Source organism: Odocoileus virginianus, chromosome 11, assembly GCF_023699985.2.
Source record: "Odocoileus virginianus isolate 20LAN1187 ecotype Illinois chromosome 11, Ovbor_1.2, whole genome shotgun sequence".
NCBI classification, from domain to species: Eukaryota; Metazoa; Chordata; class Mammalia; order Artiodactyla; family Cervidae; genus Odocoileus; species Odocoileus virginianus.
In genome coordinates, this window is record NC_069684.1 from 5,617,847 (window position 1) to 5,689,935 (window position 72,089).

Here is a 72,089-nt window from a genome sequence, read left to right on the forward strand (position 1 = left end):
TGCCGGCCCACCACACAAGTGCCGTTGTCCACATTCTACACTGAGATCCCATCCCCTCAGGCTCCTCAGAGGCTTCAAGGGAAAATAAACAAGAAATTGATTTCCCCATCCTCTCCACAACGCTCCAGGAAACATAATGGTAATTTCCAGAAATATGAATCTGCCCGCAGTGAAGGCAGAACTTGACATGATTTGCAGAACACATGAAGTTTTCCTCATTCCAAGCATCTCCACCGGCTTCCTCTCTACGTAAGCAAGAGTTTAGTGTCCACTTCCTACCATCAAGGAGATCTCAGCCCCCAGATGTAATATGTAAATATCTAATGTTTGTCTAACACGAACAGTTTCCTATAGCTTTGGAATATGAATTTCCTCTGCTTCCAGTCGTCCGTGATTCATAAATATTGGGGTCCTTTCACAGAGCACACTCTCAGTTGGCTGTACATCACCCTCCGGGGGGCTTGCCAGCTATGGCAGCCTATAACCTCCTGGTCTCTGTGAGGTCCTCTCCCTGGAAGAGTCTCCCCTTCAGTCTGTGTTTGGGCGAGCTCCCTTTCCTAAGGCGTGGAGAGGACTGACAGAGGAGGCTTACTTGTGAGGCACTACTAGTTACTGCCCAGGATCAGCCTAAATGAGATGTAAATGTCCAGGGGGCCCCTGGTGACCACCCATTCCTGGTTACGGTGGCCATACAGAGGCCTTGGAACCTCTCTTCCCGTCACTTGCCTGCGCTCATTTTCTTTACATCTTCACCTATTCTGGGAGCAGTCAATCTTAGCCTGTATTTGCAGCCCCAGCAGGGAGCCCATTTCCATCGAGGAGAGGACTCCTTTAATAAATCTAGCTCATTTGTGCAAGAGCAGTGCAGCCATTGATTAGAGGACTGATTGGAGCTGTGACTTTCCTTAGGAAGAAAATTAAGAAAACAGATTAAAGGCAAATGATGGGCAGCCTTGTCTTCTTGGGAAGCGTGGGGCGGGGGTGCTGGTGGTGGTGGTGATTCTCCTTATATTCTGTCTCACCCGTGCTGACTCAGGTTTCAGATATTTTGAGATGAATTAACTCCTTCGGGTTAACTGTACGTGGCAAGGAATCACGGAATCTCAGAGCTGAAGTGGATGTTGACCGTTATTTTAGTCCCTTTATTTTGTAGATTATGTCACCAGAGACCAGGCGGAGGGCAGGAAGTGAGGGGCGTTTGGTAAGGGCGGTCCTCCGAGCTGTGGGTGGCACTCCCAACGTGTTTCCGTTCTCACTTCCTTGCTGAAGCTTTCGCTGGTGATCTTTACTCCGCCATCTCTGTGGTCCTCACTCGCCCGCACGCTGGTCCACCCTCTCTCCTGGCTCACGCGGCGAGAGTGCCTCTGGTTTTTCAGGGCGCTCTGTAGGTACTCAGGAACCTCAAGAAGCCGCTAGGGTTGCTCTGCATTTGGAGTTTGTTCATAGCGGATCTAACTCTAAGGTAAGCAGATAAATGGAAAGCAAATGTTAGGCGTCTAGTCACATCGCTTTGCGAGCTTTCAGACAGAAAGGGGCTGTGTGCGTTTGACTCGGTGTCCCCTGAGTCTACCAGCTCTCGGCACTTCTAGGTGCTCCAAGGACACTTGTCAACTTGCAGACTAAATGGATGAACTGTGTAGATATGCGTTTGGCCATTTAAGTTTGTCTTATCAGGAGCTTTACAATGACGTAATTATTCTCGCTCCCAGTATAATGACTTTTAAGCTCCATTATAAGAACTGCCTTCAGATTTAATTTACTAATCACTCCACATCTTTTATATTAAAAAAGAAACTACTTTAAAATTTACATTTGGATTTTATGGCCTGAGGAACACTTTTACATATACCATTATCTTTTGGTTCTCATAAAAATCCTGTGAAGGAATTGTTTTATAGGTGAAGACACTGAGGCTGAGTGGTGTTATGGACTTGCCTAAGGCTACAGGCCTGGGAGGTGCCTGAGCACAGCGCAATCAGGTCTTCTGGCATGGAATCCTGAGCCCTGTTCTCTATGCCACCCTGCCTCCCCACACCCAAACCTCATGTCCCAGGCTTGCGTTCCAGCTGTATTCTGCAGCGCTAAGAAAGACATCTGGTTATAACCAAAGATCAGATCAACTCACACTTAGAGAATGAAGAGTTGCTACTGTCAAAGCCATCCTGAATTTGCTAGAGCCCCTGATATCATTCTGAGGAATGAGTTAGTTCTGAAAAAGAGTCTTTTGCATAATGGCACCTCTACAGTTATCAAGGTGTAACTTCCCAACCATGTGTATTGTTTTTCATAGGTGTATGTATATAAGAGAGAGTGTGTGCATTCTCTTTGGTTATTTTGGGGAATCTGAGGAGCAGAGAGTAGGGACTTTGCTAATTACCAGATTTCAGACCTTTATTTTCTATTAGCCTATTTAATCCTTACATCACTGCAAATAAGTAAACTGAGATTCAGGGGTCTATGAGAGAACCCAGATCTCCCAATTCCAAGTCCATAGGTCTTTCTTCTGTGACGTACCTCATGTAGAACCATCCGGTCTTTATTCCCATCAGAGTCAGTGGGGAAACAGAAGGAAGGCAGAAATTCTAAATTCATCTCCCTGGTAGGACTGGAGGTAAACAGTGTTCCCCAGTTTGGCTGGGGTGCCTGAGTCCTATTTACCTTCTGTTAATGATACCGAGGGTGGCACAGAGCCTGTGTGTGTGAAAGACACAGGAGTAAGAGGGAACAAGTTACCCTGATCTGTTTATATTGGATAAAAGCTTCGAAGCTTGAGAGTAATCTGCATCTCAGCTCTATTTACTTTGCAAATAGAATAAAAGCCTCCTTGCATGTGCATCAGTGAGATGGGAACCAGTGAGGGAGGAAAAGGCTTGGGGAAGTAGTGGGTGGAGAGTATTTTTATACAGGCAGAAGGTCCATGAGTCTTGGATTCTAGCCTGGCTTCTGTCACTATTTATGTGTGACCTTGTGCAGACCACTGTCCCTCTCTGGCCTTTCACTGTCTGCGAAATTTTAGATTAGAGCCATGACTCTCAAATTGGCAGCCAGTTGGCAGAACTGAGCCTAAGGGCATTTTATTTATTTATTTATTTTTAAGCAGAGTTTTTAAAAAAATCAGGACTTTCCTGGTGGTCCAGTGCTTAAAACTGCATTATTCAGTGCAGGGGGCATGGGTTCGATCACTGGTTGGGGAACTAAGATCCCACAAGTTGTGCAGCATGGACAATAAATAAATAAAGGAGTGTTTTTTAAAAATAAATTTAGGCCTCTTTCATGTTCCCCAGTTCACAGGCCATACTATCCTTGCTAGATGTTACTTGCCCATTTATACAGGCATTTGAGATAGACAATTGGACTAGTTTCTTATAGAAGGCTCTAACGTTATTTGGGAGAGATTGAAGGGAAAGATTAAAGGAAGGAGGAGAAGAGGATGACAGAAGATGAGTTGGTTGGAAGGCATTGCCGACTTGATGGACATGAGTTTGAGTAGGCTCTGGGAGTTGGTGATGGACAGGGAAGCCTGGCATGCTGCAGTCCATGGGGTTGCAAAGAGTTGGACATGACTGAGCAACTGAACTGAACTGAATGTTGACATTATCCATATACTCAGCTTGTTCATAACAGAATCTTTTTTTCCTCTTTGAATTTTTTAAAATTTAGTTTCTATTTTATGGGTTATAGTTGCTTTTGGAGAAGGGATAGGCTGCCCTCTCCAGCATTCTTGGGCTTTCTGGTGGCTCAGATGGTAAGAATTCACCTACAATGCGGGAGACCTGGGTTCACTCCCTGGGTTGGGAAGAACCCTTAGAGGAGAGCATGGCAGCCCACTCCAGTGTTCTTGCCTGGAGAACCCCAGGGACAGAGACCCCTACAGTCCATGGGGTCGCAAAGAGTCAGACACGGCTGAGAATAACACAGCACATAACTGATTTACAATGCTATGTTGGTTTCAGGTGTTCAGCAAAGTGATTGAATTATACATATATTTATTCTTTTGCGGACTCCTTCCTCTTATAGGTTATTAGAAAGTATTGAACAGAGTTTCCCGTGTTGTAAGTACGTCCGTGTTGATTGTGTTATTGCTGTTTAGTTGCTAAGTCGTGTCTGGCTCTCTTGTACCCCATGGACTGTAGACCACCAGGCTCCTCTATCCATGGGATTTCCCAGCAAGAATACTGGAGTGGGTTGTCATTTCCTTCTCCAGGGAATCTTCCCAACTCAGGGATCACACTCATCTCCTGCATTGGCAGGCAGATTCTTTACCACTGAGCCACCAGGGAAGCTCTTGATGATCTATTTTATATATAGTCGTGTGTATATGTTAATTTCACAAGAGAGTCTTGATGAACGTAAATGTGAGAAGTAGCATAGTGTCCTGGCTAAGTGTTTGGGCTCCACAGTCAGTCTGCCTGCCTTTGAATCCCTGCTGTGCTGCTTGCCAGGACATCTCTGATCTGCAATGTTGCCTCCATTCCCTCATCTGGGTAATGGACACAATCCTGTGAAGAATAAATAAATCAGCCTCTCTAAAGTGCTCAGAATACTGCCAGACACATCCTAAGTGGTCAGTGGTAGTTAGCCATCACTCTGATTACTATTAGGCCTTTTTATGAAATATGTGTACAATTGTAGCAAATCATCTTAAAATGTTTGGCTAAAATTTCCAGGATAAGATGAAGTGCCTGATATTACGAAATGTGTGTTGCTAAGAACAAAAGGGTCAGACACAGAGGACCATTTCTGAAAGGCTCTCCAAGCCAGTCATGTAAATAAATATGAAACCAATTGGTTTCCGGGATTCTTTTTATCTACAAATTTTCATTTGCCCATAACTCACTCAACCCCTGAGATGCTGGGAAAGGCTGAATCTATGGCACTTTCCTGGGCCTGCTGGCTGACTTCCTGAGTGCCTGGTTCTTATTTCCATGAAGATCTGGGGCCCCTGTTCTTCTGGTCCTCAGATGTGGGTTTTGTCTCTGTGGCTGGCCTGGCCTGGGCTAAGTGGTTCTGAGAATTCTGGTGTCGTGTTCACTGGAACAGCAGGTGGGGGAGAAGACTTACAGCGAAAACTCATCAAACCTAGCAAGTAGCTTCCCATCTATTTTTCATGTGACGTGAAATAAAAGTAGATCAGATTAGGAAATGAAGGCGAAAATAATGTGTGTGGACCCTCTCTGCGAGTCACTGTGGCCCTCTCGGGCTTCAATAATAAGCATGCCTGCTCAAGCACTTTGTTGATCATCAATTCTAAACTTCAGGCATGTTTATAACCCTGTTAATATGGCCAGACCCAGTAATGTGTGCAGAATTAGATGACTGAGCCAGTTTTGGGAATACTTGCTTAAAGGCCAAAGCCGAGGCAACACTGGCCTTTTTTGAAAGCAGGAAAGGAGCAAGGGGGTGCGTGTGTGAACTGGCATTTGTAAAAAATTCTCCCTCGAAAACCTTTGGTCCTTAAACAGGCAGGGGCTGACAGAGACAGTCCTGGGAACCCTGATAGGCAAGTAACTAGCCTCGCAGAGAAGGATCACAGTCCTTAAGAAAAGGGAAAGAGAAAAGGGAAAGAAGAAAGGGAGGTGGGAACTCCTGGGTAGCCGACTGCGACTTTCTGCAGAAATGACCGGCTGCAGACTGCGTTGCTGCCTCTGCTCGTGTTTTCTCCCGGGAAAGGCCACCGCCCCGACTTCTGCCCTCCTGGAGTGGGGCGCTCAGTGAAGCGCTCCGAAGGATGCCTTGCTCTCCAGGGGTCTGTGTCTCCTGGGTTTTCCAAGCTTGGGAAACTGGTGTTGCCCCTCCTTGATTTACTTTGCTGAGTGTCTTGTGCTTTGCAATCTATAAGTGATAAATAGTGTGTGTGCTTGAGGGTGGAAGAGGCCTTCCAGCTCCTTGCCTCCTGTTTCCTCCTAGAAGAACTTCTGTTTCCCATGGGGGTGCGGATGGTATTTTGGGCAGGACCGTTCTCGGTGAAAGGCACTGTCCGGCGCATTAGGGATTGTTTAGCTCTCACTCCTGCTTGCTGAGTGCCTGCAAATCCCTCTGCATTTTCCAAAGCCTCCCAGCTTGTTGGGGCATTTAGTAATGATTGAAAAGAAAGCCCCAATAGCGGGGTAACACTTCTCTACCCCGCCCTCTCTCCTCTCCAGGGCGGGGAACAGCGACGTCTTTCATTAGAGAATCTCAGTGGCAGAAGCTGAGCCCCGCCTCTTGTTTGCCCTCCGGCCTGGCCTGCCTGATGCATTCCAGTCTCCTCTCTCCTGAGCAGGAAACCTCATGGGAGGCAGAGGTTGTCCGGCGTGGCCTCTTACAGGGTCAGTAAGTCATGAAGTTCAGGGATGAAGTGTTAGCAGACCTTTTGGGAAGGTCTTGTTTTCTTGCCACTTGGCAAAGAGGAAGGTGATGTTCTGTTCTTCATCGTTTACCTTTTCTTCTATACAGAGGGAGAGTAAGGAGTGTTACTTCCCAACCACCTCAAAACTCAATAAATGTACGTTGGGGGTTGGTCAGCATCTTCTTTCCCAGCTCTCCGCCTGAGCCTGTAGCTGATCACCTTGCTCGTAGGAGGATGGCCAGGGGAACACCTGTTCATGGAGAGGGAGCAGCTCCCTCTCCTTGTCCCTGCTGCCCTCGAGGAGGGACTTGTTAAGAGAGGGGTCAGGACAGTTTAGTGTTGGCTACCAGTGATTCAGGGAGCTTGGCCTCAGTCCCGCACGGACTTGAGACCTCTGCTTCTCCCTGCGGACTCTTCCTGACTCCAGGAACAGGAGAAGCTGGGGCTGAGTCGGTCAAAGCCTCCTTTCCTAAATCTGAAGCTGAATGCAAGAGCGGGCTCTTCACAGAGCTGGGGAAATGAGGACAGCCAGCCTCCTCCTGAGTCCTCAGTGGGTTTTGCCGGCCAGGATGGAGCACAGGTCACATCCCTCCACTCGTGGCGCGGTGACTGGGTGGGACAGGGAGGCCTGCATGGGGCTGGGGAGAAACTGAGTGTGGCCTAAGCAACAGCCCCAGAAGAGCTTGGTCCACCCAGAGGCAGGAAACCCATGCCACTGGGAGTGCTCCCTAGTGCGTGAGTGCTAAGTCACTTCAGTCCTGTCTGAATTTTTGTGACCCTATGGACCACAGCCTGCCAGGCTCCTCGGTCCTTGGGATTCTCCAGGAAAGAATACTGAAGTGGGTTGCCATGCCCTTCTCCACAAGACCTTTCCAACGGAGGGACTGAACCTGCATCACTTACATCTCTTACTTTGGCAGGAGGGTTCTTTTTACCATTAGTGCCACCTGGGAAGCCCTAGATCTCAACAAAGCTGGGAAAAAATTATCTGGCAGAGCCTAAAATGGGGATCCTTGTTCAAACAATTTTTTCCCAGCTTTGTTGAGATATAATTGACATATAACATGTGTAAGTTCAAGGTGTACAAAGTGTTGATTAGATACGCTTATATATTGCAATATAATTACCACGGTGATGTTAGCTAACACCTTCATCACATCAGGTAATTATCATCTCTTTCTTGCAGTGAGAACATGTAAGATCTCCTCTCCTAGCAACTTTTAAGGGTACAGTACAATATTGTTATCTATAATCACTGTGCTATGCACTAGATCCCTAGAATTGATTCATCTTCTAACTGGAAGTTTGTACTCTGTGACCAATGTTTCCCTTTTTCCCTACTCCTCTGGGTCTTGGTAACCACAGTTCTATTTCATGCTTCCATAAGTTCAACTTTCTGGGATTCTGAGTGTGAGAACATACAGTATTTGTCTTTCTCTGTCTGGCTTATTTCACTTAGCATAATGTCTCCAAGGCTCACCCATGTTGTTGCAAATGGCAGGGCATCCTTCTTCCACATGGCCAAATGATATTGCATTGTATATGTTTCTTTGTGTGTGCTCGGTCACTCAGGTGTGTTGGACTCTGCAACCCCATGGATTGTATCCGGCCAGGGTCCTCTGTCCATGGGATTTCCCAGGCAAGAATACTGAAGAGGATTGCCATTTCCTTCTCCAGTGGATCTTCCAGACCCAGGGATCAAACCCGGGTCTCCCACATTGCAGGCAGATTCTTTTACTATCTGAGCCGCCAGGGGGGCCATTGTACATACACATCTCAATTGTGGGGGAGGGCTCTTGGGGGAAGGAGAGTGAGAACAGGATGGGGCAGAGGGAAAGGTTAAGGAGAACATATTTTCTGGACACTGGCTTTGGTTCTCATCATCAGGGAAGCTTTGAAGCACAAATTGCATATAAACCATGATCCTCCTGAGCAAGGCTCTGGAGGTGGTGGGATATGGTAGTTATGGCTTAACCAAAGGCAGTTCTACAGAGGAGGGAGCTGTGAGCTGATATCTAGCCAACGCACAACAACTAGGACACTTATACCTACAGGCAAAACATCTGAGTGAATAAAAGTTGTATCTACTTTATGGGGGTCGTATGACTATTAACATTTGTGACTTAGCCCAGAGCAGGTCTTTACATCAGGCAGTCCCAGAAAGAGGGACTGTAAACTGGATATAGTTATGTCTCTTATGAAGAGTGGCCAGGCATTCATTCCTAGGCAACACATACACATGTAAGCCATCAGTGCTTTCTATGTCTGTAAAACTGTATCTCTAAAAACCTCTCTCTCACACTTGTCATTCAGACATTGCACTTACCCTGAAACTCAAATCATGGCACTTACAAGTAAATCTGATGGTCTTGTTTGTAAATTAAAGCTCAAAGATTTTCACCCAAGAGAGAGATGGCTGATGACTCCCAAGAGAAGAATCTTAAATCTAGCCTGGAGAATGCAGATTCGACAAGGTAGATCTTCCGTAGGACCCTCACTGATATGAACAGACCCATCTTTTGTGTGAACCTAACCAACACAGATGCCACGCTTAAATTGTGTGAGAAATCCAGGTAATTGCGTCTGCTGTGCTAAATCCATGATATTTCATAGGTATCCTCTTGTATGCAACCCAACAAGATTTACTGATTGAGCCAGGGCTTCTGTGACCAATACTATCTTCTATAAGGATCACATTGTAATGATCTTCCTCTATGTCTCTTTTACTTTTAGAGATAAGTCAAAGGTAATGCTTGGAGGAGGCAATGGCTACCCACTCCAGTATTCTTGCCTGGAAAATCCCATGGACACAGGATCCTGGCAGACTACAGTCCATGGGGTCGTAGAGTCAGACACGGCTGAGCAGCTAACACACACACACACATGCACACAATGGTGATGGCATATTCTGGGCCAGACTGAATGGAAACTTGCTCACTCTTCATTTTCTCAAACAGTGTGCTCGCCGCCTCACTTGGCTCCCTTCTCTTCTTCAGCGCATTAGGGCGCCCTGAGCCCTTTCCCTGTTTCCAGTCCGCCTCTGCCTCCAGTAGCCAAGTTGCGCTCTCATCCATTAGCTGCCTGTTACAAGATTTCCACTTATCCTATCAAAACTGCTCTGTCTTCTCTCCCATTCCCTTAGGGTCCTACTTTCTGTTAACCTGATAACATGTGGCATGGTACATGCATTTGTTCAGCAGAAAAGAATCGGCCTGCAGTGCAGGAGATGCAGGAGACCCGGGCTCGATCCCTGGGTCAGAAAGATCCCCTGGAGGAGGAAATGGCAACCCACTTCAGCATTCTTGTCTGGAAAATCCCAAGGACAGAGGAACCTGGTGGGTATTGGTTTATGGGGTCGCAAAGAGTTGGACAGCACTGAAGAGACTGAGTTCCAGGGTTCCAGAAAAACATCTATTTCTGCTTTATTGACTATGCCAAAGCCTTTGACTGTGTGGATCACAATAAACTGTGGAAAATTCTGAAAGAGATGGGAATACCAGGCCACCCGACCTTCCTCTTGAGAAACCTGTATGCAGGTCAGGAAGCAACAGTTAGAACTGGACATAGAACAACAGACTGGTTCCAAATAGGAAAAGGAGTATATCAAGGCTGTATATTGTCACCCTGCTTATTTAACTTATATGCAGAGTACACCAGGAGAAACACTGGGCTGGATGAAGCACAAGCTGGAATCAGGATTGCCAGGAGAAATATCAATAAACTCAGATATACAGATAACACCGCCCTTATGGCAGAAAGTGAAGCTTAAAGCTTAACATTCAGAAAACTAAGATCATGTCATCTGGTCCCATCACTTCATGGGAAATAGACAGAGAGACAGTGGAAACAGTGTCAGACTTTATTTTTTTGGGCCCCCAAATCACTGCAGATGGTGACTGCAGCCATGAAATTAAAAGACGCTTACTCCTTGGAAGGAAAGTTATGACCAACCTAGATAGCATATTAAAAAAGCAGAGACATTACTTTGCCAACAAAGGTCCGTCTGGTCAAGGCTATGGTTTTTCCAGTGGTCATGTATGGATGTGAGAGTTGGACTGTGAAGAAAACTGAGCACCAAAAAATTGATGCTTTTTGGTGTTGAAGAAGACTCTTGAGAGTCCGTCAGACTGCAAGGAGATCCAACCAGTCCATCCTAAAGGAGATAAGTCCTGGGTGCTCATTGGAAGGACTGATGCTGAAGTTGAAACTCCAGTACTTTGGCCACCTCATGCTAAGAGTTGACTCATTGGAAAAGACCCTGATGCTGGGAGGGACTGGGGGCAGGTAGAGAAGGGGACAACAGAGGTTGAGATGGCTGGATGGCATCACCGACTCGATGGGCATGAGTTTGAGGAAACTCCAGGAATTGGTGATAGACAGGGAGGCCTGGCGTGCTATGATTCATGGGGTCACAAATAGTTGGACATGACTGAGCGACTGAACTGAACTGAACTGAAGCGAATGGGCACACATGCACGCTCATTTGCACAAGACCAGCTCCCAGGTGAAATGCAAGGGATTTGCTTTGCAAATGTAAATCAAACAAGCATACATTAAACATGAATTTATATTGCTCAAGAAAGGAAAGAGGAGAACAAGACGACTTTTTTGGTGACGGTGGGAAAGGAGACTATAGCACCCCGGGTGCGGATGGAGTTGTCTGAGGGGGAACCCCACCCAAGAACAACGAAGAACAGGAGACTCAGAAACAAACGAGAGAAGGTTTACCAGACAAACCAGAAAAGTTTGGGGTTGCGGATATCATGCAGATAAAGGAAAAAGCATGACCTAGGAATTTAAAAAAATAGGTATGACATATTCAGTTTACTGCATAGTAGCTAATGTGATCTTGGACAGATTATTTAACTTCTCTGGGTCTCTGTGTGTTGTCTTGTATGTTAAAGGGATACTGATAATCATGTCATGGGTTGTTAGGCAGTTGGATCAGATGACACATGTGAAACACTTAGAAGAATGACTGACACCCAGAAGGGACTAACTAAATGCTGCTTTTCTCGTCTCCCTTAGTTAAGTCCAAGAGTCACAATGACCTTAGTTGTTTTTTTTTTTTTTCCACCAAAAGAAATGATAGATCTAGTAAAAGGCATGCTAGATGTCAGAACCAGAGAGAAGACCCATCCATCTATAGTGTTGAGGAAAAACTAACTTCTGCCTGAGATTGGAGTTGTTTTGGGAAACTGACATTAAAGTGTTCCTCCTGCGTGGAGTCTTAGCCACTGGCTCACCAGGGAAGTCACTTCCTTCCTCTTAGATATTGGTTTCAAGCTCACTTTTCACAGCTTTTAACAAGCAGTGGAAGATTTTTAGTTCCATGACCTCTCTCCCTGTAGTCGGGATGGATCGTCCAATAAAGCAAAATCTTTAGGGCCATAAAGTCAAAAGGAGAAGAAATTTTTAGAGGTAATCATTAGGTTGAAAATCTAGTCCCTGAAAAATAAAAGAATATATTTCTGAGTATTAGTGTTGACTATCCAGAAGAAGGGCTTCCCAGGTGTCTCAGTGGTAAAGAATTCACCTGTAATGCAAGAGATGCATGCAGTTAAATTCTTGGGTCAGGAAGATCCCTTGGAAGAGGGCATGGCAGCCCACTTCAATATTCTTGCCTGGAAATCCTATGGGCAGAGGATCCTGGCAGACTACAGTCCATGGGGTCACAGAGTTGGACACTACTTAGTGACTAAACAAACAATCTAAGAAAAGAACTTAGGTGGATTAAGGGGGAAGCAGAGAGGAGCTAAGGTCACATGAGAGTTAACGGACAAAGCTGGTGCCTGTAGCTGAGAAAGACAGTGAACTCCGGAGATTAAGTGTGTGAATGTTGGAGCTAAACCAAGTTTGTTTCAGATCTCCATTTGGCAATTAGCTGATGTTATGGCTTCATTCCTAATCTCATCTGCAAAATTGGGACCATTGATGCTCCTATCCTGTAAGACTGTTGTAAGGATAAATGAGATAATATACATGTACTCATATATTGTGTCGTCAGTCAGTGCAGCCGCTCAGTCGTGTCTGACTCTTTGCGACCCCATGGACTGCAGCACACCAGGCCTCCCTGTCCATCACCAACTCCTGGAGTCCACCCAAGCTCATCTTCATCGAGTCAGTGATGCCATCAAGCCATCTCATCCTCTGTCATCCCCTTCTCCTCCTGCCTTCAATCTTTCCAAACATCAGGGTCTTTTCAAATGAGTCAGCTCTTTGCATCAGGTGGCCAAAGTATTGGAGTTTCAGCTTCAACATCAGCCCTTCCAATGAACACTCAGGACTGATCTCCTTTAGGATGGACTGGTTGAATGTCCTTGCAGTCCAAGGGAATCTCAAGAGTCTTTTCCAACACCATGGTTGAAAAGCATCAATTCTTCTGTACTCCTCTTTATTTATAGTCCAACTCTTACATCCATACATGACTACTGGAAAAACCATAGACTTGACTAGATGGACCTTTGTTGGCAAAGTAATGTCTCTGCTTTTTAAAATGCTGTCTAGGTTGGTCATAGCTTTTCTTCCAAGGAGCAAGCATCTTTTAATTTCAAGGCTGCAGACACCATCTTCAGTGATTTTGGAGCCCCCCAAAATAAAGTCTGACACTGTTTCCACTGTTTGCCCGTCTGTTTGCCATGAAGTGATGGGACCAGATGACATGATCTTAGTTTTCTGAATGTTGAGCTTTAAGCCAACTTTTTCACTCTCCTCTTTCACTTTCATCAAGAGACTCTTTAGTTCTTCTTCACTTTCTGCCGTAAGGGTAGTGTCATCTGCATATCTGAGGTTATTGATGTTTCTCCCAGCAATCTTGATTCCAGCTTGTGCTTCTTCCAGCCCAGCGTTTCTCATGATGTACAGTGCATATAGTTAAATAAGCAGGGTGACAATATACAGCCTTGACGTACTCCTTTTCCTATTTGGGACCAGTCTGTTGTTCCATGTCCAGTTCTAACTGCATACAGGTTTCTCAAGAGGCAGGTCGGGTGGTCTGGTATTCCCATCTCTTTCAGAATTTTCCACAGTTTATTGTGATCCACACAGTCAAAGGCTTTGGCATGGTCAATAAAGCAGAATTAGATGTTTTTCTGGAACTCTCTTGCTTTTTTGATGATCCAGTGGATGTTGGCAAGTTGATCTCTGGTTCTTCCTTTTCTAAAACCAGCTTGAAAACCTAGAAGTTCACGGTTCATGTATTGCTGAAGCCTGGCTTGGAGGATTTTGAGCATTACTTTGCTAGCGTGTGAGATGAGTGCAATTGTGCAGTAGTTTGAGCCTTCTTTGGCATTGCCTTTCTTTGGTATTGAAATGAAAACTGACATGGCATGCTCTAAATGATAAAACATTATTTTCAATACACTTGTGCATTGATGACCCTGTGTAACTCTTTCCTTGGTTACAGCATCTGGCCATAGAATGATTTATTCATCACAACTTCTGGCTAAGTGTAAGGCCTGCTGAAGAATCATTAAAAAGAAAGAGCTCTAGGCTTGAGGGTCTGGAGTGGCAATGGAGATTAGAAAACATGGGTATTAGAAAGGTCAAGAAGAGTCATGAATTCTGCTTTGGACAGTCAATGTCTAGTTATTCATCAATTTATGCTCTGATTCAACAAATGTGATTGCATCCATATTTGTATGAGGTGCTGGGGATGCAGCACTTAGGAAAGTTGTGAGCCTGACAGAGAAAGAAAAGGCAAAATTTTGATCAGGACCACAAGGGCATGAAGGAAAAATCAAGATAATGTTAGAATTAAAGATGAGGGAAATCTTTCTTCAGTGGAGACATAGACAGACCTGAAGGATAAACATGAGTTAGGCAGGCAAAGTCTGAGGAAAGAGCAAACATTATATCAGGGACTCAGAGGCAGGAAAGACCCTTGTGGGTTTGGAGGAAATTAGGACCAGCTTGCATGGAGCAGAGAGAAGGAGGGAGAGAGAGATGTGTGAAAATACAGCTGGTGAGGCAGGCATGGCCTGATCCTACTGGTCCAGCAGACAATGTCAATGATTTTAGATTTATTTCTAAGAGTCACAGGAAGCTAATGAAAGGTTTATGGGAAAAAATAATGCTTTCTGTAATTTTCTTCAGCCAGTGTTTTGAGTGTAGTTGCAGGAGGTCCAGCCAGCTAAGATGTTGTAGAAGGGACAGAGGGCAAGGTCTTCACCATTGATTCCCACTGACCCCAGGCCCTGGACATCATGGGCAGTGTGGTCAGTGAAACAGTGGGTGGGAGATTCTTATCCTCAGAAATAGATGTGGATGGTCCCCTATGACAGGCGTATGGCTCAGACAAGGATCAGGGAGGAGGTGGAACTTGATCTGAGTTGGGTTGTCCTCAAGTCTCTATGCACAATGGTCTAAAATTATCCAGAGAGTATTTTGAATCCATGCAGAAAATGCATCAACAGGATAGCCAGCAACTGTTAAAAATCTCCCTCTGTATCCTTAATTTGATTTTGAATGACCACCCATGGTAAGAGGCATATTATTCAATAACAGATTTAAAAATCACTTTTATTCAATCATTTCTTTTGACCGATAGCAGTAACAACCCTAATTTTTTTGAATGATTACCTATATCCCAGGAATTGTAGGAACTGCTTTACACACATCATTTTATTTAAACTTCACAGCAATCTTGCAAATTAATTGTTATTAAGCCTTTTCATAGATGAGAAGACTAAGGACTAAATTAAGAAGAAATAGCTCATAAATGGTAGAGCTGGACTTAAACTCAGGTTTACCTGAGTTTCATTTTCATTTCATGAATAACTAAAAAAAAATATAAATAAATAAAACTCGATAGAGCAAAATATCCTAACATTGATTACCTCATTTTGTCCTAATATTGATTGCCTCATCCTGCCATAATGCTTCCCAGATAAAGACGAGGAGACCAAGAGATTAAGGAACTTAGAAGAAATGGAGACTTAAACTTAGGCCATATTGAAAAGAACCAAGAGAGACAGGTGAAATTAATTTTATTTTTATATTTTATTTGACCCAACATTTCTAATGTGTCATTTCAATGTAGAAACAACATAATAATTATCAGCACAATATTTTACATTCCTTTTTCATACTTGCTCATTGCCCATTTGTATCCTTACCTCACATAAAACAGTCGTATTTCAAGAGCTTGGCACGTGGTAGCCTCTTTGTAAGTTCTCTCTTGTTCCTAACTCTCAGTCACAAAATCTGGAGGATATCTACTTCAAAATCTCTGCATTAAATTCAGGAGACTATTTCCAGTTTGCTTAGTTATGCATTACATAGTCAAGGGGAGCTTATTTTCTTATCTAATTACATTGCATAGATCAGAATTCAGAGAATTTTCCTTTTCTGAGTCATGGACAGAAGAGACCATAAAGCATCCTGAATGGCAGGGTGACTCAAGCCTTGCTCCCTCATGGGCATCAAGAGTGGATGGCACATTTACCGATGAGCGCAGATAAGCATTGAGGTCTGTGCGTATGAGAGGAAAGTTCGTTGGTTTTATGGATCCTATTGTCAGAATGATTGGAAAGAGGCAGCTAATTTATTTGGGAGGGAGATCTGGTTCCAAGTGGAAGATAGAATGAATAGTTAATGTCACCTTTATTAGATGATTAGCTTGTTTTTAGCTTTTAAAATTATAGCCGAACATCAAGACAGGAGTTGGCTTAGATTAGAAGCTGAGCTTGAAAATGTTACTTTGGTCTTTCTGCCCAAATTTCTCCGGGCAGGACTGCTCAGCACCCTTCATTCCCTCATTCTTCTTCAATTTCCCTCCTTTTGGAACCACCTCCACTTCATTTGTGAGCTGATTTCACGATGGGGCAGAAATGTCAATCAATCGTTTGGCCATCAGTAGGCGAGCATCCCCAATCCACATTAGTCGGCTGGGCTGGTTTCCAGAACATCATCTCCTACACATGAATTATTACCGAAACATTACTGCTGTCAGCACATTCGGCGCTATACAACTTCCTATTATTATTTTTTTGGCGGACAACATTGAAATTTTAAGCAGTTTGATCTTGCTTAAGTAATGTGAATTTGGTGGCTCTAGAAACAACTTTTGCCTCAACGGTGAGAATCCACCCACAACAGTGGGTAGGCTTACATGCAGGCAGGGAGTGAGGTCAGGTACAAATGGAAACCCAGAAATGACTTTGATTTGTTTTCCCTTTTCTGATTTCATCCACTTCCCACCCCTACTTCTCCTTCCCTGTATTGTCAATGGCAAAATGAGGCTTCTTGTCTCCTGAGGTTTGGGTAACGGAGTAGAAGTGGAAGGAACTGGGGATAAATCAGCTTGACATCAGCAGGGTCATGTAGTGTAGTTCAGGTCTTCTCTCACCAAAGAACTCGTGTGCCCAGGATCCCTGAGTGCAGCCAGCTGTCTCTGTGATTCATCTGGACTCTACATCATCATGTGGGTAGTAGATCTAACTTGGAAACTCACAAACAGAATGGGATGGCTTTTGTCTCTTTTAAAACTCCGGCAAAATGGGTCATTTATCATTCTGCAGTGTGTGTGTGCGTGTGCACGCGCACGCCCATGCGCGTATGTGTGTGTTTAATAGAGACTTTGGGGAGAATAGGGCCACAGTTGGAGTTCAGTTGCTAACATTAGGTAGGGGAAGTCTGTTAAATCAGGTGGATCAGCCGAAAGTCCAGTTATACTTGACCAGGGAGATCAGAGTAGGCTGGTGGCCAAGTGCAGTTATATGGAAAAGAACTAATATCCCAAAGGTACCAAAAAAGAGAGAGAAAGAGAGAAAATTCCAAATTCTAGGCCAAATGTCAGAAACCAGTGGAGGTACGGAAGCTCAGAAATGGAGCCCCAGGAAGCAAAAGCAGAGACGTGATGAGTGTGGTACCGGAAATGAGGACTTGGGCTGCTGAGGCAATCCTTGGCCTTGATACTGGGCTCTTCATATCCTTACTTATGGGTGGGAACTAGGGTTAGCTAGCTTAGGACACAGAGGAAAATGCAGTGAGTGTAACCGCCTTGGGCAAGCTGAGGAGGTGGAAAGAGAGCTGACTCCTGTGGCTGGGATTTGCTTCTCTTTGCACTCTGCTGAGGAGTGTAACCTTAGACAAGCTCTGGGCGCCATGGCCCGTCTCCCTGATTTCTCTCTCTGGAATCTCACATGTGTAGTTTTTTACCATGAGTGTACTTAGACAAATGTTTGGGTTATAGAAGCACTTTCTCATAGGGTCCTGTGATCTCACCCCATACATCTTGTCTAAATGCCTCTGTGGGAGAAGGCGAGGGTGGGATGTTCTGAGAGAACAGCATTGAAACAAGTATACTATCAAGGGTGAAACAGATCACCAGCCCAGGTGGGATGCATGATACAAGTGCTCAGGGCTGGTGCACTGGGAAGACCCAGAGGGATGGGATGAGGATGGAGGCGGGAGGGGGGATCGGGATGGGGAACACATGTAAATCCATGGCTGATTCATGTCAATGTATGGCAAAACCCACTACAATATTGTAAAGTGATTAGCCTCCAACTAATAAAAATAAATGAAAAAAAAAAGCCTCAATCCCTGTTTCTCCCCAGTGAAGTGTCTCACTTTTTACTGTAGGTCACTCCATTCCTGAGCCAAATTCAGGAATGTAGGTAGGACCCATGCAAAAATCTTTCACCCTGCACTGAGTTGGGAGAAGAATCAATCCACTTTGTGAGACCTTGGATCAAGCAATCTAGCTACACAGACTCCTGGTTTTCCAGGAGTTCTATCTTTCTCCTAGGTGGACCTTGGATCCCATGACCTATTCCTGGGAACTTAAGTAAGCCTTCAAATTATGGAGCTTCTCACTGTTTTCCAGTGTAGGGTTGGTCCACAGGGCACTCTGCTAAGGTCTTGGACTTTTCTAAAACCAGTCACCTCTGGGGCTGTCCTCAGGGGAAAGGCCTCCTTGATCTTGAACTGAGCTTTGTCTCTGGTCGTTTTCACTGGGGGTGTTGGGGAAGGAGCGTGGGGGTGGGCCCTGTCCTCTAGATTGGCCCCTACTTTAATCCTCAAGTCCTAGGCAAACTGTTGCTGGCTAGGTCACCTCTGATGATTGTTCAGATTCCAATTATGGATATTTATGTTTCCTTTTCAAAAGCATAATAACACTCCATGCCAGTTTATCTTGGTAAACCTTAAATCTTTGTTTAGTTCCCTGGAAAACAGAGCCTGAGGCATAACTTATGGCAGATGCTTTGTGGTGTGTTCGTGGAGGAGGTGGTCCCAGAGAAGCAGGATGGAGGGGAAAAGGAAGAAAATCAAGTTCAAGCAGCACGTGGTCACACAGGCCGCGGCTTCACCCGAGAGCGTGGCCACGCGTGCCGGCCCAGGTCCGAAAATCAGTTAGGTGTGTGTTAGTTACTCAGTCCTGTCTGATTCTTCTGCAGCCCTGTGGATTTTAGCCCATCAGACTCCTCTGTCCATGGGATTTCCCAGGCAAGAATACTAGAGTAGGTAGCCATTCCCTTCTCCAGGGGATCTTCCTAACCCATGGATCAAACCTGGGCCTCCTGTATTGCAGGCATAATCTTTACTGTCTGAGCTACCAGAGCTAGGTATATTTGCCTAAAAGAGTTGACATTAATGAATGCATACCTTAAAGGAAAAAACAATTTCTTATATATATATTAACTCATTTGTTCTTAGCAGTAATGCTATCAGTAGCTCTGTTTCATGCCAGAGGAGATGGATGTACAGAGATGATTGAAGGTAGTTGAAACAACATTTGAACCCAAAGAGTTTGGCCGTAGAGCCTATGTACCCAACCGTACCATCGTATTTCATGTTGACTTTCAGTACAGTGAACTGTTTTTGTAAGTTAAATATTCCTCAGTATACATACAGCAGCAGCCCTGGTAAAGGGATGCAGGACTCCTATCAAACCTACTGGAGGTTTGAAGCATAGATGTACAAAATTAACGTGCTTATGAATGAACTCCTACAAGGAGAGTAGGTCAAAATCTTGACTTAGCCATGGGTAGGTTAGAAAGTTCCTATAGGTGATTCTTATCAGCCATGAGGACTGAGAACCATGTTTACATCTTTCCACGTAGATCGAAGCTAGGAAGTAAAGCTGGGAGAGATATCCCAACATTCTTCATAATGGTTTTCCCTCGCTCATTGAGCCAAGTTCTACATCCTCTTTCTTAATCTCCTCTTTGCCAGCAGCCTCTTGGTGGTGCTGATACTGTGTATGTGTGTGTGTGTGCGTGTGTGTACATATGTCTTTCTGGCCTCCCTGTATTTTGCTCACTGAAGTTCTGTTTGGATAAATATATATGCCCTGAAATGTTTCAAGGAACATAAATAGGATATGTTGAATTTGACAGAATATCACAAAATATTTCTGTTCACACCGGGTTTTGTTATTCTCCTTAGAAATACATGTGTGTTGACACACACAAACCCTCCAGCCTTACTTGTGTGTGTGAAGTTATTTGACAATGTTTCTAACATTTAATAAATGTTATCTAGATCCAGGGCTGTTCTTTAGGAAAATAGTACAAAGAACGTCTTAAAAAGCATTAGTAATACATTCTTGACAGATGATGCTGTAACAAGCTGTTCCTAGAACAGATTCATTATAACACAGAGATAATGTTAGAACAATGGATTTTATTCTCACCAAATGCACATACCGGAAAGAAAAACAGTTAATGATTGTAGAGTCTGACGTGTGTGAGCATGTGTGTATGTGTATATGTTTGTGCACGCTTATATCCAGAAGGCAAATGAAAATGGCATTGCTATTTAAACCCTCCAGAAAAAAGTTGGGGAGTCAGATCTTGGTATGTAAATCTCATAACCTGTGTGGTCACCTTAGTCACTAACCTGGTAAGTCACTAAAACCTAAAAGTAGAGTATATGTCATCGTTTTACAGGTGAGGGAACTGGGACAAGTAGAGACTAATTGCTAGCTGGAGATAAAGCTAGGATTTTACCTTTAGGTTAGATCTTCCAGCAGCTTCTCAGGCCTACATGGTAAATTTTTAAGGTGCTCAGGAGAACTCTTTAAGGCAAGGCCTTTGTGGCTGTCTCTCTCACTGGCTAAGAAATATGCTTTTATAATGCAGATTCCCCAATTCTTTGGACTCTGAATTGAATATCTGATTATACAGTCCTGGGCGGTCTTGATCTTATCTTCTGCAATCATGAGGAATTGGATTAATAAGCAAATGTTGTCCTCAGTTTCACAAAAGGGGAAACGTGAATGATAAAAACTAAAGGCCAGTGACCTTGATGTTCACTCTTAGAAAAATCCTAGAGTGTATTATTAAGCAGATGGTCTGTGAACACGCAAAATTTAAAAAGATGACTATTAGAAGCATCCGTGATTTCCTACAAGAAAGCCATGCTGAATGGCCTTAGCTCCTTTTTTGATATCTTCACTAGTCTGGCAGACAGGATGGTGGTGGTGGGGTGGGTGGTCGAGAAACAGAACAACAGTATAGTTAAACTCTGACAGAGTTTCTCCTGGTATCCTCTGGAATGACCTGGAAAATGCAGGCTGTGTGTAGAATTAAGGCTGATAGTACAACACCATTCAAAAGAGCGCTGACCTCTGGAGTGATAGCTAAGGGGAGGAAGGTCTCCAACAGCATCTGAAAGCTTTTTGCCCGTCTCTGTCATGTTTCAAGAATTTATCAATGACTCAGATGAAACACTGACTCTGCCTGTGCTCATCGAATTTGTGATGACGTGAAGCAGAGGTCAGCTAATATGACAAACGATACAAACAAGTTTCAAAAGATCTTGATATCTGGAAAGATAGGTTGAAATTAACAAGATAAATTTTACAAGGATAAAAGTAGAGCCTTAGTTTTCAGGTTTGAGAGGCAGCTTGATTTCGCAAATAGAGGATAAGGAAGAATTGGTTTGAATATAGTTCATAAAAGAAATATTGGGGTGAGTTTCAGATGACCACAGACTTTACCAGGATATACACAGGTATTTCTCTGCCCTGTTATTTGTACGTATATGAATAACATGAGGGCCTGCCCTCTCTTCTCCTAGTCGGAGTCGCTCAGAGCCCTCTAGTCAACTCTGGGCAACATACTCGAGAAGGACAGAAGAGTGGGGACCAGAATGCTGAGAAATGTCTGGGTATCTTGTCAACAAAAGATTGATTGCGCTGGCAATGAATTTAGAAAGAGAACACTCCAGGAAGCAATAACAGCTGGTTTTGGGTATTTGAAAGTGTCCCATGGAGAAGATGAATTGGATTATTCAGTTGTGTTCCAGAGGACAGAACTGGGGTCTGTGAATGGTAGGAAAGGGAAATGGATATGGACTCAACATACAGAAGATTAGAAATATAGCTGGCAGTATCTAGATGTGGACAAGGCAGACGTCCAAGTTAGCTGGCTCCTGATCACTAGGCTTAAGAGCAGAGGTTAGGTGCCCAGCTGAGGACCAGATGCTGGTGCTAAGATTCTTGCACAGAATGGGTGGGTGGGCTAGGGGATCTCCCTGATGGCTCCCAACTCTAGGATTACAGTTGTTCTCTGAGTCAAGCCACCTCTCTGACCCCTAGAGGAGGCTTGACCCTGATTATGGAAGCCCCTGTCACACTGTCCACCCCCAAATCTGTAACTCCATAGGAGAAGAAGAAAAAGGGAAAATAAATAGCTTTGGGGAGAATCGGGGTTGTCAGAAAGTTCGGTTTGTTCCAGGGTCTCAGCTCTGTGCTCTACAGAGAGCAGCTGCCCCTCCAGACAGCCCAGATGCCTGTACTTCAGATGAAAAGGAGAACGGCCGCTTCTTTGAAGTGCATGTATCAAAGCTTTAATAAGAGCTAATAAAACCGTTATGTTGGGTTCACATCTCCTGAGAATAACAAGTCAAAGCCTCCCTGAGGAAAGAAACTGTTATGTAACTGTTCTTATGATTTCCACTTTCCCTACATCAATCCTTAATTAAAAGACCACAATAATTATTTTGTATTCATTGTAGAATATCAATTTAATCTTAATTGATCTGTCTAGTTTTTTTTTTTTTTTTTGCAGCAATGAAGTGGCTAAGAACTGAACACAAGGTCAGCCACCTGCGTGAACACCTGGGCAGGGGGCCCCTGGGAATCTTTCCTGTCCCACAGCTTCTGACAGCGTGGCAGTGAATTCTTTCATCCATAAAGAGTTCAAATTTCCAGAACCGTTTTGCCCAGACAAGGACAGGTCACTTCTCAGAGCTCCAGGTGCACTGTCTGCTACTCTTTGGAAGAAGGCACCGTCCGGGGCATCCAGAGTAAAGAGGAAGGCTTGCAGCTTGATTACCCAGAACCAGAGACAGTGCATGTAACCAGCATCGGTTGACCAGGAGAGGTTTTGTGGAAAGGAAGAAAAATCTAGGAAAACTGATGGCTTCTGTGCCAGTTACATGCTAGGAAGTAGGTGTTACGATCCTGATTACCCAGCTGAAGAATCCAAAGAAAACATTTCCATCCCATGGTTGTTCAAGGTCACATACATTTTCAACGGCAGGGCTGGGATTTGAATTTCAGCCTAATTGGTTCTCACTATCCCACATAGACTCTAAGTGTGTATATTTCTCAGTCCATGAAGAGCGGCCAGTGGGATGCTTTCCAGAGTGGGGCATATGAACTCACCTGTGAAAAGGTCTCAAACACCAAGCTGCCACCTGCCATTCTGGTTCCCCCGGGATCAAAGGAGCCGTGTGCAGCCAGGCAAAAGAGGGGCTCAAGCCAGAGGGTCCTGGGGACAGTGAGCACTCACAGTGACAGAAGGATGTGCTCCCCCCAGCCCAGAGCTCTGGGGGATCCTCAGGCCGAAGGGCAGTGCAAGGGAGCACATGGCCAGAAGGGACTGGAATCTAAGAGTCAACTGCAGAGATGGAGACTGGGAGGACCCCTTCCTGGTCAGAGCCAGTTGACCAAACCCTCAGGGAAGGAAGAGACCCATTCCTGTGATGAGCCAGCAACTGTTCTGAGTCAAGGAATTGGAGAGAAAGAAGGGGGACGTGGGGGGGCGGACAGAGCTGAAGGGAGTGGTTGTGAGAAAGCAGGGGCACACCTTGGATCCTGCTCTTTCTGTGAGGGAAAGGAGCCACTCCTGATGTCATTTTTGATTCGTGGGGCAAATTGCAGTTTATCTCACTTGTCTGCTTTTGGTGCCTGAGAATTTAAGTATTGCTGTATTTGGGGGATAAAACAGAAATGCAGGTTTTACTCTTGCCCAGTAACTGGGCACCATAATCAGGGCAGAGGAGAAGTGGGTTTTCATGAGAAAATTCCAGGGAACTTGAATCCTCATTCGTCCACCTCCTTTCCCCCCGACCAGGATGGAAGGTACCAGCCCAGCCGGAGGTGCACCAGGGCCTGGGAGGAGGCCCCGCACTGTCAGCCCTCCCCCAGGCCCTTCTGGACCATCTTCTGAGTAAGCAGGTTGCCCATCAGTGCTGCAGGAGGCGGTCTGGGACCCAAAATCTCGGTGCATTCACACTCACATCTGTTTATCTGACCGAAGTGCCCTGCAGGCAGCCTGCATTTCGCGTTTCTTTCTGCTCACAGCAAAGCGGCAAAATAGCTGAACACTTTCTTCATATTAATCCTTTGGATCTTTCAAATTCCCCAAGTTCTCAGAGTCAGCTGGGAAGCAGAGGGTGATATAATCCTGGAGAATCTGGAAGCCTTGACTCTGGAGCTTCCCCACAAGCCTGGTCTGATTCTGCTCTCAGTGACTGATCGGAAGGACCGAAGTAACCATCACAGCTTTTCAAGACCAACAGGGATGGGAAAAATGATGAGAGGAAAGAGTTGGGGAAAGCGTCCGGTCAGGGCAGGTGTTTGGCAACTTACGCCCCTTCTGTGTGTCCCATATTGTCTGCCTAGAGCCAATGCCTGTGTTCCCACGGGCGCCTGGGGACAACCGCGCACATCTGTTTCCTAGGCTGTCCTTTGTGCTCAGCCCCCTGCAAGTCAACACAGCCTCTTCTCAGGCAGACCCCGTGGTGCGAGTGCGTAGTGTGCCCTTTCTGAATGAAGAACTCCCGGGGGCTCCAGGGCCGTCAGGTGGGGTGGGAACTCAGGGCCCACCTGCCCAGGGGGAACCCTGTCTGAGCTAATTCGGAGCAGAGACTGAACCTGCAGCGCTGTCTTCACTCCCCAAGCCTCTTGGGAGCTGTGCATCAGGGTCCTCCTGATGCCCTGGGGTCTGCCCCTCACCCCCCTAACCCCAGGTCATGGGGATTTTCCTATTCAACCCGCTTAAACTAGGTTATCTTCTCTCAAGTCTCTGCTGGCAGATGTAAATGCGATGGATTCTGCCAAGAAGAAAGGCCTGGCAGGCAAAGATCCCTTGGATGATACCCCTCCAGTCTCGGGAGACCATGAAAACCCTGACAGCCTGCAGGGGTGTGAACGCATTGGGTAGTTACCAAGCAGTGGCCCCTTCTCCTCTTGGGGCACCCCTCCCAGAGCCTTGACATTTGTTCTGGGGTGGGGAGCTACTCACAGTTTATCTTTGATGTCTTTGAACCTCTAAACCTTAACCAGAAGAGGTGACTGGAAGGAGGACTTGTGACTCAGGAAAGAGAGCCATAGAGGCAAGGATTCTAGACCAGACTGTGATGTCTTACGGAAAGCATGCTATTTTATTCTTTATGAGTCAGTTTTACTTCCTCTAAATTTGAGAGCATTTGACTCACTCATTTATTCATTCTCCTTAATATATGCTAATTTAGATCCAGTGCTGTGTGGGGCTCTGCGGCAAATACAAAGGGAAGGAAAAACAACATTTTAACTCATTCACTCAAAATATGCCTTTCTATGCAAAATATGCTGAGCACCAGCAGTGCTGGCATCTCTCGGAAGCCTGTTAGAAGTGCTTGAGTTCCACTCCAGACTATGAATCAGAAACTGCATTTTGACAGGATCCTCTCACTGATTTGTGCGCCCAATAAAGTTTGAGAAATACAGACGACGTGGATAACACTCTGTCCTCTGCTTTAGTACACATCATCTCAGGATACATGGTCCTCTCCATAAGGAGCCCGTAATCAAGGATGAGAGAAATGGATTCTGACAGATTCCCACTCGACAGTGTAGTGAACATCTTTACAGAGAAGGGAATAGAATACGATGGGAATTCAGAGGAGTAATGATAGCTGGTGCCATTCTTTCAGCCATTCATGCTAAAAAGACTTGAACACTTGCTGTAAGCCAGGTACTTGACTGCCTGCTGCGAAATGCAAATAATGCTAGAACTACTCTATTTTTATGGAGCTTAACTTCTAGTGGGTAAAGACAGGTAATAAACAAGTATTCTACATGCAATATATATATATATATTATATATATATATATATATATATATATATATATAATTCCACATAATGATGAGCACTGTGAAGACAATAAACAAGGTAATATGATAGTGACTAGGGTGAGGGAGTGGAAGCTACCTTCTGGCTTGGTCCAGATATGCCTCTTTGAGGAGCTGAAATCTACATATGATGAGGAAACCATCATGGGAAGATCTGAGCTGTGGGGGTTGGGAGAAGAAGGTGATAGGGAGGGAAGACAGAAAAAGGAAGGCTTTCTGGAGCAGAAGAGTCTGACTTTATCCTGGTGCAGCAGGAACTGTTGGGAGCTTGGTATGTGGCGAAAGTATAGGAGCTGTCAGCAGCCAGCTTTTGTTGGGCTATGTGGGCCGTGGTGAGGGTTAGAGTGAAATTTCCTCTGAGTGCAATGGTAATAATACACATTGATATGTAATTAAAACAGAGAATTTGGCTGTTGTGTGAAGACTAGACCATGGGTAAGGCTGTCAGCTGGGAGATCAGGTAGGAGGCTCTGGCAGAAGTGCAGGCAAGTGATAATGGTGACCTGGACTAAAATGGTAGGTGTGGACACAGAGAAGGGTGGATGGATTGGGGATACATTTTGGGAGGAGCATCAAAAGCACCTGGGAAATACCTTTCAGGAGAGGTAATAAGCTAATGAGATGGGCTTTGAAGAATAAGTAAGGAATCACTAGGCAGACTTTCAAATTCTAAGCTTAGAAGACAAAAAGTCTGGGGTCACATATTTTGGAAGAGCAAATGTCATTCACTGTATTCTTCTTAAAAAAAAAAAAAACAAGGGAAAATACTCTAAAGTACATATGTCTCATGACTATGCAGTTATTTCCATTCACAATGACGGCCCTCAAAGGTGGGATAACTTTCCTCCTTTCTGAGCAAGGTTCTCCAAATCCCTCTACCAAGTTCCATATTTCAAAGACCTCATTAAGCACTTGGGAGAGAAGAAAGGTCTCTCTTTTTTCCTTCCAGTAGATCAGTGGTTGGTCCTAGATCTGCTTATGTATACCTTCTCTTAGAAGAGACTATTTTGGTCTTGTGAGCAGTATGTTTTCAGTTCTAAACTCCATAGTTGCCCCAGAAACCACTCAATCCAACCAGGAAAATAAATGTGAATATCACTAACTCAGCAGCCTGGCAGCTGTAGACGATCCCATTATGTCAATCACCATCGGCAGTTCACTGTAACTGGCGGGCTGTCATTCTCCTGGAGATTAATTGCTAGGAACCTGTGGTATATATTAATAGATCATTTATTCAGATTGATCTTTCACCCATTGATCTTCAATCTCTGCACATGGCCAGGTAGCTATCCTTCTGCGATCTGACTTGTGGGGCCAATCTTTACTCTAAAAGACCCTCCTGGGATTTCTTAGCAAGCAGAGTAGCCCCATGAAGGCTCCGGGTCCACAGACCACAGCTGCAGTCAATCTCCTTCCCTCTCCAGAGAGCCAAGGTGCGCTGCTGCTTCCTGCCTAGCTGCAATTTGATGTTTCATATCTTAAGCTCCAAATCTGCAATCAGAGCACTGCTGTCAGGGTGTGATCTGAATCACCCCTTGAATAGCTCTACACCTTCCTTCTTACAAACGTGAGCTCTTTCCTCCTCCCCCTGCTTTCTCGGTGCCGCTCTCATCATTGGACCAGACAGAGAACCCGAGGTCCACCCCAATCCTTCAGCTGGCTAACTCTTATCCATCTGTCATGTTATTCTGGTTCTGTTGCTCAGTGGTGTCCGATTTTTGCAACCCCATGGACTGCAGCACACCAGGCTTTCCTGTCCTTCACTGTCTCCTGGAGTTTGCTCAAACTTGTGTCTCCATCGAGATGGTGATGCCATCCAACCATCTCATCCTCTGTCGTCCCCTTCTGCTCCTGCCTTCAGTCTTTCCCAGCACCAGCATCTTTTCTGATAAGTCGGCTCATCGCGTCAGGTGGCCAAAGGATTGGAACTCCAGCTTCAGCCGTCTGTTATGGGCTGTATGCATATGTTGAAGTTTTAACTCCAGTATCTCATCATGTGCTGTCTTTGGAGATAGGGCCTTTAAGGAGCTAATTCTGGTGAAACGAGGTGGGCCCTAATCCAATTGGACTGGTGTAAGGATAAGAGCAGATTAGCATACGGATGTGAGTACACGTGGCGGAAAGGCCATGTGAGGACACAGCGCGTAGGCAGCCGGCTGCAAGGCACGGAGAGAAACTCAGAAGGAAACCAGCTCCACTGACGCCCTGCTCTTGGACTTCCGGTTATAAACCTGAGAATAAGTAAATTTCTGTCGTTTGAGGCACCTAGCCCACAGTACCCTGTTATGGCAGCCAGAGCTGATTAGCACACCATCTTTCAAGTCTCACGATAATTGCACCTTTTCTGAAGAATTTTTTGAACGCTCTGATTAGCTCAGGTCATCCTACTGTCTGCTTCCTCATCTCTGTCTTTTTACTGCTCTAACATCCATCATGTTACATTATAATTACTAACTTAATTGTTCATTTTTAACAGTCTGTCAGCTCCACAAGGCTGGGGTCAAGTCAATCTTGTTTATTCCTTTTCTAGGTATGAAAAATAACCCTAATTGTTGTAGCAGATAAACCTACCACATCTCAGCAACTCAGCACAAAAGTCCACTTCTCATTCATATCACAGTCTAACCAAGATTCAAGGTCCCAAGATTCAGGGACTCAAGTCTCCGTCTGTGACTGCATGCTCCTCTGGATCCCTGAAAGGCTCTGATTCACCTGGTAGATGTGGAATGAAAACCTGATCATTGGTGGGAGGTTTCTACAAGTCAGAGCTGAAAGCGGAGTGCCTCACTTCTGCTCACATTCCATTGGCCAGAACTCAAGCCACATGGCTTCATGTAACTGCAAGGGAAGCTGGGAAACGTAGTCCAGTTGGATGCTCAGGAAACAAAGGAGAGCACGGATATGGGTGAACACTCGGAATTTATGCCATCTATCTCTGGTACCAATCATAGTGTCCAAGTCATAGTAGGTACTTTAGCCATGTTTTAATTAATTAACACATTAACCTCCATAGGTCATGCACTGGGCCTTAGTGCAGCTTGGATAGGATGGTTTAGAATCACAGGCCCAACTTCTCTACTTGGGGCATGCATGCATGCTTAGTCACTCAGTCATATCCGATTCTTTTGCAACCTCATGGACTGGAGCCTACCAGGCTCCTCTCAAAAATCCCTGTAAAAGAAACAGCCCAAATAAAGGACATTATGTCATCTCTAACCTCTTAAAAAGAACAGGCAGCTTAGTATGTATTTTTGCCATTTTGCTACAGTTATTTGACTCTGAGTTATTATCCTCTAAACTCCTGGAGAGTAACACATTAGCCATCTGTGTAGACAGCTTCAATCCCAGTGTTTGGTACATCTTCAAGTTCCTTTCAGCCAACATTAATTGAGCATTTACTATATGCTGTGCTAAGTGCTTTACGTCCACTAACTCATTAAATTGTCCCATGAAGTAGCCACAATGACTGTCTGCTTTTCAATGTCATGAAACTCAGTGCTCAAAGAGCTGAAGATAACTCGCCAAGCATCCCAGAACTAAGTAGGTAGTCGAAGCAGGCTGCAGAGTCAAGTACCTAAGATTTCAAAGCTCTGGCTCTTAAAGCTGCCTTTCCTGCTCATTGAGAGGAAACTGGTCATGGACATCAGAAAATAAGTTTGCCAGTCTTGCAAGTGGGCAAATACTGTACTGTTTGGCCATTGTCTTATTTTTAAGAGTACGTACCTCCTTGCTTCCTTGAGAATGGGCTGCCTTTAATACCTCTTAGAACACCTGGCACAGAGCCCTCTGCAAAGAAGATTCTCAATGTCTGTCTTTATTCTCTACAAGGTTTTTGAACCAGGACCTAAAAAAGGGAAGGAGCAGCCAGCCTGCCTCTACTGATGTGTGAGTGTCTCCTTCCCCAAGCACCTGCGCACAGTCTGCCTCACCCCTGCTCAGCCACTCCAGCCAGAGCTCTTCTTGGAGGACTTTCTTTCTCTTTCTATAAACAACAGGGACAGATGGTGGCTCTTAGAATACTTTGCGAGCAAACGACACTTCTTCCCATTTCTGAGATTGACGTTGATGGTACAGGGAGGGAGCCAGAGGTTTCTGTTGGAATTTTTACGTTGAGATTCAGACAGAAAAGAAGAAAAATTCACGGTAAATCAAGTCCTCTCAGGAAATACAACGTATGTGTCTGTCTTCCTAGTCATCCTCCTCCATTCTTCTGAGCCCAGTTCTGTCATAGAGTCCACAGCCCTTTTCTGGCAGTTGGTGAAGCCCAGAAGTAGCAGTGTTCAGTAACTACTGCCTCAGGTTACAGCTCCTGGGAAGGAGAGACGGGGACTATCTGAATCCTTTCTCAAATTCATCCTGTAATGAAAAAAAAAAAAAGAGATAAAAAAAAAATATTTGGATGCATTTTGCCCAGGATATTTTGTTAGTGGGCTTTCCTGGCAGATAATTTACCAAAAAAAGTAAATAATTTAGTGTTCTTTTTGCATCATTTGGCACAAGCGAAGCCCCCTCCTGTGTGAGCACTTGGTTGAATTATTTCTCCCTGGCTTTCCTGTCCCTCCAATGAGGAGGGCTGCAGGGCTGCAGCTGATAACTGGAGGGAGGTCAGGCTCTGTCGTCTCACAGATGCACGGCGCTCTGTCTTCTCCTTCAGGTAGAGGGGCTGGAACGGGCATAATAAATAAGGGAGGGGTGGGTCAGGTGACGTGGTAGGTACTTGTGCAGATTTCTTTTTTAGGTGAGGTGAGAAGAAGGAGGATTTTCAGCAGCTCCAAGGAGATCCTGAATTGGTCCATGGCTCCTCCTTGTATAAGGTGAGCTCAGGGAAGTTTTCAGTGCTACCTGAATTTAAGTTGTAGCTTGGCAGGAGCCCCTTGGGGATAGCAGGTACAGAGGGGGCTGAAGAAAGACGTTCTCCAGTCACCCCAAGTTCATTCCCACTTCAGGCTGAGGGCCGAGGGGAAGCTCTGTCTCATCTGATTTGGTTTAAATCGAGGTCATCCATCCCAGGTGAGCGGCATTGCCGGCCTTTTCCTTGCTGATGTCAGAAGGCTGAATGTGGACTTCAGGAAGGCTGGAGGGCTGTCTTGCCTGCTAACACTGATTTTATGATATGCTAAACATAACATTCAATAGCTATTACTTCCACTGTCAGAGAAACAACTTGAGCCATCTGTCTTCCTCCTCAGACTATATTACATTTCTCCCCACAAATGACAATGCATTATAATATCTTTTATTATAATATTACTTATTTATCGCCAAAGGGTTTCCAGCATTAATGCTGAGGGCTCTCATCCTTTATCTGCTTTTTGGTTTGTTTGTTATGAATGTCACATTTTATTTATCAAGATGGGCTCTGCTCAGAATTTGTGGAAACAGACTCACTCTGATTTACTTCTTATGCAAACCTGAACTTTTATCCCATTAGGTTTCTCAGCATGCTAGGAGAACAGGATGGACAAGGTATTCTGCTTTCTTGCTTTTATCAAGCGCTCCAGAGGAAGGACCAGGCTTTAGGGTTATGGCTCTTGAGCCTGGAGGAAGAGACCTCTTCAGGTCGTTTGCGTCAGGGCCCCTCTCTTTGGGCAGAACTGCAATCTTGATCATTCCATTTAAGCAGACTTCTGCAGAAGGAGCTCCCAGAATTATTCTTGGTAACTTCTTCCAAATTATAGCAGCCTTCCTAAGAAGCTCTCCTCCTCCCACACCCCAAATTAAACCTACTTTCTTAATTCAGTTAAAAACTGACATTTTTCTGAGATCTTATTTCTCTAAGAAGGGTACTAGAGAGCCCAATGTAGAAAACAGTTTAAATGGCATATACATTTGGAGGCGGTTACTATTTGTCTTATAAGTAAGAAAAAAGCTCCAACATGCTTCCTTGAAGAATGAGTCCTCTGGTTCTCTTAAGTGACTGTGTATACATCATTAATGACTAGTCAGAAAAGCTTTTTTTTCCCAGTTGGTGGTCGGTAGATATGCAGGCAGAGAAGATAAAATTTAAGTGCCAACAAACTAACATTTTCTGAAAGTCTGACAGAATTGCTGATACAGTCCTTGTAAAAAAAAAAGAGAAGCCTTTCTATTGATACGTTGATATAAAAACATCAATCCACATGTCACTTTGTTAGAGGGAAATGTGGTTCAGTTGTGCTTGAGACTGAACCTTTGCCCTGCATTTCTCTCGAAATTTCTTCAGCACTAAAATCCAGTGGCGACCTAGCCTGGGGTTAAGACGGGCCTTGAACAAATGGCCAGGTGATGGGTATAGTTGTTGCTGTTTACCTTTGTCTCCCCACCTCTTCTACTAATGCTCCCGTTCTATTGCAACGTAAGACTCGTCCTATGTCTTATCATCTTTCCTCACCTGGGCACCCAGTACCTAAATAACTAGCTTTTGGTCCTATTCCATGTGTCTCAGATTTGTTAGGTGGAAACCTGAGAGATTAGTGACTGATTAAAGCCCAAAAGCAAAATCCTTCTTGTACTAGTTTATGTCTTTATATCAGACCATTGAAGAACAATACTATTACTCAAAGAGTGATGCTATTACAGTGGACATTCAGACATCACAGAGAACTGATCAGGATGTCCTTTTGATTTGGTTTAGCAGCAAAGAGAAGTCAAGAAGTTCTTCAAGTCACTCCAGGTAAGGACTCACATCCTTCAGTCTGTGAGACCAGATCAAAGTGCCCAGTTGGGCAGCCTTTCCCTGCCCCACACCCTGGACCCCTTCTTTCCTTGGTCACACTCAGAGCACAGGACAAAGCTGATGCTGTGACATCTTGACCGTGCAGAGTGGTGTGTTTAACATCCACACAAAACACGACTGTGTGTACTTCCAGCCGTTTCCCCTGAAACAGGTGATGAGATGAAAGGTCTGCGTCAGAGTGGGATGACGCCTGGGAAGGCTTACAGCTGCCGTTCTTGCACCTATGCCTGCCTGCCGTCTTCAAAAGAACAGAAAATGGTGTGGCTAAGAAGTCCTGCCTGGTCAGATAGGATTTCAAAGCAACATTGTCACAGACAAGCTTTGAGGAGGGGCTGGAATGTGTAGCAGGGTGCCTGGGCTGAGTGGGGAGGCCTTGGGTGTTGCTGGAAACTCATATGGGTCCTGTCTCAGGGGTCCACACTCGCCATGGAGGTTTTGAGCTAGTAGCCAGTCCCTGGGGACTTGGGAGGGCTCTGTGAATTACTTACAAGACAGAGAGACTCTTCCTAAAGCCGTGTAGACCTGATTCCGAATGCAAGTGTAGGTTGGGAAAGTGGAGAAATTTGGATGCTGAGACTATACAGTTTATTAGACTGGTCTGCCTGTCCTTCAGTGATTTTTTTTCTCCAAACAAACACACGCCAAAGATGCTGAGTTGAAATGAATGGAGTTTCCTTGGATTTTCTCCCATTTTTCAATAGTCTGGCTGCTATCCTTTCCCCTCCTAGTTGCTATAGTAAGTTCAGTTGATTTCAGGTAGACTTGTTGTCTCAAAGCAGCTGACTCTCCTTGCGGGTCCAGGAGGAAGGAGAACAGATATCCTTGTCTTGTTCCCAGTGGGACTTGGCCATCTCTTGAAGTGACTGTGGCCCCAAGGCGTGGGCTCCTGTTTGCTGCTGCTGTGGTCTCATTAATTGGCTGAGTTCAGGATGTTTTGGAAAAAGTGCAGTGCTGAGCCCTGGTTGTACATTGTTTCAGATAAAAATATCATCATTTATAGGCTATGTTGGAGAAGGAAATGGCAACCCATTCCAGTACTCTTGCCTAGAGAATCCTATGGACGGCGGAGGCTGGTGGGCTACCATCTCTGGGGTCGCACAGGCTATACAACAGAGGCTATATAACTGTACATAGGGTTGCACGACTGAAGCGACTTAGCATGCATGCATGCATTGGAGAAGGAAATGGCAGCCTACTCCAGTGTTCTTGCCTGGAGGATCCCAGGGACAGAGGAGCCTGGTGGGCTGCTGTCTATGGGGTCGCACAGAGTCGGACACGGCGGAAGTGACGCAGCAGCAGCAGCAGCGGCATAGGCTATGTTTGGGAAGTGGTGAAATAACTCTCCTGAATATTGTTTTCTGGCGACACATGGACCCAAGCTCTGTGAAGTGGTTGGTAAGCTCTGTGGGGATGGAGAGAAAGATCTCCCTAAGTGCCTCATCCTTTCAGTGGCAGAGTCTTCTCTGGGTACACACCACCTGATTCTTTGGAACTGTTTTGACCACACACGTTGTTCACTGCTGTTATGTATTTGAGGTGCCTCTGGGTGATGCTGAATTGGTTACTTCAACACCATACACTTGATAACTTCTAGGGGAATGAGGTTGATAGGGTACGGGGCAGGATCACCCATCAGCTTTGCCCTCTGAGTGTCATGGTTCTCAGCAAACCTTTTTTAATAGGAGGGACCCAGGAAGAAACTAAACAGGACCGTGTCCTCTGGTCCAGAGGACGCTAGAGCCTGTCTCTCTTCCTTCCCAAGTAACTGCTTTCGCTTCACAGCTGATTAGGGCTATGTTGATGCCCACCTCTTCCTCAGTTCCCTAGATTCAGTATTTTCCCTTGGATTATTATAAGAAACCCTGACTGCTCCCCACCTCCACCTCCAGTCCTGGACTTCTTCAGTCCATCTTCATAATTTAACCGCAACGGTTGCTTTAAAATGTGGATCTAGCTCCATGTGCCATACAGCATGCCCTTGCTATTTATTTTGCATACAGCAGTGGTGTGTGTCTGTCAATCCCCAATTCCCAATTTATCCCTCCAGCCGTCTTCCCCCTTTGGTAAACCATGAGTCTGTTTTCTATGTCTGCAAGTCTATTTCTGTTTTATAAACAAGTTCCATTTGTACCATTTTTTTAGATTCCATGTATAAATGATATTGTATGATGTTTGTCTTTGTCTGACTTACTTCAATATGTATGTATAATTGAATCACTTTTGTGTACATTTGAAACATTGTAAATCAACCATACTTCAATAAAAAATTAAATAAAAAAAAACTGAATCTGACTGCTGGCTGCTGGCTTAAAATGACCTTCATTAATCTCAGGATAAAACACAAATTCTTTTGCAAACCCACCCCAAAGCCCTTTATAAACTGTTCTTTTCAGTGTCTCCTTTTATCACCATCCCCATCCTAATTTCATAGTGCTTTACTTACAGCACCTCTTTGTTACCTGGGAATTCTTCAAATGCACTCCATCCTCCCTGGAATATTCTCCCTCAAACTGCTTTCCCTTTTTTGGTTAGCTTCTACTTACCCTGTAGGACATATTCAGAGATTCCCTTCGCATTGATGTGCAGAGTTGATTGCCACATGCCAAGTCTGAGATAGATATTTGTTCTTGGTGTGTCTGTAATGTTTGGACTTGCTTCTGACACAGCAGTATCTCCCTGATTTTATGTTTTCTCTTTACTTGCCTGTTTGCCTACAAGAAATTAAGTTCTTGAGGCAAAGACTGTGTCTAAGTCATCTTTGTAACTTTAGTACTTGATCAATAGAGTAGTTTCTTAGCAAATGGTAGATGAATAAATGTCTGACCTATGCCAGTATAAGCTAATCACTCATAAGAAAGCTGTCTCCTTTCCTCCTTCTTTCCTTTCTTCCACTCTCTTTTTATTATTTCTTTACTTCTTTATTTCTCTCCTAGTTGGGGAGGATTTTTTGTTTTTTTTCTTGGTGCTACATATGGAACTTCACTGGGCTTAGCAGGGCGTCATTTTCTGGATGGATATAATTTCCACAGTCTCCTCCAGGTAAATCTGTTAAGAGATTCCAAGCCCTTGCCCAGTTCCCTCCCAGATTTTCTACTCTTATTGCCAACCAGATATGTATATGATTATCTATATGATATCTATATCTACTAGAGAAGGAAATGGTAACCCACTCCAGTGCTCTTGCCTAGAAAATCCCATGGATGGAGGAGCCTACATAGGCTTAACATAGGAGTGACCTCATACATTGGAGAAGGAAATGGCAACCCACTCCAGTGTTCTTGCCTGGAGAATCCCAGGGACAGAGGAGCCTGGTGGGCTGCAGCCTATGGGGTCACACAGAGTCAGACACAACTGAAGTGACTTAGCAGCAGCAGCAGCATCTATATCTACCTAGAGACCATGGCATGGCTAAGATAGCCCTGTTCTTGCTCACATTCTCTAAGTATTCCAGTAGAGAGTTGGAAGATTCTGCTTCTCCTCTCCTGAAAACAACATCAGAATCCTTTGTAAGTTCCAGTGGAGTGGTGCAATGGTGCGAATAGGGGATGGAGGCTTGGGAGTGAACCCAGGGTGCTGCTTTCACTGCGTTGAATCTGGTAGGGAACCATCCTATCCTCTCTCCACCCCTCTTCCTCTGGTGGCTGGAGAATCCACAGAATCTTTGGTAGTCACTAGTGTTGTCCACTAAGTTCATCCCAGACTTATGGCAGAATTTCACGTACTTGCCTGAACAGAAATGAAGGGTGACTTCTAGACAGAGGCTCCTAGAGCTGAGACGTGACCCAACCCTCTCAGGCCCTGGCTGCTCCACCAGCCCGGTCTGAGTGGGGACAGTGACAGTCACACGCAACCTGCCCTGGGTGTGCCCGAGTTAAGTGCTGAGATCTGCAGGCTAGTGGTTCCCACAGGGAAACCTGGTCTCCACCGGCTGATTCTGTCACTGAAATAAAATGGTCTCTTCACTAAAAGTCTTCTGCTGGGGATTCCGTGGGAAGAGGGAACTCAGTGTCATGGACGCTGACACCTCTGCAGCTCTCCCTGACCTGACGCCCGTCATCCTTACCTGATTTTCCCATGGCACTCCCATTAGATGGGCCTTGAGCTATTGTTTTGCAGCAGTTGACATCTCTCTGCACCATCTGTCCCACCCTCCTGCTGAGATCAATTCCCACTACCTTTCGGGAGCTGCTCCTGATCCACCTTATGATTACAATGGGCTGCCGATCATGGCAGTTGTGGAACGCTGAATGGTCAGTTCCACAACTGATTGGTTCAAGAGGTGGAAATATGAACCGTATTGATCTAATCGGAAAACTTCTCTGCTCCATTAAAGTGCACACGTCAGAGGCCTCTCTCTCCTTTAGAGTCTAAGAGAGGCCGGCTTGAGTGCAGAGCATGCTTGCTGCTGCAGAGTGTCCGTCTGCGACACCTGCGGATGACAGCATTGTCAGCACAGAGCCGCAGAGACGAGCGCTCTAGACGGAGAAACTCACCAGTTTCGTGAGCCAACAACTCCCCTCCTTGTTGTATCACTAAGCCAAGTGGCTTATCTGACAGTCTTCACAGAAAAAAAATCCTTCAGATTCACCCAGCAATATTCCAACTCCTCTTTATGAGTGAGCCATGTGTTTCCCATGTCCCTTCCCTCCACGCTCCAGTGGTAAATATACAAGTGACCCCAGGTCCTTGGTCCTGACCTCTCGGGTAAGCAGGCACTCAGCTCTGAGAGCCTTGGGGCTCTGCAACCATTAGCCTTGTTTAGCCGGAGGTCAGATGGTCCTCTCCAGCTTCCTGGATCCTGCTCGAAACAGACCTCTGAGCTGATGAACATAACTCACCCTCAGTCTTGTGAATATTATTCCTGGGACCGTCTATTCAGAAACTCTCAAAGGTGATTTCCTCTCATTGTACTTAGAATTATGGCCTTCTCAATTTTCTTCTACCTTAGAAGACTAGCAGGACATCACCAGAAAGGGTGAAGGAGGTGGTGCTGTGTGTCCTATTGGCAGGAAGTGACATGGATAGTCAATTCAAAGAGAAGCTTGAAACACAATGAACAGCAGGAAAAGTGCCTTGAGCTTGGGGCCGTCAAAGGTCAGGACAAAGAGTGTTTCCTGGGAGCAGAGCCCAGAGCACATCACTATGCCTGGCTGCTCTATCTTCACTGCCCCTAGAGCTTCCTGCAAAAGCAGACGCTCCTAGTGGAGACCCTGAGACAAGGCAATGATAAACTATGTTTGATTTCCTTGGTTTACTAAGGCAGGGACCTGTAAAATTCATTAAAATAGTACTAGGATTAATTGTCTCAAATACTTGGCATTCAAAGAGTTAAGTTCCAGTTTTTTTTTTTTTTCCTAGAAAATGTATTTATGTAGAACAGTCCTTTCTCTGATCTGGGTCGATAAGGTGTACTGTATTGTTTATCAATATAAATAATTTGCAGTATGGATATCTTCATTTTGTTTATATGCACACTCTTTAGTATGTGATAATGTTGGTGAAAGCATTTTGTAAACAGTAAAATGCAATGAAATTGTTCTTTATCACTGCGCTTCATGGGCAGTCCTGAAGGGCCCTACTTCTGGCTTCTCTCTGGAAATTCCTACATTAGAGCACGTTACTGCACATCAAGCTCTTTTGGGAACCTGTTAAAAGTGCAGATTCCTAGCCCTTTCTCAGATAATTCGTGTTTAATGGCCCTAATGTGGAACCCAGAAACCTGCATTTTAATAAAAGGGGCTCCCACCACCCCCCTGTGACTCTCACACAACAGTTCAAAACAAACCTTTTAAAAATAATGTTCTCTGCTTCTCTGGAGCCTCCAGTGCCCTGGAATGCTTTCATTCCATTTCAGTAGGTCTGAGAAGACATTTCTTCTGTGCTGTATCCAAAGTCAGAATGCAGACCTGAATCATTGAACAGAGGCTGGAATCATAAAATAAAAGAGGATCTGGCTGAGGTGACTGAAATAAGTTACAGAAAAAAATAAAGACTTCCTAAGTCAAGTTTTAGATGGTGGTATAATTAGAATTATTATCCATTATTTATGTGGCAGATGATGTTCATGAGAGGCTTGATGACTCTCTGTTAATAGGCAGTGTCTTTGCTGAAGGAGAACGTGACATTGGTCTATCTTTTCTCTCTCCTGCCTCCCTCCCACTGTATCTCTGCTTCTGCTGAGCCCCAGCCAGCTCTAACGGCATCTCGGGTTTGCCACCTGGGAGGAATTTGTGATAGAGAAGCAAAGCCGCTGCTAAGAGTCTGATGTAGACACTGGACCTCTTCCTCCAGGGCGTCAGTTGTTTGGTAACAGTCATCATGCCGCTGACTTTCCTTTCCCACCCTCCACGTGCAGGACGTTTGTCACAACTGATCTCATCAAATTCTCATCACAGCCTTGCAAGTAGGTATTGTCTCTTTAAAGATGAAGACGCTAAGGTTCAAAGAGATTAATGACCAACTCGTGACGGCACAACCAGCGAAGGGTGGAACTAGGTGGCCCTGAGTGCGGCTCCCCAGGCTTTTTCACTGTTTATCAGGGCATCAGGGTTCCCCAGGGCCCTCAGAGCTTTGGTCTGGCAGTTCCTCTGCGTCTGTTTGGTGTTCTGCCCTCACTGTGGTCAACAGCCATCTTTGCCAGGTCTTGTTGACTTTAATCAATCTTCCTTGGGTTGTTCCAGTATCAAAGCCTGGACTACTTACTATTTCCTAAAAGAGCACTTTCGGTAGAATGGGATCGATCTCAACCTGAAGGTTTCTGAGAATACCAAGTACCTGGTTCATGTGATCCTAGCGCTGCAGACAAACTGCATTAGCTCCACGATTGCCTTTGCTGTGCCAAATTACTGTTTCTCCTTCCTTCACTTGGATATCACATTTCAAGAAGTGGAGACGTAGCACATGAAGTTGTATGTCCTAGGAGGAAGGGGAAAGGCAAAGTTCAGCACGGTCTGTCAAGACAAGGGGCAATTGGGCTTGAAAACTCCCTGCTCTTCAGGGGTAGTGATACCCTGCTTTATTGTAATGGGAACTCCCGAGCCCAGTGTCCCCTGACAATCTGACTTTAATGGGGTTACTATAGCTGGGGTAAAGCATTTTATACGGAACCAGGTTTACATTATCCTACTCTTTAGAGATCTTGCTTGCAATGCTGTTCAAATCCTTTAATCCATAAATAGGATTCCAGACAGCACTGGGCTTCCTTCCAAAACTGTAATCTTCCAGTATATGAATTATTACCAAAAGATTAGGGTGTTTCTAGTAATAACATTTCAAATAAATCAGCTTTCATGGAGGAACAACAAACTAATATTGGAAATAACAATATAAAGACATTTATATAGCCACTTGCTAGAATAACTTCCCTAACCAGGGGCTTCTTTTCTCATTTACATTCATTCTGTTTGAAAAGCATTTTTTCATTTATCATCAACTACTGGCTTTAGCCTTAAAGCATGCCACATGTTTCCAGGTCCTGGGCTTCCTCAGTCCCTTCTTTGAAGCCTTTGAAAGGACCAGATCCGTTTACCTAGGAATGGTCAGAGGTGTTGACTACTGTCCCTAGAAGCCCCAGGTCCCTTTGGCTTTTCTCTTTGGCTCTGAGCAAGGGTGTAGGAGGGAGATATAAGTAAATTCAGACCTGACAAATACTCCTGGGGAACTTGTATCAAAGTTCATGAATGAGACCGTGGACTAGAAGAGAGGGTTCCTTGAAAAGTCTTAGAAACGGAGTCTTTTTTGGTGACACAAAGATCTCTGCTGACCCCACACGCATGCACCATGGTGATGATTCCAGGCCCGTGTGAGACGAGGTAAGAGGACCTGGTTTATATCCGGATGAATTCTAGCTTCATCATCGACAAGTTTGGAATCTTAGACAAATTCTTTTACCCTTCCGTTCCTCCATTTTCTCATCTCCTAAATGGGAATACTTACTACCCTATGGGATTATTGAGAGGATTAAATGAGCTATCAATGGTACCATTAGCTCAAATATGAGTTCTTTCTCTCCTTTCTAGTGTTCTTTTTACCCATTTGAATTCATGGCAAGTTGGCTGTTGAGAAGCGTTCCCCTCTCTTAGCCACAAATGGCTGTTTTGAGAAATGCCTCCAGCCTAGAAGCTGGGATGCCTGGTTCAATTTCGATTTCTGTGGCTAAGCCACTGTGACCTTGAGTGAGCTGTCATACTTCCAGGTCCCCGTTTCAAATTCTATTAGAAGAAAAGTGTCTGGCTTCTCCCTACCTTGTAGGGTGGGCAAGTAGTAAAGCCAATATACTTATATGAGATCACTTTTAAAAGAGGCATTTAATAGTCTTAGAACTTTAATGTTAGAAGGGGTTATCTATCTAGGAAGGGAGGGAATTAACATTCATTAAAAGTACTTACCATGTTCAAAGTGCTTTATATGCAGTGGCATATTTAATCCTAACAATCCCATTAGAGAGGTGGGTTATGCCCAATTTACAGAAGTAGAAGCTGAGACTCAAGGAGTCACATTTAGGTGACTTAAACCCCCTGGTGACACAGATAAAATGTGCAGAGGCAGAACTCAAACCCAGATCTGTAAGACTCCAAAGCCCACTGTGTCCTCACTGAACCATGTTTCCCCATCTGTAGCTCTCATTTTACAGGTGACAGAACTGGGACTCAGTCGATGTTAAATCATTCATCCATGGACTTAGCTGGTTAGTGAAAAATTCAAGAGCAGAACCCAATTTTCCTGATTGCTATTCTTGAGACCTCTCCTGCCCCCCTCCCCCCCCGCCAAAGTGATATGAATCATCAAACCTAAGCCTCTATCTTTCATTATTATTTCAAATATGTTTTGTTTTCATTTCTGATAGATTTTCAACAGACAGAGACTCCTAACATTTTAGCTCTCAAAACTCCCTTCTTATATGAAAAGGTTGGAATAGTTGACTTCTTTGGTTCCTTCTAGTTCAAAAATTCTATTATTCTTATGACCCTCCATTCCCCATAGCAGTTAATGATCTGTAAAGAAACACTTAAATGCACAGGCTTACTACCCTCTCACTCTGTGAGCTAGAGGGAAGTCAGCTATTATTTTTCTTCTTCAAAAGGGAGATCTGAGACCCACATTGCTTGAGCAACTAACTCAAGGACATAGCTGATCACCAGACTGAGCCAGGCCTGCAATGCTTGAGGGAGATTCCTATTTTCTTCACCTTTTAAACTTGATCTTTAGCAGAGGGTCTTGACATAGTTTGTGTTGGTTTAGAGAACAAATAAACTCATGCCTTAATGGGTAAGTTGAACCCAGGCTTCCCTGCTCCCAGTGTAGGTTTTTAGCAGCTCCCATTTACTCACAAAAGCTTTTGTAACGGGGAAAATTTGCCTATTTTCTGAGTGCTTCATATAGTGGGCTTTCCTGAAGCAGGGTAGACTTGATGGGGTGTGAGGAGGATTTCAACAGGAGGATGTCTTACTTGCGGGTCCCGAGTGATGGGTCTGAACACTGACCTGGGAGGGTGCATGGGCAAATTTGCACACAGCTCCCCAGTCTCCTCCGACTCAATTTAAGGCTGCATTAGCGTCCTCTTAACGGATCCTGAAAGAGGAATGCCTGGGGAAGAGATGCTTGTGAATTGTCTCCTCAGATTAAAGGGCCTTTGGAATAGAAAGCATTAGCCCTTTGATTAACTGAACCCTGCACTTTATATTGTTGGACTTTTAAATGAACAGGGAAAAGAAAAGAGGAAAAACACCAATGTGCTTTTGGAAGCTCGTGTCATTTTTTTTTCTTTCTCGCCCTCCGCTTAGCTGCCCCCAAAGGCAGTGATGAATGGCGTGGACTACAAAAGGGAACCGCTGGGCACACATGGGCCCATCCCGCTTCCATCAGGGCCGCTCCAAGGGAAGTCTGCACCGCACGCCGCGTCCCTCTTTCCTCCCTAAACAAATGTTGTTTTACTGAAGTGGTGACGGTCTGATTTAATTACAGGGAGAAAGAGAAAGTTCATTCTTCTCTGCGGACCGCACGGGTAGGTTGGGAACCAGAGTTCCTCAGTCTCCAGGGCCCCCCTGCTCAAGGGCACATTCTACCTTGGTTTCCCATCTATTTAAAAGGGAACAAAGCTTTCTTAGCTGTCTCAAGGGGAGGGAAAGGACCGCTGTTTACAAGCTGATCTGATGGCCAGAAGTATGGGAAAGGGGAGAAAAGGGCAGGGGAGGGGCTATGAACACCTAACTTCATACACTTGTTTCCTGTTAGCAGGGGAGGTGGGGATGGGGTTGAATAAGGGAGATGGTTGGGACATATTTCTCCTTGGGGAGTTTTTGGAATATACCAGCTGCCTCCTGCCACTTCCTCCAACATTTGCATAGATATTTTTGTTGAGATGATATTCAAAATCCTGAAAGCAGAGGGGTGGACTCCTTGACCTAGAGAAGACCATTTCAAACCATGATTCTGAGACACTGATCTTTGCTTTGGGAATTAAAGACAATGCATCTTCATTGAAAGGCTCTCGTCCTCCTCCCAGCCCACCGCACTAGGATGGTTCCACTCGTTAGAGGGCAGGCCTGTTTCTCAGGGACTGGCCCGCTCTTCTTAAACAACTATTGTCTCCCTTCCTATTCAGCTGTCAGCTCTTTCCCATGGCGCTGCTGACTTTCAGTCTGAAAAGCGCCTTCTCCCTGCTGGGCAGTGAGGCCAGTTTCATCCAAGAGCTCTGTGAAGCCCCTTCCCCCACCCGCACTGTGGACCATGGCGAAAGAGCCAGCCTCCTCCTAATATCATGCAGGGATCTTAGCTGGCCCCAGTCTTGTGAAAATAAGGAGACGGGAGGACGAGTAAATGAATAACTCTTATCTCTATTTCTAGACATTCTTAGTACTGGGAAAAGAGATTATGTGGAGTCAAAATATGGGCAACCTAGGAACTGAAAAAAAGAAAAAGAAAAAAAAAAAGATGAGAAATTTGACCTAGGATAAATTGGACCATACATTTATTTTTAGAAATTAGGCAAAACCCCAAAGATATCATGTAACGTCACCTGGGGGAAGTGCTAGGACCAGAAGTCCAGATATTCAGGTTCTGGTTTCAACTCTGGAGCTAACAAATTTAGCTTATCTGAATCCAACATGTTGCAAGGCTAGTGAATGACAGTGAATCATTTGACCAGAGGGTGAGCTTAGCTGACTCTCTGTATCTGTCTGAAAACAGATCTGCTCATAGGCATGGAGCATTTGATGGTACATAAAATAGCAGTAGCTTTACACATGGAAGACTAGACATTTCCCACATTCTCTAGACACGTCCATCACAAGTGTAAAATGTATTTACTCAAAGGTTTGCCTTTCGGACTCTAAATTTATTTCGAAATAGGTTTAAAACAGAGATGAAGGAGAAAGAAAATTCTTGAATTCTATACACACTAGAATTTTAATTATTATTATTAAAGAAATACTCCTTAAATATGAAATATGGTACATCAGAACCCCTACCCAACACCAGTCACTCTTTCCCTTTCTCCTGGGCTGTCTTAGGGTGAATCTCATTTGGAAAGTTCCAGAAAGGGCAAGCTAGCACAGAATTGCTGTGGCGCCTGTCCCGGGGTTGCTGGTGGTGGAGGCAAGTAGAAATTCAGCTTTGGAAAAAAATGGAAAGGTGAAAAGTTCATGAGATGTTTGAAGCTAAAAAATGAAAATCGTATATCCATTAGAGGAAAGAAAAGAGGGAGTTTCTAAAATTGCTAGTGGGACTAATTTGCCTGCTCTCCCTTTAGAGCCTGGTTCATCCCACACTTCAGGATGTTATGGATCTGTTGCATTTTCCTGCTGTCATGAATTTTTTGGTCATGTGACTTCCCCTTTCTCCTTTGCTTTATTCTTTGGCATCCTCTCCCTTCACCTCAGGCTTCCAGATAATCAGCCCCATGATGCCAGGTGTCTTGCTCCCGTTCAGCATAATTGAGTTTTCACATTCACTTGAAATTTGGGCCCCTTCGGAGCCGGCCAAGCCTGGTAATTAAAATGCCCCCTTCATCTCTAATGGCTTCATTTAGCATCTAGTGCAATGGTTTAGGAGCACGTGTGCCCTGCACAGTGATCGGCTGTGCCCTGGCTATGGAACGTTGGTCTACTCTGGGGCTGGGCAGTTTGGATCCCAGAAATCTCCTTTGACCCATCGTGCTCTTCTCACTTGTTGGAAAACATATTTTTAATATCTCTGCCTTCCTGGGTGTCAAGCGGGGCCAGTCCTTGCCCTCCTCAGAGACAGGCTCTTGCATTTCCCAGCAAACCGTATGGCAGAGGCCACACACTCTCAGCTGAGCCAGGTAAGGAGGTGGGGAGAAGCTCTGGGCTGGGAGGGCCAAAGTCAGAGCTTGAGGCCCAGCTCTACAGGCCCTGGTCTGTAAGTGTCTCATTGCGACCTTGGGGAAGTCTCTAGATTGAGCTGCAAGACGACTGTGGCAACTGAATGAGGGAAGGTTTGGAATGTCTTAAACGATAAAGAATCTACGCTATGACTGTGACACAGAGGCTGTCTGGGACCTCGAGTGTGACACACAGACACACCTCTCACGTGTAGCCTTTGAGCATGGCTGTGGGGGAGGTGACCGCACCCCCAGACATGAGTAGTATTGGGCAGTAGGCGGCGATGATGGCTGTGTGGGTTTGGGAGTGGGCAACGCTGCCGCCAGAAGCACCAAGGCTATGATTCTTTACCTCTCTTCTCTATGTTGCTCTTCCCAAAGGAAGTGTGGTTGGGAGGCAGGGGTAAGTACTTCCCACCAGAGGGATGCTGTGATGTTACCACTGTCCCGCTCAGGAGGGATGGGTAGCAGGTGATTGGAAGAATTTTTTGCTCATAATTGGAAGAATCGGTCAAAGCAGCAGATTCCAGTCAGGTTTGCCGAGAACACTTGCCGGTGTTGGGTGGTCTTTCCCTGTCAGTGCTGGTGATATTAAGACTTCTCTCCACTGAGAGCGAAGGAAAGAAGGTCAAAGCTCTGCCATTCCCACCCACGTTTTTTCAGCGAGCTTAACAATGCTTTGGCTCTAGTAACTTCGATCTCGTGAGCATCACAATGCAATAGGGCTTCCTATGTGTGTGTGGATGTGTGTTTGTATCCTTACATATGTGTGCCTCTGCACTTGTGGGTAGATGCCGTATGGAGTGGAGGGAAGTCATCATCTTCTCATGGGGTGAGATACTGTGAGAAGACAAATCTCAGAACTGGACATCTGAAACTGGTTATTTGGGGGAAAGCGTATCCTTGTTGACTGCCAGATTCAGCAAATAAAAATACATGGTGCTCAGTTAAATTTGAATTCCAGCTAAACAATGAATTCTCTTTTTTAGTATATATATGTACAATGTGCTATTTGGGACACACATTATAAACAATTATCTGTTGTTTATCTACAATTCAGATTTAGCTGGGCATTATGCATTTAATCTGGCAACTCTACTTGTGGTGGCGTGGTAGGCGGTATCAGAGTCTCTTTGGGTGATGAAGAAACACACAGCTGTTAGTGTTTTTCCAAGCTTTACAGTGCCTCTGAGAGTCAGCAACTTGGAGGAGGAAGTTAAAGGCTTTGTACCAAATCGCGTGTTGGGAAACTTCGGCTGTGTAGCTTAAAACAATAGAGGAGCTGAGAAAATCACCCAGTTAGTCATTCAACATAGGGTCTCAGGACTCTCTGTTTACTCAGGATTAATCTTTTTTTATCTTTTCACTTGAAAACCACTTTTTGAGCACCTACTGGGTTCCAGATACTGTGTCCTTGAGTAACCACAATGGAAAACTAATTATAATACTGTGTTGTTGGACTACCTGGATTTCAAGGGAAAAGAACAGACATATTCAAGAAAGCTCAAGAAAATTGAAGAGTAAGTTTTTCTATCAGACACTGCATGTTTATCTCAGATTTTCTCTAAGTTTCTGTTTTCTTCTCCATTTTACCAACCAGCTTTTTCTACTTACTAATTCTCCATATGCTACCAAATGGCTACCCTGCCACCTAAAATTATACCCTGCCACCTTTCAGGTCCAAAACTGCTTCCCTGGTGGCTAAGATGGTAAAGCATCTGCCTGCAATGTGGGAGACCCAGGTTCAATCCCTAGGTTGGGAAGATCCCCTGGAGAAGGAAATGCCCACCCACTCCAGCACTCTTGCCTGGAAAATCCCATGGACGAAGGAACCTGGTAGGCTGCAGTCAGTCCATGGGGTTGCAAAGAGTCAGACACGACTGAGCGACATCATTCACTTCAGTTCTAAAACTGCCCCTCGGTATTGTATCTCTGTGTATCTTAGTTTAAATGCTTGGGAAGAATTTGACTGACTAGCTTGTCTTTCAGACACTCATCAGTCTATGCCATGGCTCTTGGGTCAAGTGTTCACCTAAGGTTTAGTCACCTATGGTGGGATTGGGGAAAAGGCAAGAAGGACTTGCAAAATACCTAGCATATTCTGTTCCTGGTTTTCTCTTTTCTTTTGCATGCTTAGTTCTCGAAGTATCTCTGACTAAATAAATTATTATTTGTAAAGCTTAGCAGTGAAGGGGTTTCTCTGCTGACTCAGGTGGCAAAGAATGCACCTGTAACGCAGGAGGCTTGGGTTTGATCCCTGGGTCAGGAAGATCCCCTGGAGAAGGGAACCGGTAGTCTTGCCTGGAGAATTCCATGCACAGAGGAGCCTGGTGGGCTACAGTCCATGGGGTCTCAAGAAGTCGGACATGACTGAGTGCCTTTCACCTTCACAGTGGTGAAGAGTCTATAGTCTGGAATCAGACAGGTTGAGTTTGAAGCTTGGCCCTACCATTTCAGTTTTATTATGTCCTCAAGATAGTCACTTAAAATTTTCTATTTCTTAGTGTTTCACCTCATAGAGTTGCTATGGATGAGAAGCCGAGCATTTAATGACTGCATGCTCAGTCGCTTCAGTCAAGTCTGACTCTGAGACCCCCTGAATTGTAGTTTGCCAGGCTCTTCTGTCCATGTGATTCTCCAGGCGAGAATGCTGGGGTGGGTTGCTATGCCCTCCTCCAGGGGATCTTCCTGACCCAGGGATTGACCCCGAGTCTCTTATATCTCCTGCACTGGCAGGCGGGTTCTTTACCACTAGCGCCACCTGGAAAGTCCGAGTATTTAATAAATGGTAGCTATGATAGCTAGTATCATCACACACGCAGACACACGCACTCAGCCTACTCCCTTTAGAAGGCAATACGATGTCATGACCCACTATCGCATCCAGAGTTGACATCAAAAGAGCCACCTTAAATACTAGTTACAGTTTCCTGGTCACACCTGTTTCTCCTCTGGTTATATTCCAGAAGACTTAAATAGAAAACTTAATACAAAGGTAGACATAAAAAACCAGAATATTATGATAAAAATAAATTAAATATAATGCAAAGTATGATGACGATTCCTACTCAAAATAGGAAGAAGAGGAACTTTATAGAACAGGCAACCTATCTTGTAGGAAATCCCTTTAGCTATTTAACATGGGGTGGCCTTCCTGGTCTTTTCTAAGTATAGCCATTTGTATTTGTAGGTGATAAAATATTGGTGGAGGCCTGAGTAGTCTATGCCTGTTTCTAAGACCCATTCAGTTTGTGTATGAAAATTATAGTATCTCTTAAAATGGGCCTGAGCCTTTTAAAAATAGCCTGGTGCCTTTAAAAAAAACCAGCCACTTGCCCATGAACACAGGCACAAAAAACTGCTCCGTCCTACAAAGGTTAAATCTCCCGTGACCCACATTTTCCAAAGGACAGACTTGTGACACCTCCGCCCCACTGCATAGAAACATCTCCAGCCTCTTCATGCGTTACTTTGATTTCTAAACGTCTGCTGTGCCTATCTCAAGGTGGGGAAAAGAGGGCGAATTGACTCCCGTTGTAATGGAGCAAATACTTGTCCAGGTGGGACTGCTTGAGTGTCTATGATTCCAAGACTTCTGGAGCATCCTCGCCCTTGGTTTGGTACCGATGTCCTGTCTGAGACAGAGGAGATGGTTACATTTCTGCGGCACTGGGAAAGGAAATGGCAGAGTCAAGGCTGGATATCAGGAAAAGGGAAGATAGTTTCCAAGGTACTTCTTGGCCTTTCTGAGTCCCCTCTATCCCTGGGGCAAGGGGACTTAAGAATACAGTATCTTCCAAAGCCCTAGGGTTCAATAGTAAACATAGTGGGAAGTAACCATAGTCACATGGGTGTGATCTAATATTCACCTTTGGGTCAACTAACTCGTATTGAGATCTACCACACGTTTGGTTTCCCTGGTGGCTCAGTGGTAAAGAATACTCCTGCCAATGCAGGAGACATGGGTTCAATTCCTGGGTCGGAAAGATCTTTTGGAGAAGGGAATGGTTACCCACTCCAATAGTCTTACCTGGAAAATCCTATGGACAGAGGTGCCTGTGGGCTATAGTCCACGGGGTCGCAAAGAGCTGGACATGCCTGAGCAACTAAACAACAACGCAACAACGTGTTGAAGGAGTTCTCCTGCCTAAACCTCAAGAAACTTTGGTTCCCATCCGAGCAGCATACTTGTGTGTCCCCCCACACTGGCACACATACCCCTTCCCCGTCCCCTCTCCCACAACAGGCATGTGCTAAGAACACGGAGCAGACTTCTAATGCAGGAGCACTTCAGAGAAGAGTTCATGCTGGTTCTGCCAAAGCCATCGCAGAAGGTTTAATGAAAGTGACATCACTGCAGCTCTACATTAAATGCTTGATGGCTTTTAAATAATTTGGGAGAAGAGAATGAGCATTACAGGCTGAGGGTGGGAACAATTTGGAGAGAGAGAGAGAGAGAGAGAGCAAAACCGTAACTCGTTAAGTTACTGAGGAGAGAATGAACAAAATGTGTGAGTGTGTGTGTGTGTGTGTGTGTGTGTGTGTGTGAAAGGGGCAGTAACGGAGGAGGTGTGTAAAGATACCAGGATAGAAACATGCATATTTTTCCCATCGTTATAAAAGAAAGGCTTTTCATGCCTCTCCTATCTGACCTGTCCTGGTTATCTGTGATGCTTGTAATCAAATTTCCATACTTAGGGTGAACATACATTCCACAAATGCCTTTTCTTTGTACACGCAGACTCTTCTCGCAAATTCCCAACCACAGAAAACGCTGCATTAATTTGATTCGGGAGCACCTTTCATGATAACATCTTTCCAAAACACACCAGCTCCGGCTCCTCTTTCTCCCTTTGATGTATCAGCCTCGTGGGACTTCCGGGAACGCAGACCCTTCCACAGGCTCAAGGGCCCCTTTCCACTCCTCTGCCTCCTTGCCACTTCACGTCTTCCTTACCTTCTCCAACTGGCCATTTCAACTCCCTCCCCGCTGTGAGAAATACATCAGTTTGCCCTCGCCTGCAGAAGAGAGGGCCCTACAGCAGCCGTTCAAGGAGGCTGCATGCCCTCCGCCTTCCCCCACCTCCTCCTGACATACAGTCAATGGCACTAGGCGGGCCTCTGTATCAGTCTTACGGAGTCTCTGTGATTCTGGGCCCTGCTCTCGAGAAGAACACTGACTAATGGAATGCTGGACTCTGTGATAGTGGTGGTGAGTGAAAATAAATTTCGGAGAAAGGAGAGACCAGGGTGGGATAAAGTGGCCAAGGAAAGTGACATGGGGGAAGTGGGGTCTGAATTGCCTTTTGCAGGCTGAGGAGAATTTGGGTTAGTTAGAGAGAATGAGGGACTTTGCTGATGGTCCAGTGGGTAAGACTCAGTGCTTCCAATACAGGGGATGCAGGTTCCATCCCTGGTCAGGGAAGTAAGATCCCACCCGTGAAGATAAACAAAGAAACACACCAAGCTAAGCATTAAAAATTATAAAAAATATGTAGGAGCACAGCGCTACATTTTTTAAAATAGAGGAGAATGGGAGGCATGATGGAAATTTTGATAGTGCCCTGGCCATTGGTGATACAACACTAGATGAGATCAGTGTAGGTTAGGAGTGCCTTTCCCTGCAAAGTACTTGGCTCGGATGCATTGAGTTTGAAGGACATCCTAGGCATGTTTCCGCCTCTCATTACCCATTCCCTACTGGACTAGCCATATCACCAACATCAAGCTATAAAGAGATTTCTTTCAGCAAGGAGAACTCTTTCCTAATTCCAGCCTTTTCTGAAGGTCTGATCAGCTTCCCCTCTTCTCTTCTCCCCAGGGATTTTTTTTTTTTTTTTCTCTCCAGGTTGATGGATTCCCCTGATATAAGAGGGAGAGGGAACTGCTAAAGAGTTGTTTGCTGTATATCTTCATCAATGTCTGGGCAGGCGAAAAGTGAGAGGCTGACTCAATTAAGTGGAACAGCGATGGGGAAGGGGGCGTGGTGGGTAGGGTTTTAGGAGAGGATGGTGCTAAATCAAGCGCATAATTTCCAAAGTGCCACCAATCAAAATCAACTCTCAACAAATCTGTGGTCGATTTTTAAAAGGACATTTTAATGATGAAATGACCATCTTTGCGACTATTTTGCGAGTAATTGAGTAAAATTCCCTAGTGAAAAATGTTTGGCATCAAGTTCTTGAAAATGCTTTCTCTTCTTTGCTCCCTAATGGACAGAAGCACAGCCAATCTCTAATCACATGAAATACAGCTCTCCTTTCCAGCCTGTGATTACGGAGGGGTCCCAGAGACATGCTAGTTAAGGACTCTGTCAACTTGTCCGTTAGAAGAGCTGGAGTTATGTGGGAGTTGTGTGTGTTTTCTTTCTTCATTTTCCTTTATTATTGTTATTATTTTCTTTCCCCTGAAAGAGTTCAGATCACAACTGTTTCCAGTGAGGCTGAAGCTTTGACATAGATTGTCAGCAGGGGAGGAAATTATCCTCCACCAACTTTGCACTTAAAAAACAAAACGAATGCCTCTTTGATTAGAGGGGACCAATTGGTTCTCTGACCTTACTGTGTTCCAAGAGTCCTGCTGATTTGGAGCCTGGGTTCAGGCTTGCTTTAGAGTTGCCAGGAAAAACAGAGGCACTTGGCATCTTGCTTTGAGGTGACGGGGAAACAGACTCCAGTGTTTCACGCCTGACTATAGAGTTAATTTATCCTCACCCCCTTTCTTCACTGCGCTCCTAGCTCTCCTATTGGTTACCGACAGTCCTCGACTTGGGGACAATGCCAAGTTTACAACTGAAACGTTCCTCAGTGGAGGAAAACCGAATGCCAAGGATTATTATTCAGAAGCATTTCTCCTTCTGTTCTTTTCCATTGGAACTGCTTCTGTTCTAGACCCAAATGGGAAACATAGGCACTTTAAGGAGAGAAGGATGGATGTAACAGCTAGAAAGGGCTTCAGAAAGAGGCTAATCCATGGTCACTCTGGGTCAAGTGTTACCAGATCAGCAAGGCGATACAAGGGTGAAGGTAAAACCCTGAAGTTCTTTTCACACGGAAAAGAATTAGATCACTTACGATGAAATGGACGCAGAGCCAGCTTGGGTCTTGTGGATTATGTGTTGCCCGATTTGCTCCCCTCCCCCAAACGGGAAGTCCCCTCACATGCACTACGCAGGGAGAAGCTTCTCATCCCAGTGGGACGCGGGCGATGGGGGCAGGGCGCTGCCTGCCTTTCCAGCGTCACCTGCTACCCTGCCCTCGTCACACCCACCCCAGCAGTGCTCGTCCCCTCAGGCTTCCTGGCCGGTCTGGCCACCCCCACGGCCACGTCCCTGCCCCTCTGCTGACTCAGAACGCTTTTGTCTCTCGACGCTACTTCATCGCCTTGGGGATCAGGCTTTTCAATGAATGGATTTTGGGGAGACACAAACATTCAGTTCATAGCAGATGGGTTAACAGACTTTGATGACTGAATGCAAGGGAGAGATGGAAGGGAGTATAATCTCAAGGTTTCAAGCTTGGAGAACAACTTAGAAGCTAGTTCAGAAATCTGTTTTCCTAAGGGATACATCTCATTCCCCGAGACTCACAGATTCTGAGTAGGTCTCCACGAGGAAATAAAACCCACCCAAATACCATCCTAGTGTTCATCAAGTACCCTCTCCTTCATGCACCCTCTTCCTGATCTGACCAACTCTAACTCCCTCCCTCCTCTGAAGGCCTCCAGTTCTTTCTTCATGGACAAGGTGTATACTTGTGTATTGGCCATACTTCCTTCCCATACTGCGGGATTAGACTTACATTTATGATGACAAGACTTTGCCTGATATTTTAGTGTGGGAGGTCAGTTCTTTTTTGGCCCAGTTTGAGGAGTGTTCTGATTTCCTTTCACTTTCAGTGGGGTTTCCATTGTAATGGAGGATCAGTTCCAATGGAACACCCCTGAGAAGTAGGGAGAACAAACTGCCTCCTTCTTTGTCCATTTTCAGGATTCAGATGAATCTCTAGAGGAAAATCTTTCCATTCTTTTTCTGGTATTTTGAAATTTCTGGACCAGAGAATCAGGCTTCTGGTTCCCCAGTGAGAGGCACAGCTTACATACAAATACAGCTAGGAGGGAGATTAGAGATGATTTTGATTCCTACTAAGGGTAAATTACTGTTACAAATTACATGTTAAAAACATGTTTTGATGGCGACTGTGGCTCTGGAGAGGTCTACAAATGAGAGGAAATTGCTGGTATGAGACCAGGTGCAGAATTTGGGGGCGACTGATGAATAAATTAGGTTACTCACAGTTTAGCATTGAACCAGGTTGAAATTAGAGATTGTTTAAGTCACTAGGAACTTCCAACCTATACTGCCCATTTCCCCCACCCACTCAAATCTGAATTCTCTGGCAGGGCTGGACTGAATGCTACGCAAGCCTATGAGCTACTTTGGACTCTGATAATCTACCTCCTACATCTCTCATTTACTGAGAGGCTTTGATCTATATTCAAATGAAAATGTCTCAATTGTTTTAACCTTCGTGAAAATAAAAAAGCAGTACTTTTTCTGGAAAGAGGTTAAAAGGTGGGGGGGGGAACTCTAAGGTTGTTAGGCTCCCAGAGGAAGAGAGGAAAGAAAACCTCCTTTTGCCTTGGGCTGGGTGAACCCCTCCCCTCCCCACCCCTCAATAATCCCATATCCCCGTAACCGTGGCTTCACTGTTTGTCTGTCTTGTAGCCCTCATTGGCTATGCTCCCTTCCTTCTGTCAAGTTCCCACTCCCAATTCAATTTCAAATTAAACTCCCTCCCACTTTCTCTTATTCTAACCCAGAGGAGATGGAGAACAGCTGGTCACCATCTTCCTTATGATAACCCTTCATATGGTGTAATTTTATTTCCTTAAATTAATGACAGTGTGTTGGGTGTCTTCCATCCCAGACACATTTTAATAGATGCTTTTAACATACGGAGAGCCGAGGGACAGAAAACAATGCTTCTGTCGTGTTTGGGCACATCCTAGATTTGAATATGGCTGACTCTCAACAAAGCTAGTGCCTTCTGATTTGGAGACAGAATTTAGAGATGTTTACACATCCAAGGATCGCTGTGAACAGTCAGAATGGCATAACCCTGTTGGATGTGCCCTTGGGTGTGATGGGCTGTATAACTCCAAAACCTCCTTATTCATCTGAGATCAATTATTTACTGACTTTATAATATTGTTGCTGTGATAAATGAGACCTACAGTGAAAGCAATCATTCCCTACTTCTCCTTTGCCAGCATTCTTTTCTCACAGTCAGGGAAAAATGGCAATGGGTGCCTTTTGGTCCCTTATGGAGACCTGCTCATAATCTGGGAAATGGGATGGTAGGCTTAGGAAAACGCAGATTTTTAAACTATATTCTGTTTTCTCTAAGCTTGAAATCTCAGGATTCTACTCCCCTCCATCTTGTTCCATTCAATAATCAAAGCCTGTTAAGTCATCTGCTATGGACTAAATGTTTCTGTTCCCCCCGGATTCATCTGTGGAAACCTGTTTCTCGAGGTGACAGTAATGGGAGGTGATTCGGTCGTGATAGCAGAGACCCCGTGGGTAGGACTGTGTGCTTGCACACTCGGTCGTGTCTGACTCTTTGCAACTCCAGGCACTGTAGCCCCCCAGGCGCCTCTGTCCATGGGGTTTTCCCAGGCAAGAATTCTGGAATGGGTTGCCATTTCCTTCTCCAAGGGGGTCTTTTTTTTTTTTTTTTTTGTAATGGCACTTGTTTTATTTTTATTTTTATTTATTTATTTATTTATTTTCCCATTTATTTTTATTAGTTGGAGGCTAATTACTTTACAACATCGCAGTGGTTTTTGAAATACATTGAGATGAATTAGCCATGGATTTACATGTATTCCCCATCCCGGTCCCCTCTCCCACCTCCCTCTCCTCCCGATCCCTCTGGGTCTTCCCAGTGCACCAGGCCCGAGCACTTGTCTCATGCATCCAACCTGGGCTGGTGATCTGTTTCACCCTAGATAATATACATGTTTCGATGCTGTTCTCTTGAAACATCCCACCCTCGCCTTCTCCCAGAGTCCACAAGTCCATTCTATACATCTGAGTCTCTTTTTCTGTTTTGCATATAGGGTTATCGTTACCATCTTTCTAAATTCCATATATATGTGTTAGTATACTGTAATGGTCTTTATCTTTCTGGCTTACTTCGCTCTGTATAATGGGCTCCAGTTTCATCCATCTCATTAGAACTGATTCAAATGAATTCTTTTTAATGGCTGAGTAATATTCCATGGTGTATATGTACCACAGCTTCCTCATCCATTTGTCTGCTGATGGGCATCTGGGTTGCTTCCATGTCCTGGCTATTATAAACAGTGCTGCGATGAACATTGGGGTGCACGTGTCTCTTTCAGATCTGGTTTCCTCAGTGTGTATGCCTAGAAGTGGTATTGCTGGGTCATATGGCAGTTCTATTTCCAGCTTTTTAAGAAATCTCCACACTTTCTGACCCAGGATTGAACACATGTCTCTTTGCATCTCCTGCATCAGCAGGGAGGTTCTTTACCAGCTGGGTCACCACGGAAGCCGGTGGATAGCATTAGTGTTCTCATAACAGAGAACTGAAAAGACACAGGGAGAAGACTGTCGTCTGTGAGCAGGGCATGGGTTCTCTCCAGAACCCAGCTGTGCTGGTCCCCTCATCTCAGGCTTGCAGCCTCCAGAACTGTGAGAAACAAATTTCTGTTGCTCCTAAGCCACCCAGACTTACACTGTGTCACAGCAGCTCAACTGGACTAACACATCACCTTTCCAGACATTCCCATTTCTTCCTACCCCTGCAGTTACCACTTTGGACCAGGTTTTAATTATTTTGCTTCTAGACTTTTGTAGTGGCTTCCTAAATGGTCTCCCATTCTCTGGGAATTTCAATTTTTGTTTTTTTTTTTTTAACTTTTTTTTTTTTCAATTTTTGTTTTTAAAAATTCATTCTCTCGCTCTCTTTTTCTTCCCAGCCTATCATTTTTTCTCATTTTTCTTGCCCTCTGTCTTTTTTGCTTCATGCCAATTCTAGTATGCCATTTACTTGCCAAAGCATGGGTTGCAGAATTTGTACCCCAGCCCTGCCAGTTACTAAGTGATCTTGATCTTGAACAAATTACTGAATCTCTCTTTGCCTCGATTTTCTCATTAGTACAATGAAGCTGAGGATTGACCCTCTAAGGAAAGTCATAATTCTGATTTTTCTGAGAATATATTTTTTTTTTTTTTCACAATCCTTGTCTTCTGAAATCTTTCATTTCTTCTTGATCGAACTCAAATGTCACCCACTTCCTTCAGGCTTTTCTAATGGATCAGTTAATGAAAGCTTGCCCTTCTCTGAATTGTGACATCATTCTTTAGTGGATATTTTCCAACTCTTTTCACTTTCTGTTTATATTATGCTCTATTTTCTTAAGGGGGAAGACTATACCTTGCCCATTTTATATTTTATCCCTTCTCTCTATGCTTGGTCCCATGCCCTCTTTGTTCCACACAAAATAGGATTGTTGTTTTCATGAATGGCAGAAAATAACTCTGGGGTTTTGGTGTAGACATTAGCAAGGGGAGACAAAGCCCATCAGTAGCACCTTCACTGGTTTGGGCCATAACCAGAGGCTCAGTACAGGGCTGGAGGGAATGAGACAGTGAGTTTAGTGGGAGAAACTTCAAAAGGCGCTTCTGCCTGTGCCAGCAAAATACTTAATACAGAAAATGTGCTCAAAAATGTTGTATGAGTGAATGCAGAAAGCAGAGATGCACAGTGTCTGACATTCATAATTTATTTATTGCTTTACATTTCCAAACACTCTTCAGTTTTGCTCTCATATTTGATCCCCAAATACCAAACTGGAACATATAATAGGACAGATATTATTACGCCTACTTTGTGGATTTGGATGTTGGGTATCTCAGAAACTTGACCAAGGTGCTATGTAGCACCAAGATGCTGGAGGCTGAGGGGAGAAAGAACAGACATAGTCCTGGCCATCTGTGAGCTCACCGTCTTGAGAGGAAGGAAGATAGACAGGTAGATGAGAAGTAGTCATGACCTTGTAAGATTATCTCACAGTACCTGCTGTAATGGAGTAGATCAGGAGGACAGTCCGCAAGGACGAAGGAAAGATTCCAAGATTGGGCATGCTTAAGGGAGGTCTTAAAGGAGTAGAAGCCAAGAATAAGAACTCAGGCATCCTCAACTCCTAGCCTAGTCATCTTCCTTTTTGGGTAGAGAAAGGTTCATGTTCAAAACTGTTTTCTAACTTGCAGCTGAGAGCCGCCCTCCCAGCTGCCAAAGCCAGTAGGTCTCTTCTTTGTGTTATGGGAAAAGACAGGGCCATACAGAGAAACGGACACACACACAGGTAGATTTTCATGTAAGATTCACGGCAAAACTGCAGAGACAGAAAGGGCTCCCCGAGGCCCGTCCTGCTTTGTAACCCGGCCGCCGTTGGCACTGCGGGCTGGAGAGACAGCCGGGATAGGCTGGGCTCCGGCTGGTACGTGTCTGTTTGCTGGGCCTGGGCTGCTGCAGGCTGGGCTGCTCAGACAAAGGGATGAATGGCCGAAGGTCTGCAAAGGTGGGAAGAGGGAGGCGGGCGGAGGAGGGCTGGGTGGCGGGGTGACTGACTAATTGCTTTGTTTGGTGGCGGAGGCCTTTCAGCAACCACAACGGCTACTTGAGGCCCATTGCTTAAGTGCTTTTCATCATCATTACCTCCTGTCATTAGTCCCGTAAGCTGCTGCCATCAGCTCATTGCTAGTCAGGGGCCATGCATGTCACCAACTCGCTCTTGTTTGCAGATCTCTTTCTGCCTTCATCCAGAGAGAGGCCCTGTCCCTCTAAGGTCTCTCTCTGGCCGCTGGGGCCCAACCTGTTCCCCTGTCTCGTGGGTCCATCTGTTAGGAGGCCCGCTGACGGCGGTCCCTGGCTGGCTGTGCTTCGCCTGTTAGACTGAGGGCAGAGCTGGCTCTGAGTCTGCCCGGCACCGGCCCTGTGGCCCTCTCCTCAGCAATCGTGCTGGGGGCACTGAATCCCTACCATCACAGGTCCCTGCTGCGTCCTGGCCTCACGAGGACCCAGGAGGGCGCTGCTGTCTCTAGGGACCCCAGAGCGAGTTTCTCTCTCTTCAGTCTAAGCTTGTATACCTAGTCTGTATTAGGATTGCCGCTGATTATATGGGTCGTTAGCTGAGGGCTGATCCATACCAGAGAGCATGCTGGGAACTATCTGTCTATTTGAATCCTCTGAGGACGCAGGAGATAATGCTATCTCCATTCTACAGATGAGAAAACCAAGCCTCAGGGAGGCTGAGTGACTTAATTGAGATCACATTAGCATCACCCTACTTTTTATGGCTTCAGAGTTGTGGTTTATTCCTTGATTAGCCCTGTGGAAAAATGCTTTGAAGACAAGATTTGGAACCAAACAGAGTTAACTCAGGTTCCCGCTTCTGGCACGTAATAGGTGAATAACTCTTGGCAGATCACCTAACCTTTTTGGCTCTCAGTTTTCTTATCTAGAAAATGGAGATTTAACTTCACTTTATTACCATTGTTCGGAGAAGGCAGTGGCACCCCACTCCAGTCCTCTTGCCTGGAAAATCCCATGGACGGAGGAGCCTGGTGGGCTGCAGTCCACGGGGTCACAAAGAGTCAGACGTGGCTGAGCGACTTGACTTTCGCATTTCACTTTTATGCATTGGAGAAGGAAATGGCAACCCACTCCAGTGTTCTTGCCTGGAGAATCCCAGGGATGGGGTCGCACAGAGTCAGACACGACTGAAGCGACTTAGCAGTAGCAGTAGCAGTATTACCATTGTTAAACGGCTTAAATGAGATAATATACGAAAAATGTCTAGCACAGAGTCTTTGAAAAATGGCAGTGTTATGTAGGTTGTAACTGCTAACAAAGATCACCATTAGGAAATACCACTGGGCAGAGCAAATTGTTTTACTTGAATTGTGGCTGTTCAACTCATGTTTCTTTATATCTTGTACTTGGGTATTAGTCAGAATAAACTGTGCTACATTATGGTAACAAATGGCCCTTGGAGTTTACTGGCTTGCAACAGCAAAGGTTTATTTCTGCCTCTCTGCTATGCATCCCTATCTTGAGTTGTTTGGGGCTCTGTTCCATGTTGTCTTTACTCCATGTGCTTTACTTTAGACCTCTGGCTGAAGGAGTATTCTCTGGTTAAGGTGGCTCAATTGGTAAAGAATCCTCCTGCAATGCAGGAGATCCCAGTTCAATTCCTGGGTCAGGAAGATCCGCTGGAGAAGGGATGGGCTACCCAGGCCAGCATTCTTGGGCTTCCCTTGTGGCTCAGCTGGTAAAGAATCTGCCTGCAATGCAGGAAACCTGGGTTCCATCCCTGGGTTGGGAAGATCCCCTGGAGAAGGGAAAGGCAACCCACTCCAGTATTCCGGCCTGGAGAATTCCATGGACGGTATAGTCCATGGGGTCACACAGAGTCGGACACGACTGAGCGACTTTCACTTTCTTTTTCAGGTCCTCTTGGTAGTGGTGGCAGAAGGAGAGGACACGGCAGAGCTCTGAGAGCCCCCGCTTAGAAGCAACGTCTGTCTCGTCTGCCTACATTTCACTGGCCGAAGCCAGGCACATGGTCGCTCAGGAGTTGAACAGAGCTGGTTAAGTATCATCATCTCACAGGGAGGGGCACTGCCGGGAGTTGAGACCAGAATATTTAGCAACGAGTAAGGCAATCAGCCACAAATGGGGCTGTAATTGATTTTGATAGTCTCAGAACTTACATGTTTTGGTCTCATTTTATGTACTGCTCAGATGTGCCCGAGAGTATTTAGGTTTGCTTTTTGTCAGTTTTGATGAACCAAGATATTGCCTAAAATAACAAAATACACTTAGACCTAGTAAAAACATTTTCAATTGCTGAAATTTCTGGAGGAAAAATAACTATCATTACACATCTGAAAGTGTCTGGCCTCAACTATCTTTTTCCTCCATTAGAATAATTTTTGTTATGCTATTTTTGATAATGTGATATTTCTTAAGAATGCAATCATCATTTGATAGTAGGAAACAATACTTTTTTCCCCCATTATTCCTTAATTTTAGCTGTAGTAACTTTTGATTGTCCATGTTCCAGAAAAAGGAAGTTTAGAAGATGCATCTCATGATGCTCCCCCCCAAATACATAATTTTTCTTATTTACACATCTTTGCCTTCATCTCTTATGTAGCATTTATCCCGATTCTGCTTTATTCAGAGTTATTTATTTATATATCAATTAATCATAGTCTGCTACTAGATTGTCAGTTTCTGGAGGGTAGTGACTATTTCTTTCCATCTCTGTGTCCCTTCTGGTACCTGATCCTGCTTTCCATAAGGTTTCTTGAGTTGAACTGGGTGGGAGGCAAGAATTATTCTCAAACATAATCTGAAAGAATAGGCTATTATTTTCTTCAGGTAAAACGCTGTGAGATTGTTTTTTCCTCCAGAGAAAATAAAGTAGGGTCTTGCTAACTAGTCCTAAGGGTTACCTCTAATTGGCCTTAAATTGCTCTTTCTAAGCCCAGTGCCAACTATGCAAGTGAGATGCTAATAGTTTTTCTTCCTTTCTCATCCCATCTAATATTTGCTTATGCAGCCCACCTTTAGAGACATTCTAGCTATCTGTGCTCCGTGAGTGGGAAGGAGGAGGGAGAGAGGGAGAGGGATAAGGAGAAGGCAGGAGATTTGGAGCAAAGGCACAGGCAATTGTGAAACAGAGAAAGAACTGGGTACCTTGCTGTTTGGGGAAAAAAAGATAAGAAGCATGAAGTCCTGATAGAGTCTATTGTATTAAATTGAGAGGAAAAAATTCTTGCCTCTGACTTTTTTAGCTGAGACTTAGGGTCAGTAGAGCAGAATGTGATGTTGCTGGTAGCTGATTTAATATTCAACTTTTGCCTATAAATACAAAAGCAAGAGAGTAAAAGTAAAAGAGTGCTATTCAGAATGATGCTGTTACCCATCTCTAAATAGCAGGACTTGAATAAGGAGAATTCCACTTACTTAATTGATAATGAGTTTATGAAAGCTCTTTTAAGAGACACGTCAACTGACTTGTTAACCAAAGCGACGCTTGGAGTTCAGCACAGAATTCTAAGGACTAAGTCTTTTTGGGTGCATGACCTGGGAGCTTGCTTACCTCTGCTGTTTGGGATTCCTGCGTTCTCCACCCATGTGTCCAGACTGCTACGCCCTGCTCACTGGATACCCTGGTTCCAGCCTTCTGGGTCCTTCCCACCGTCACGAACATATATTCACTCCTCTTTATATTCTTGGGTTCCTGGGCTAGATAAAGTAGACAAGAACTGCTTATAATCTTTTACATAATCTAAATACTTTTGGCAGCAAGAAATGGGTGGGAAATAAGAAAGAAGCTCAGAGGGGGGAAATGAGTTGGTCTTCTATACCTTCCACTCACAAAGTATTTTGTAATTCCACAAAGACTTTGGACATTCATTTTACTGTAATGGTGTGGCAGCATGTAATTTTGCAACATGATCCATAGACCAGAATCCCAGCCCTACTTCTGACTCTTCTAACTCATTTATTAAATATATTTTGAGTGCCTTCTACACTCTGTAAAGCTCTGGGGGATACAAAGATGAAAAAGCCATCATCTCTGCCTTTGAGAGATGCACCATTTAGTAGAGAAACTTGTAAACATGCAAAGAGTGTGGTAAAAATACATCGTGGTAATGCGTGTAAAAAGGGACAGTATATGGCTTTAGATACACACCCAGAAAATGTGAGCAATTATCGGGACTATTGCTGTTATCATTATTAAGTGATAACGGTGGCATGCTCAGTGTCTTACAGAATCATTAAAGAAAAATTATACCTGGGGCGCTAAGTGGGGACGCAGGGAAAGGCCTCACAGGAGAAATCACCTTTGACTCGAATCTTAAAGAAAGAATGGAAGATTATAACTGAGTGAGCGTGGGATGGGAGTCAGGGTGGGGGAGGGCAAGAGCTAGGAAAGGCAATCCCCGTGGAGAGACCCCCCTGCCCGATGCAGGAATGTGGGGGAGAGCGGCTGTGTGCACGTGTGTGTGCAGGTTGGCTTGGCCAGAGTGCAACAGGGAGGCTGCATGGGGAGAAAGGAAGGTCTCCTCTTCTGGTTGAGGAATTAGATCTTATCTTCTGGGTTGCAGGAATGAGAAGCATTTCATAAGCTTCAATCAGATTCTCACTTCAGAAAACTAACTCTGCCCCTGGTTAATCATCTATACACACAACTGGGATTCACAAACAATATCTCTAGATCCCAGTTTTCTCATGTATCATGAGCATGGTGACTCATGACCTGCTCACCAGATAAACATGCTACTTGCATCAAAATGAGGAATAAGGAGGTGAAGGTCTCTTTGTTCATGACAGTATCTTTAATGCATCCGACCATGTGCCGGATTACTTCTGGGTCTTTGCTTATCTTTCCTATCTCTTCCTTTGCCCACAGCTTAACTGCTTCCCACCCTCTTTAAACTTCTTCAAGTTGTCAGCATATTCTTCTGGGCTCTGCTCAAGTTATTTCTGGTCGAAAAAGCCTTCTGCTTTCATTTTCTATTGCTGCATTAAAAATTCCCACAAACTATTGGCTTAAAACAGCATTCATTCACTATTTCACATTCTCTGTAGGTCAGGAGTCCAGGCACAGCATAGATAGGTTCTTGGTTGAGGGCCTTACCAGACGGAAATCAAGGTTTCTTTCCAGAGCTCAGGTCCTCAGGCTCACAAGGCAGTTGGCATAATTCAGCTCCTTGTGGCTGTAGGATGGAGGTCCCTACTTTCTTCCTGGAGCCTCTCCCAGCTACTAAAGCCTATCAGCCATTCTTGCCATGTGATCCTGTCTACAACATAGCAGTTTGCTTCCCTGAGGCAAACAGGAGACCATCTGCTGCAGCTTGAAATCACTGACTTCTGTCTCTGACCTCTAGACTCTTAGAGAAAAGGATTCACTGGATTTGGTCAGGTCCACCCACTCTCAAGGACAAGGGATTAAACAGAGCATGCACACCAGGAGATGAGGATCTTGGGCCTTGTTAGGAGTCCGCCAACATAATTTCCCTTACTACCCTACGGAACAGATCACCTCCTTGAAATTCTTAAACTTCCCAGGTGGTCTGTCACCATCCCCTCCATGTAAACAAACACTCGATTGTATCCTGCTTCTTATTACACTTGAGCTGTTGCAGGACCAGTCCTTTCAACTGCCAGAGCCAGAAAGATGCCTCTTTTTTTTTTTTTTTTTGGCAACTATTTGCACCCTGGCTCATTGCTGGGGAGACTAGAAACTTGAAAGATGCTGGTATTTTTTGTTCATTTTTTCCTCTTGCCCTAGACATCGCCATGCATGTGTTCTTCATTGGCATGCTAATACTACACAGAGCAATGACCTTCCTCAAGGCCTCAGGAGAACCCCCTGAAAGTCCACGCCACTCAGTATCTTTGGGCAGGCTGTCAGTGCAGTCCCGCACATTGGACACCCTGAGTTTGGGAGTCTCAAGGTAAATGGAGAAACAGCCTTGTTTGTGAACAGAAGTACGTTCTCTGCTTAAAAATAATTGTATTCACTTTTGGTTAATGTCTAGCAGAAGCTTAACTGAAGCTTAGGTTTGCTCTGATAGGAAATCTACCTTTGAACTCTGTCTCTGTTTTTACTTTGGAAACTGGGCTTTAAAAGGAGAACAACTTGGTAAGCCCCAAATCAACCTCCAAACATTTTATCTCCTGGGATTAACCTTCCAAAGAGCAGGTGTAGTGTGTTTGGAAAACAAATGCCTAGCAAATGCCATTTGAGGCAATCCATGTCCACCCAACTAACTGAGCTTGACAGGTCCCAAGAGATGATGAAGCATATGAACTACTTTGCACAGAGTAAGTTAGAGCTTAGAGCTTTTTCCGTGGTTACCACTACCTCTGCTATTGCACAGCAAAATCACTCAATAACTTTTGATGTAGAGTTTGGGGAAAAAAAAAAGTTCTGTCCCTGTTTATTTTTTTCACGTTTGCTGTAATGGCAGACTGTCAAGACAGGACTATTAAATACGCATGGGTGCATGGCCTTGTCCTGGTCAGGTCCAAACTCAACCCACCCACATTGTACAGCCAGCCTGGTGTTTAAATTTGGACGATGGCTGTGTATATCCAGGGCAGACAGATGTATTGTGTATGTAGAGGAAATGTATACAACAGACTGCAGTTCAATGTATACACTGGGAAATGGGGGCTGCTTGGAGGAGCAGAGCTGAGAGTGGCAGGACGAAGGACTCCAGCCTTTTTGAGCCCTAGTTACTATTCTGAGAGGCAGAAGACACACGGCGGGTCCTGTCAACACTTCCTCCTAAACGTAATAGCTTCATTATCTCCCTAGAATCACTCACAAGCATCTGGATAATCTAGGACAGTTGTGACCTGTCCCTGGCTGGTCCTAGTAGTGATACTGACTGAGTTCAGAGCCACACGCAGTGCCAGCCAGGCATGAGGGTGCACACCTTGAGTGAACACGTGGATGGATCGGTTGGCTCGGGAGAGAGAGGTTAGACCATTGTTCTTTTCCCGTGAAGATTTTATTAGAATTCAGAGGAAATTAAAACTGAAAGCAATTCTAGAGATCACCTCACGAGACCTCTCGTTTGGAAAATGAAAAAGCGTCTGAGATTCAGAGAAACTGAAAATAGCTTGTGCAAAGGTCCAACTGCCGAGCAGTCGCTAAGAATAGCCTGGGACCCAGATCTTCCGGTTCCTCTTCATAGTAATATTCTTCCATGATCACTCACCTTAGAACCTTCACCCTCACGTCACCCTGACAGCACTCACTAGGTGTTCACGGAGCGGCTGCTGGAGTGGGCTTTGTGTTCAGTATGTAGAAAGTAACAAACAGAAGACGTTTCTTGTTCCACGTAGTGAAGCAACTTTCATGGGCTTAAGGAAGTTTCTCCTACTCCCTCTTGTTGCTAGAAATTCTGCCACAGTGCTCCACTCCTTAGCTTAAGACTTAGGCTTCTACCGAAATACAGTTATCTCTGGAAAAGCCATCACCTTCACCCCACTCATCTACTCTCAGGAAAGAATGATTTTATGAGACTCTCTTTTGATGTAGAATGGAAGGTGGGGAGTGTCTAAGAGCTGAAGAGAGAGGGGCATTGAAAAAAAGGCTATCGATGAGGATGGGGCTGAAAAACAAGTTTCATCAGATCATAATTTTCCCAGGGTCTCAACCTAATAGTGAAAACTGTATCATATGGGTTTCCCTGGGTGTGGGAGTGGGAGGGTAGATTGCAAAAATGGCCCCTAGTTTTTTTATCCTTCAAATCTGGGCTGGTTTTGTGACTTGATTTGGCCAGTAGAATGTGGCAGAAATGATGTTCTGGTTCTGAACTCAAACCTGGAGAGGCCCTGCAGTCTTTATCCTTCTCTCCTGCGATGTCTGTGATCACTGTCTTGTGGGCAAACTCAGGCTAGCATTTCGGAGGATGAGACATTGAATGGAACGGAGACAATGAGGCCAGCTGACACTTCTTAGGCTAGCTGCCTGCTTGCCGACTGTTACGGGCTAAACTGTGTTCCACCCCAAATTTATATGTTGAAGTTTTGACCCCCAGAATCTTAGAATGTAACTATATTTGGAGATAGGTCATTAAAGACATTAATTAGAATTCAGTCTTTAGATTGGGCCCAATCCTATATGATCAGTGTCCTTATAAGAAGAGGAAATTTATACACAGAGGTGTGTGCACAGAATAAAGACCATGTGAAGATACAGGGAGAAGTTGGCCATCTACAATGCAAGGGGAAAGCCCTCAAGAGAAATTAAACCTGCTGATACTTTGATATTGGACTTCTAGCTTCCAAAATTGTGAGAAAAAACGTTTCTGCTCTTTATCCCAATCTGTGGTACTTTGTTGTAGCAGCTCTAGTGAACTAGTGTACCCCAGCCTAGCAGCTAGCCATAGATGCAAGCACATGTTTTAACAGTATCAGCCAAGTCTGGCTCAGGTTAGCAGAGGCCCCAGACTGATCCCAGCCAAAATTGCTCTTTATTGATTGGACTCTACCTATCCTCTCATCTCAAGCACCAGCACCATCAGTAAGAAGAACTGTGTTGATTATTGCTGCTCTCCTATTCTCTATCCTTTCTCAATTGTGCCCACTGTCCCTTGGTGTAAAGAGCTTCTCAACCAAGAGTCAGACAACTTATTTGAGTTGCGCCACAGGCCGTCAGAGGCCAGGTTATTATCCTCGAGTGAGACGGGAAGAGTGGCCTGACATGGTGGTGTGAGGAAGGAAGGTCTTGCGTATTGGCACTAAACGCCTCTGGATTGGATTTCTACCTTGGCCAAATTATGCATCTTTTGGGAAGCTCTACAAGCAGGTATTTCCTTACTGATACAGTGTGGATAATAGCATGTACTTACAGGGTTGTTATATAACATTAATTCACATACTTTCAGATAGCCCAGAATTCTGTATATAGTAGACAGTCAATACATGTAAATTTTATTTCTTCCCCATTGTACCACGGTTAGGAGGCTCAGATTCACTTATTCACTAATGTTTTTGTTTAGTGCTGAGTGCCACATACTGTTGTAGCAGTAAGCCAGACAGACAATGTCCCTGCTCTTGTGAAGACTATGTTCTATTGGGAATATGAAGATGTTAAAATCTGTTTATCTATTTATCTATCTATCCATCTTCTCTCTGTCTGCCTATCAATCTACCTATCTACTAACTACTGATCAGTCTTGGAGAGATCACAGAGTATTCACTACTTTTCTTCTATTCCTTTATCTTGCATCAGAGCAGCTTCTATTTATTTTAGAAATTGAGCTTCTGAGTAAGGTTTGGCTTGAAGAAAGGGTTATCTAGTTGGGAAAAGAAGTCTGGAAAAAAGCTCCATTGGTTCATTTGCCTTTAGGGAATTCCATGTTTTTCTGCCCATATATGATTTTAAAAGTTAACTCAAGCTTACTACTTGGAAATCTTACAAGAGTATATAGATTATAAAAAGAAACTTGTAAATATGGTACACCTCTCCTTGACAGAGCATGCTGAGGACAGAATGTGGAATGTAGCCCACAGTTTTCTCAGCGGTTTCAAATACTCAGCCTCTTTGAAACATTGGACAACACTGACACCCCACTCTTCAAACGGTTCCTAGGTATTCATACACTGAATTTTTCAGTTCTCTGCTCACTTTTTGGGGCCATTTTCTTCTCAGTTTCCTTAACCTTCTCTTGTTATTCCTTCTACCCCTTAAATGTCACTGAAACTTTCTCCTATTTTCATTTTTTCTCAAAATAATTCTTTCCCCATGTTCCCAACAATCTTCTCCTTGCAGATGGCAAATGACCCCAGTTTCACATTTCTAAGACCGTTTCTCTTCAGAGAGTAAAACATGTCAGCTTCTTATGGGGCAGCACGGCCAGCGAAGGTTCTAGGGGTTTTACAAACACAGGTCCAAATCCTGAATCATAGGTTTCTTAAAAGCAGCTCCTACCTTTTTATCTTTCTGAGCTGTGGCATGACATTATCAAGTCTGTCAATCACTGGCTCAGAAACTCGGAGTCTTCATCATCTAAAATTGCCCCTTCACCCCTAACCTCCAGTAATTTTGAAGATCTGTTGATTGAGTCCCACAAATTATGACTTCTTTTTATTACCTCGGTTCAGCACCCAATTTTCTTGTACTTGTAGTGTTGAAATTGTCTCCTAACTGGATTCCCTAACTTTATTATCTGGCTTTCAAAGTTATCTTTATCTATTGCTTTTAAAGTACTCTTTCCTCAGCAGAGCTTTGATTATATCAGTTGCCTATTGGAAATTTTTTATGACTTCCCACTGCATACAAAATAAATTCCAAGTTTCTGAGTATATCACCCTCCTTGACCTGGATCTGAATTGCTTTCTTTATTATTTAAGTTTGGCCGATTTACAATATTGTATATGTCATTTTCACACGTAAAACATAGTGATTCAGTATTTTTATGAATTGTATCCCACCTAAAGTTCCTATAAAATAATGACTATTTCCTTGTGCTGTAGACTACCTGCTTGTTGCTCACTTATTTTATACATAGTAGTTTGTATCTCTTAATCCCACACCCCGATCCTGCCCTTCCCCTTTTCCCTCTCCCAACTGCCAACTATGTCCCCTCTATTCTCTGTGTCTGTGAGATTATTTGTTTTGTTATATACATTTATTTTATTTTTAGATTCCATATATAAGTGACACATAGAGCTTTAGTCTTTCTCTGACTTATTTCAAAGAGCATAATATTCTCTAGGTCTATCCACATAATTGCAAAAGGCAGAATTTCATTTTTTAAAAATCTATGAGTAATATTCCATTGTGTGTATATATATGTATATATATTCATATATATATATATATATATATTTATTTATATGGTGTGAGTGCTAAGTCGCTTCAGTCGTGTCCGACTCTTTGTGACCCCGTGAACTGTAGCCCGCCAGGCTCCTCTGGCCATGGGATTCTCCAGGCAAGATTACTGGAGTGAGTTGCCATGCCCTCCTCCAGGGAATCTTCCTGACCCAGGGTTTGAACCTGCATCTCTTATGTCTCCTTCTTTGGCAGGCAGGTTCTTTACCACTTGCGCCACCTGGGAAGCTCATATATATTAGCACATCTTCTTTATTCAATGCAGGAGATAGGGGTCCAACCCTGGGTCGGGAAGATCTCTTGCCTTCTCCTGGAGAAGGAAATGGCAATCCAGTCCTGTACCCTTGCCTGGGAAATTCCGTGTACAGAGGATCCTGGCAGGCTACTATCTGTGGGGCTCCAAAAGAGTTGGGTGTGACTTAGCGAAATAGACAACAACAACAACAAAGATCATCACAACTCATGTATATTGAGAGAAACAGATGTGTGGTTTCCTGGGGTGCCTGGCATGAACTACAGAGGGACATGCGGGAGCATGATGGGGTGATGGAATGATTCTATCTGTTTTGGTTAGCACTTATAAGAAGGTACACTTTTGTCAAAGCTCATTAGGTACATTATATTGTTTCTAAATTACACCTTAATAGAATTGATTGACAAGTTAAAACATTGTTATACTTTATTTCTGCCATTTACCAATAGAGAACACTTTACGTCCTCTGGCTTCCCTGGTAGCTCAGCTGGTAAAGAATCGCCTGCAATCCAGTTGGATTCCTGGGTTGGGAAGATCCACTGGAGAAAGGATAAGCTACCCTATTCTTGGTCTTCCCTGGTGGCTTAGATGGTAAAGAATCTGCTTGCAAAAAACAACCTGGCAAGATAGGTATTATTAATTCCACTTCAAATATAAGGATGGTAGCATCAGAGAGGTTAAATGACTTGCCCAAGGTCACACAGCTGGATCTAACGCTGTCTTCGGGCTTTGTAATTTTATAAACCTATTTGCTTCTATGCTAAGAAGCCTGATGTAGTTTTATTTTGAGTCTTCTTGAGTTTAATTTTTATGTTTGCTGTTTTCCTCTATTCTACTTTTTCACGCTAGACTTTTCTCATTATCCATGTACCTAAGAATCTAGAACCTAGCACTGCCCCCTCCCTATATATAGGCACTTCCCTTTTTTGATAGATGTTGAGGACCACAAAATTATATAAATGGCTTTGTTGTGAATTTTATCTAAAATAAGAATATATAGATCTGAGGGAAGGCAATAGGAGTTTTCTGATGTATAAAAATTTGTAATTCTAGGGCAGGAACTTTCCTGAAAACTTTATAAAAAAATTGAGATATAACATAGAGCCAAGTGCACAAATCATAGGTGCATAGCTCCATGACTTTTTACAAAGTAAATATCCATGCAACCACCACTTAAATCAAGTTGTAGATAATTGCCAACAGCCCAGAATCCTCCTTCATTTTGGGCAGGAATTTTTTGACAGATATTATGATTCAGTGTTCTTCTTTGCTTATGCCTCTGTTCTGGATGGTTGCACTTCTGAATAATAAGTTCATATTATTCGCTCACTTTAATAGTCTATTTTTCGACTGTATGGTGTACCTCTGAGGTACACAGACCAAACAGCTGTGGCTGGGCCTTGGCTCCGTTTTGGGAAGTGTACTGCGCCGAGGTGGGGTGGGGGGAGGTGGAGGGTAGGTGGGCCTGATGAACTCAGAACTCCCAGAACTGGCTCGTTGCTGTGGATCCAATTCACTCAGGTTGTCGTGACTCCAACCTCCACACAGACTGAGCCTTGTTTGCAGATTTTTGCGTCTCCCGAAGCTGGTTTCCGGCCACGCTATTTCTAGCCTCCAAAACACCTCCAAAAGCAGCTGGTCTTTCTGTGCGGGTATCATGTCACCTGCACCTGCCCTGTGACTATGTTTCTTTCATGCTCACTATGTCCCTCTGATCTGCTAAAAATGTCCTTCTGTAGACTTCTGATGAAGACGAAATTAAACCTGGGGACGAGGGCAGGGGAGGCTGGGGCCAGAGCAAGGATGTGTTGCCTGAGGCCTTGGCTGGGCTGCCTTCCAGCGACTTTGGAGAGGTAGCCCCAGGAAAGGACTGGCTGATGAGCTCTGAGCAAACCCCAGCTCCCGGGGCTGCGGGGGCTGGACGTCCGGGCTGCATTTTGAAGATCATCTACCAAAGCTGTAGGAACTGGGAAGGAGAGGAGCTAAGGAGGTCCCAGGGAGGCTTGAATCACCTGCCCTACCTTCTGTAATGAATGGCCTGGATGCTTTTTCTTGTTTTTGTTTTCATCTGATGACTCAGCAGTGAGACGAGGAGGCCCTGGCAAATTCAAGTGTGTCTTAAGGAAACTGTATCTATGAAAGGGTTAACTTCATGCAGAAGGCAACTGGAGAGATGTAAGCAGAAAAGTCTTTGTGAATTCAAACTTCAATCCATGAAGATTAGCACTGAAAAAGGAATCCTTACGTGCGAGGGGCCACAGGTCAAGTACTACACCCCTGGCCATACTTGGGGTTTTCTTGCTTTGAGATCTCCCAGACATTGGGCTACTTGGCTGGCTTGCCCTGCTTTTCTTATTTGGCCCCAAATGTCCAAATGCCTTTGCTGGAGCCCCTACCTCCTTACAAGCAAGATGAACTTTCAGCAAGGCTTTGCAAAACACCAAGAGAGAATGAGAGTGAAAGAAGCCTGGGAAATATAGGCACATTTTTAATGTCCTCGCTCTATCCTGTGTGGGTACCTGACGCTGCCTTAACCTGCCTGAGGGCTGCAGCTTCTAGCCTCTAGTACCAAAGTCCTTGCAAACCTCAGATGGCCCTTTGCCTGGAATTCTAATTTCTTAGATCTCAGTCTGTATCTGCACGGGTAGGGGGAATTTGCTGACCTTCCCAGCTAAGTGGTAAAGAACCCACCTGCCAATGTGGAAGGCATTTTGATCCCTGGCTTGGGAAGATCCCTCGGAGAAGGAAATGGCAACCCACTCCAGTGTTCTTGTCTGAAGAATCCCATGGACAGAGGAGCCTGCTGAGCTACAGTCCATGGGGTCGCAAAGAGTCAGACACAGCTGAGTGACTGAGAACGCACTCAAGCACAAAGAATGAAACACTCATCTTTTATTAGCTTCTACTATGTGCCAGGCACTTTGTAAAAATGTTTGCGTACATCAGTTCATTTCCTCTTTTCAACTGTTCTATATGATGTGCATTATTAAGCCCATTTTTCAGGTGAAGAAACTGAGGCTCAAACAGATTGACTAGCTCAAGGCCACACAAGCTAGTAAGTGGTGGAGTCAAGATACAAATGCTAGTTTTGTAATGCATGATCCAAGACCTCTTTCTTAAACAAGGTAATGCTTTCATGATCAAATGTGAGAGAAGACGGTTCTATCGTCTCATAAGACTCTCTCCTCAGCTCCAATTTCTAGACTGAGGTCTCTTCTCCTGGTAATTGCCCCATGAAGGACATGGACCTGTGTCACAGGTGTATCATTTTGCATTTAGATGCCAGCAGTATAGACCCATTACTATGTATTATCATACCCAGGCATTCATAAAAGAACTGCATCAGTTAACTAATTGGGGGTCACTACACCACTGAATGATTTTATGTTTTACAAAAGGCTTCAGCATTAGATTCTTTTATCGAGCAAACACAGCGGTGCATTTCAAATATGGACTGATTTGCATTCAATCACTCAGGAATACAATTATGCAGTAGGAATAATCATTATTATGTAAAAGTAGTTACAATTTATTGAATACCTACTACATACTGTGTGTTTTATATTTGTGAGTGTTTGTATGTCAAGTTGCTTGTCGTGTCTGACTCTTTGTGATCCTATGGACTGTAGTCTGCCAGG

At 44.6% G+C, this 72,089-nt stretch overlaps 1 long non-coding RNA gene across 2 annotated transcripts; it reads left to right on the forward strand.

Annotated features, from left to right (window-relative positions):
- The first annotated feature begins 1,284 nt into the window (after positions 1–1,284).
- Positions 1,285–34,639, forward strand: LOC139037425 (uncharacterized). Of its 2 annotated transcripts, XR_011490215.1 has the most exons (3): positions 1,285–1,462; positions 22,348–24,055; positions 28,211–34,639. It is a non-coding gene; the product is annotated as an uncharacterized lncRNA (long non-coding RNA). The 2 variants fall into 2 exon arrangements; XR_011490216.1 differs by lacking the exon at positions 28,211–34,639 and having other exon boundaries at positions 22,348–25,276.
- The last annotated feature ends 37,450 nt before the right edge of the window (positions 34,640–72,089 follow it).